The following is a 70,508-nucleotide window of genomic DNA, read 5'->3' as shown; positions in this document are numbered from 1 at the left end:
CACTGGGCTGATAATGAAAATGTTGACTGTGGTACTATGGTTCCCGCTGGACTGGCGGCCAATCGCACGGCCCGGCCAGTGGCCCCTTGCTGGCACACTATACAAGGTGTTTCTTCGAATACTTTACACAGTTTTTAAATATAGGGTGTTTGAGTTAGAAGAGCACTTTTTTCGGCGGTGTAGTACATCGTGCCGACGGAGAAGGTGTGCTGCACCTGCAATTAATGCTCGCCAGGTGTACCTCCAGAGTGCAGAAATTACGCCCTCCCCAGGAATCTTCACCCTAAGAAGTCGCGCTTTTAAATGAGGATTCATAATGGGCAGCACAGACAAAAGCGTTAGCCCGGAGTACGGTTCGGGCCACCACCCTCGCCCTCAAATAGTGAATTTTGCCCTCCCTCGCCTCACCATGTCTTTCCTTCCTCACCCTTGTCCACAAGAATTTTCATCCGTCCTTCCTCCCTCACTCTCACCCCACCGAGTGAAATCCTCATGAGGGTTCGCCCTCGTGAGGATGCCCATCTCTGTGACTCACTCGCCATCACCTCTGTGTTTCATGTTCCAATCAACACGCGTAGACCAAAGTGGATATGTCCACTTAGTGGCCACTTCCAGAATAAGCCCTAAATAAAAAGAAGAAACAAGCACTAAATAAATAGAAGAAACAATGGGACACGCAAAACTGATTTAGATGCAGCATGCTTTTTTTTACATACACATGCATTCAGTTCACATGGATGTCAGTCATGGTGCTCAACATGTCTGTGCAGTTTTTGTCTGTCAGGCTGCTACACTTCACAATATCGCCTGTAATGATCGCATGAAATTAAATCTGCTAAGGTTTCTTTATGCTACATCAACATATTTTTGTGTATAGGATTATTGATATATGAAACTATTCTGCGGTCTCCTTCAAATTCAGCATAACCACACCACGACAAACTATGCAGCTACACTACTTGACAGCTCAGAATGCTGCTCTGGGCTCAGGACTTACAGTGCAGTACAACACACACACACACACACACACACACACACACACACACACACACACACACACACACACACACACCACACACACACACACACACACACACACACACACACACACACACACACACACACACACACACACACACACACACACACACACACACACACACACACACACACACACACACACACACACACACACACACACACACACACACACACACACACACACACACACACACACACACACACACACACACACACACACACACACACACACACACACACACACACACACACACACACACACACACACACACCACACACACACACACACACACACACACACACACACACACACACACACACACACACACACACACACACACACACACACACACACACACACACACACACACACACACACACACACACACACACACACACACACACACACACACACACACACACACACACACACACACACACACACACACACACACACACACACACACACACACACACACACACACACACACACACACACACACACACACACACACACACACACACACACACACACACACACACACACACACACACACACACACACACACACACACACACACACACACACACACACACACACACACACACACACACACACACACACACACACACACACACACACACACACACACACACACACACACACACACACACACACACACACACACACACACACACACACACACACACACACACACACACACACACACACACACACACACACACACACACACACACACACACACACACACACACACACACACACACACACACACACACACACACACACACACACACACACACACACACACACACACACACACACACACACACACACACACACACACACACACACACACACACACACACACACACACACACACACACACACACACACACACACACACACACACACACACACACACACACACACACACACACACACACACACACACACACACACACACACACACACACACACACACACACACACACACACACACACACACACACACACACACACACACACACACACACACACACACACACACACACACACACACACACACACACACACAGAGAGAGAAAAGGAAAAATCACACTACAGCCATCACGAATGCATTCTGACTTGCTATGTGCGGGATTTCACATAGCCTTTGGTTTGTCTTCGTGGGCAGAATTGTGGAGTTTAACTCTTTCTCTACCGCGCCATAGGCGACCAGCACATTTGATCGACAATTTACAAAAGCCTCCAAAAATTCATTTCGCCGCTTGCAGGCACGTTGTGCCATCTAGGTTGTTTCTATGGAACCAAGTTCATAATTGCAGCTTTTGTTTTTCGTTTGGAACATGAGGGGGCACCATGAAAAAAGAAACTTTGAACGGCCGCAGCAGCGTCAGCCGGCGAACATGGCGTCCGCGTCGCCGCCAGCTCCTCGAAAACGAAATCAGACACCGAGCGCTTCGGCTGCTGTTGGTTCCGGTTTTTATGATGAAAGCAGCGGTGATAAGTCAGACAACGATGTACAAATGTTCGATTCCGATTCCGACAGCGAGACTTCGTCACAGGGGCCTGGAACTTCAGCGTGTATTCGCATGCAAGTTTTGTTTTCGTTCGCTCTGTTTTCTGCAGTGCATGCAGTTTGTAACTGATGAGAGTGGTTTATTTTTTGGTGTTTCCGGGCCTTCACAACATACGGCCAAGACAGTTTGCCAAATGCTCAAGGTCGCGTCTCATTTTTCAAGCAAGATGACGGCCAGGTGTTTATGTCGGCGCATCGCTGTGGAGCGGCGTTCGGAGATTCGCTCGACCTCTCGGCTTCTTCTTGATGTTCTTCACGGAGGAGGTGAAGACTGTACGAAAACACTAATAAGTATGCTTGGATGAAGTTTTTGGACAGGCGAACATACGCTAGGCGTGACGGCTCATGGGAAGAGGTGAATCCGTTGGCAAAGTTCATTGGAATCATCACACACATGGGAATTGTTGACCTGCCGCGACTATATCTCTATTGGAATGCAGAAATCATCTATTCTGGTCTTCAGCCATCAAATAACATTTAATAATAATAATAATAATTGGTTTTTCGGGGAAAGGAAATGGCGTCGCGATGTTCATCGAGGACATGACGCAACTGTTCAACCGGGCCGACCCTGCTATGCCCGAAGCCCAGAAGGTACGACACTTAATGCGTGGCGTAAAAGAGCAGCTGTTTGCCGGACTGGTCCGTGACCCGCCACGAACAGTGTCCGACTTCATCAAGGAGGCAATGGGTATCGAGCGCTCTTTACAGGAACGGGGCGCCCACTTCGGACGTCAGGCTACTGTAGCAGCCTCTTCCCAGTCCCAGTACACGCCTACGTCGCTGCCCGCCGAGGACCTTCGGGAACTTGTAAGAAGCCTGGTGCGCGAGGAACTGGCGAAACTTCGCTTTGAAGCTCCACAGGTCAGCGTCGCTGCCATTACGGACGTGGTCCGCGAAGAATTCCGACGAGTTGTGCAGTCAGCCCCAGCTCCACACCCGGCGCCCTCCGTTATGACGTACAGCGAGGCGCTACGAAGTCCCGGGCCAGCGATGCGAGCCTTTTCCCCCATCGCTCCTGTGCAATACCTGCAGGAGCCAATCGCAACAGCACCCTCCGTGCGGCAGGAGTTCAGGCCCCCCGTGAGCAAAGCGCACGTTTGGCGTACGCCAAACAATCGGCCGCTCTGTTACCACTGCGGAGAGCCTGGCCATATCCTCCGCCACTGCCCCTACCGCAGGATGGGTTTAAGGGGGTTTTCACCTGAATCACCTCGACCACGCTACGGTGAAAGACCACGGGATATCGAACAGTACTTGGCTGAAAACGTGCAATCTTCGACCTCGCAGCGACGCCAGTCCCGATCGCCATCCCCAAGGCGGTTCTCTTCGCCCGGCCGCCCGTCATCCTCTGGCCAGTTCAGAGGTACGTCCCCACGCCGGGAAAACTGAAGACGGCGTCCTCTGGGGGTAGGACCGCCGCTGCCGCAGACAGTGAACAGCCTCCATCCGACGATTTTATGCGACGACCCCACCCGCCGACCTTAAAGACGATCCCACCGCCGACCTCACCGACAACCTCAGCGACGACCCCATCGACGACGGCACCAAAAACCTCGCCGGCAAATTGTCAAACAATTGTTTCCGCCGCCGAAATTCTTGTTGCCGCCGATGGCTATGACGTATCTGCACTCGTCGATACCGGAGCCGACTTTTCTGTCATGAGTAGTAACCTAGCCGCAACCCTCAGAAAGGCTCTAACACCTTGGCATGGGCCGCAGATACGCACAGCTGGTTGCCATGTGGTAACGCCGGTTGGCGTCTGCACCAGCCGTATAAAGATCCGCGGTGCAACTTTCACAGGCTCCTTCGCCGTGCTACGAGAGTGCTCTAAAGAACTGATTCTCGGCATGGACTTCCTTAAAGAGTATGGGGATGTCATCAACCTGCATGAGCAATTGGTATCGTTTTCGACACAGCGAGCCGTTGATACCGACCCCGAGCCGCACAGAGCACCATTACGCATCTCTGATGACCACACAACGATACCGCCGAGAGCAAGCAAGTTTGTCACAGTCCAGTGTGATACCAGCTCCGGTACTCGGGGCACTGCCGAAGCGAATATGTCGCTGCTACTGTCTCGGCAAGTTTGCGTTGCTCGCGCCCTTGTCGACCTTGTTCACGCGCGTACCACGCTCTTAGTGACAAACCTTAGTTGTGAACCCCAACATTTGACGAAAAACACGGTGATTGCCCATTTTGAAGAACTTGGCGAACATGCCGGCCAATGTGCCTTATCAACAACGGCTCCCGAAATAGCCGAACAGGACACTGCAACAGCCATTAGGACCGACGTGAACCCTGACCTTCTGACCAATCAGAAACGCCGCGTGGAAAGCCTTATTGACTCTTTCCGCAACTGTTTTGCATCAACATCCAAGGTTCGCCAGACGCCAATAACTAAGCACCGTATTATCGTCGACAGTGACCAGAGACCGCTATGTCAGCGTCCTTATCGTGTTTCGTCGAAGGAGCGCGATGCTATCCGCCGCCAAGTTGCCGAAATGCTCCACGACGACGTCATACAACCATCGACGAGCCCCTGGGCGTCACCTGTTGTTCTCGTCGCAAAGAAGGACGGCAGCCTACGCTTCTGTGTAGATTATAGACGCCTCAATAACGTTACCAAAAAAGTTGTCTATCCACTGCCGCGCATTGATGACTCATTAGACCGCCTCCGCCATGCTACCTACTTTTCGTCACTCGACCTTCGTAGCGGTTATTGGCAAATCGAGGTCGACGAACGTGACCGAGAAAAGACCGCCTTCGTTACTCCTGACGGACTGTACGAATTTAAGGTGCTTCCTTTAGGCTTGTGTTCAGACCCTGCGACGTTCCAACGTATGATGGACACCGTACTAACTGACCTGAAGTGGCAGTCCTGCCTTGTCTATCTCAACGACGTCGTGATTTTCTCCGACACGTTCGAGGAGCACCTGAAACGTTTGCGTGCCGTCTTCGAAGCAATTCGTTCTGCGGGTCTGTCTCTCAAGCCTGAGAAGTGCCACTTCGCATTTCGGGAGCTCAAGTTTCTTGGCCACATTGTGAGCGCTCAGGGTGTTAGCCCCGACCCAGAAAAGACCGCCGCCGTTGCTGCATTTCCCCAGCCAACAGATAAACGAAGCTTGCGGCGTTTCCTGGGGCTTTGCGCCTATTATCGGAGATTCGTTCAAAACTTCTCCAAGCTCGCAGAGCCGCTGACTCGCCTGACAAAAGACTCTGAACCCTTTTTCTGGGGCCAAGATCAGGAAAAAGCTTTCATAGAGCTTAAGGCCCGCCTCCAATCTACGCCTATCCTTGCCCACTTCGACGAGCAGGCCGACACGGAACTGCACACAGATGCCAGCAATGTGGGCCTCGGTGCACTGTTTGTGCAGTGGCAAGACGGTGTGGAACGCGTGATCGCATACGCAAGTCGCACTTTGTCCCGTTCCGAAGTGAATTATTCCACAACGGAAAAGGAGTGTCTCGCTGTTGTGTGGGCAATCACAAAATTTCGCCCATACCTGTACGGCCGCCCGTTTCGAGTCGTCAGCGATCATCACTCCTTGTGCTGGCTTGCGAACCTCAAAGATCCATCGGGGCGACTTGCACGGTGGAGCCTTCGGTTGCAAGAGTTCGACGTCACCATCGTGTATAAGTCGGGTCGGCAACATAGCGATGCAGACTGTCTTTCCCGAGCTCCTCTTCAGTGCCCACCAGATGAGTCCGACGACGATTCTGCTTTCCTCGGCGCTGTCACCACATCCGACCTTGCCCACCACCAGAGGGCCGACTGCGAACTGCTGCCTCTAATCGAGTACCTCGAAGGAACCGCTCCGTCTCCGCCCAGACTCTTCTCTCGCGGACTTTCGTCGTATTGCTTAATAGATGGAGTCCTCTGCAAGAAAAACTACGGCCCGACCGAAACTGCGTATCTCCTCGTTGTCCCAACCGCACTTCGTCAGGAAGTTCTCGCTGCATGCCACGACGACATTTCTTCTGGCCACCTCGGTTTTTCCAAAACATTGGGACGCCTCCGCCACAAGTACTACTGGCCACGGCTTGCTGCGGTCGTCCAACGCTACGTTCGAACCTGCCGTGATTGTCAACGACGGAAGGTACCACCGACAAAACCGGCCGGCCTTCTGAAGCCAATTGATCCACCGCAAATCCCATTCCAACAAGTCGGCATGGACTTACTGGGCCCATTCCCGGTGTCCTCCATGGGAAACCGGTATATTGTTGTTGCCACGGACTACCTAAGCCGCTATTGTGAAACCAAGGCTCTTCCCCGTGACACCGCGGCTGAAATTGCACAGTTCTTTGTTCACCACATCGTGCTTCGCCACGGCGCCCCCGTGGTTGTATTAACTGACCGGGGAACCGCGTTTACGTCGGCTCTTACACACGAGGTCCTCCGTCTTAGTGGCACCAGTCATAGAAAAACTACTGCTTACCATCCTCAAACGAATGGACTTACTGAGAGGCTGAACAAGACCATCACAGATATGATGTCTATGTATGTCAACGCTGACCATCGCAACTGGGACGAAATACTTCCCTACATCACGTTTGCGTACAACACCGCCCTCCAAGAAACGACGCGCTTCACCCCCTTCCGTTTGGTGTATGGCCGAGATGCCCTGACCATGCTTGACGCCATGCTGCTCCCGGATTGTACCCCCTCGTCTGCCCCAGGCGCTGACCAATTCGTTCGCGATGCAGAAGCCGCTCGCCACCTTGCTCGACAACGCATTCGCCACCAGCAGACAACTGACGCCCGGCGTTACAACCTCCGCCACAGGGAGGTGATTTACCAACCCGGCGAGCACGTCTGGGTATGGAGCCCTATACGTGTGCGCGGTCGCTCTGAAAAGCTTCTGCGGCGCTACTTCGGTCCCTACGAGGTGCTACGTCAACTCAGCGATGTGAACTATGAAGTGTACCCGCAAGGAGTTGTCCGGTCTTCTCGCCCGCCCAAGTCTGAAGTCGTCCACGTGTCCCGCATGAAACCGTATTACGCCCGTTAGCCCCTCCCGGAGTTCCCATTCAGTGCTGCCGCCACACGCCATCGCACTTTCGGTGTCTCCATACTCTTTATTCCCCTTGCCGGAGGCATCGAGGCGATGCCTCTTGAAAGGAGGGGGGCAATGCCACACTGCGAGCGCCGCCATGACTGGGCTCGTGTGGGAGCGAAGAAGAGGACGTTCCCGTTCGAACGCGCGCTGCTGGGTTCCTGGCCTTCGGATTAACAAAAGCCCTTTTTTTTCGTGCCGCCCTACGTTTGTCGGCGACAATATTCACATACTTTTGCACGCACGACTCTGCTGTTTTGTTTTATTCTGAATAACTAATAAGCAACAATTTCATGTGTTCCAATATGCGCTGGGTTTGTCACTTCTTGTGAAAAAAAACTTTCAGTACACTCCAAATCGTCCATATTTCCGCGGTGGCGAAAGAGTTAACACCCCGAAGCGACACATGAGCTATGAGGGACACCGCAGTAGAGGACGCCAGACTAATTAAGACCACCTGGAATTCTTCAACGCATGCTGACATTGCACAGCACACAGGCGCCTTTTTGCTTTTCGTCTCCATTGAATAGTGCCTGCTGCAGCCAGGATTGAACCCAGGCCTTCCGGCTCAGCAGCCGAGTCACCGAGCCACTGAGCCACCGCATCACAAGGGAAAGCAGAATGAATGCAAGCAGGCTCCTGTTTGCATTGCATTCCTGTTTGCTGAAATTCACACTATCTATTGGCAACAACCCAGTTCAAACCATAGTACTGGCAATGGCAACAAAACAGAGTTGACAAGCTCAGACTGCAAACCTGCAAGCTTATGCTGAGCAGCAGAATGCTATAGCTATGATACGCCACCTAGGGAAGGCCATTATGATAGGTCACCTGGCTGTGCACGATTTTCAAACCTGAGCAAGTCCCTATTTAGGTTGGATTAATCTTTCACTACACATAAAAGCAAAACTGACACCGCTCAAGACCCCTGCAAAGCCCATGTAATCTGAATGTTGGCATAAGACCTCTATTCCAATGCCAGCCACATCATTCGCTTCACAATGGGAACCCTTTGAACGTCTTTGTTCGTTTACTCCTCACAATATTGCACCACTAATGGGAAGCAGTGCTTTATATCACACCATGCGCTTCTGGCATGGCTGGCAAATGCTCCTCTATGAAGCATTGACTAGCAAAGGACAAGAGAACGAACCTCTAATCACTAATTTTCCGTTGTTCATTGCTACTTAAGGGGCACTCTCCTCCTCAGCGCATGTGCAGAGCATGTGCAGAGAGAGAGCATGTGCAGAGCAGCCACGAAGGCTGGAAGAAAGGATAGGAAGACAGTACACAACATGCTGAAGCAGGCTTTTTTGGATGCCACTGAAATCTAGAAAGCATTGGTTGGTGCTGCCACTGGTCTGCACCAGCATTAGACAAAGATTAAAAACAGCTCGCTACCTACAGCACCTGGCATTTTTGAACAATAGCCTGCTTTCGTGCACTTTTAGAAGCAAAATGCGGCTTTTTATAAAACATGGCAATAAGCGCTTGTCTGCGTCGTTTCCTTTCCGTCCCTCGTGTTCCTTTTGCGCTGTTTATTCATCATGACACTACGAGACTTAGTAGTTCGAGCTAATGGCTCACACTCTCACTGCGATGTCACAAGACGTGCTGCGATTGACCAAGGTCACTTTGGAGTCGCATAGATACATGCCACTGTCTGGGTGTATAAGCCACTTTTCTTTTTCTGGATTTTTTGGCGGTGCAAGATATATATGACAAAAAATGACGCACCACCGTGGACCACCTTTTGTCATTCCCAGTAACTATGTTAGTGAAGAAAAAAGATGTGTAAAAGAGAAAAATAATAAGTTATCAGAGAGTTTTAGCGCACCGTGATCCGTTTCTGCACAGCCCGGTCGCACCTGCACAGATTGTGCTATGCTAAAACTGTGCATTCGAAATTTAATCCTACAGGTAGAAAAACAATCTTGCAAACAACCAGACTGAATGTGGCAAAGGCAAAAAGCGCACACCATCACTGCATCTAGTCCACTCATATTCTTGAAAGTTTTGATTTCAGCATTGCATTTGTATCACTTCACACACATCGTGCATTGTTTTTGCTCAACATGACGCCGCCTGCAAGGGGAAGAAGCTACAACGCAAAATTCAAAATGCGTGCCGGTGAATATGCACTAGAGAACGGGAACAGAATAGCAAGGAGACAGCTCAATGTGAGAAAAAAATTTGTCTGGGACTCGTGCGCGGTAAGAACGCTCGAGTCGATGAAGACAACAAAAAAAGACAGGCTGCAGGAAGAAGGCACACTTCTCAGAGCTCGAGGACAGTCTGTATATGGCAGCTGCCAACACGCGTGTATTTCAACACCTTCTCCAACGAACAAATACTCAGAGCTTACACAATGGTGTCACTTATGCGCGACTTAGAGGCCAGAAAATACTATGTGCGTGTGTGCACACACACACACACACGCACACGCACACGCGCGCACACACACACACACACGCGCACGCACACGCACACGCGCACACACAAACACACACACACACACGCGCGCGCACACACACACACACACACACACACACACACTCTGAAGAAAGCTTGTTTTGTCACTGTACTGGTAATTATTGGGATGTTATTAGCCTAATAATTTTTTGAAGTGAAAGATAATTTAACAAAGCAGGGGAAAAGACAACCACATGCAGCCAAAAAGATCCCATGACTTCCGCAGCCATCGCGTCACTGCTTCTGCCAAAGATAAAACCTAAGTAAAGGCATTTGGATCACGGTGGACATTACATACTGCGGGCAGCTTACCATAAGCCATGTCATAAGGGACCCTAAGCCCTAAGGGGGCTAATCACTGTGATAGCACATTTTGCCAGAATCAATGCCTTATCCCAGACGCAGTCAAACTGCAATAACTTCTTCCTCATGCAATATTGGCACCTCACATTCACACGCCTGCAACAATGTTTAAATCACTAAAATTGTGCAGTTAATTTGCATGCCTAAGACTTTTGTAGTTAAGTAACAAAGCACACAGCCTTTACCCCATTCACCAAGACCTTCAAGTGTCAATGCAGACAATACTGCCTGCACGGACTCGGCAATATCTTCTCCATTTAGCATCTAGAACATAGGTGTAAGGCCGTACCTTTGCATGGCCGGCTGTGAATAAGACACATTCGTAGGCATCGCCGACTCGCTGCAAAAATTCGTCCACGTAAGGCCTCTTCAGGACATACACCTGGTGTACTGTGCCACCAGTCTCCACTGGCACCACGAAGTCGGCATTGCTGATGGGCTGCGAAGGGGCACACTCAGGGCACAGCCAGCACAAAGCACGAGGACCTCACCTTGATTGAGCTATGGACCAATGTCTCGTCTAAGTCGATGATGAGGCAGATCTTGTGCATGTCCTGATACCGCACAGGGGGCAACAAGAACTTGCCCTGCAGCGGCAGCAACACAGTCTTTCATCAAAATTCTACGGATCCCATACAGAAATGAAATCATGCTTATGATTTTCAACTTTTCTTTACACAAACTTCCTATTTAAAACCCTTACACAATTCTTCTCTTGAGGCCTGTAAGACTACATAAGCACAATGAGATAACGTTACCCTTACTGCATTTCTTGATGTCGAGAAACCAGTGGTATGCATTTCAGCAAGTTCCGTGCAGCAAAATTTTTTAAACGCTCTCTCCAAAAGGCTTGCATAAAATAGTGCATAAGCACAAGAACCTGTTTTACATGAAATTAAATGACAATCAGAATGAGCACACAAAAATGCATGTTTGCAGAAGATTGCATAATTGCAGTCCTCCCCTAATATGAATAGTTTTGCACAGGTATTTCTCTATACTAGAACTTTCGCAGGGACTGCAAGCCATGGTGACTACATGCGGAAGTACTTGAAAGGTCTGTGCAGCATTCCATAAACAAAAAAAGAAGCAACAGTCAGAAATGCACGTTGGTGCTATCAGAGTATCCATGTGACAACATATATATTATATGAGCTAGACACTAATAATTGCATCAAGGTTCTTCCAATGCCTTTATATTACAGTGTTCCACCAAAGAATTAACAATAGTATTTAACAGGTTTTCAGAGTTAAAAGAACATTTTCTTTGGCACAGTGCGGCCACCAACGGCAGACACCAGAAAAAGCTCAAACATATTAACTACCAAGTTGGTTAACTAAAATCTAAATATTAACTTTTAATACCTACAGTTTGGCACCTCATTGTAACTTGAGATTTGTAGCTTTATGTAAATATTTTAAAATGCAACTCTCGTCGGCACTTCAATGCAATGGGTCCTGGCCATGCACACATGCCAAACCAAAACCGAGCCGCTTAGTAGAGCACACAACCATGCCTACAGGTACGTCACATGCACTCTCCCCGCTTGTCACTCCCCGCCCAGGTGTTGTGGAAAAGCAGCAGTCACACACACACACACACACACACACACACACACACATATATATATATATATATATATATATATATATATATATATACTGTACAGTGACTGAGGCAGCCTTGTTCAATCTGAAGCTGTTTCCTACAGTAAAACCACGTTAATTCGGACTGCTGCCGAAGCGGCGTCATGTCAAGATATGACGTGCTTGACAGACGATCGTCCAAATATTCATTCACGGGCCTAAACTACATATTACATTGTCACCCACCCCTTCTGGCGTGCGCGCAAAGGCAGGTGTGCTGACGGTCAGCAGGTTCCCGTCAACAGGCTGAGAGTCCGGCAGTATAGTTTCATTTTTGGAGATTCACCGCCAGCTCGTGGCAAAGGGCGACTATAGGCTGCGAGAGCGCCAAGTCGCACACAGTCTGGTATGACGGATGCCTTGTTGATCTTTTTGTTTTTTGCCGTGACAGCACCAATGCGCGCTTCCCTCAGTTTCATCTGCGTGGCATTTCCGTCTTCCAGCACACCAATACTCTGCACTCGTAACATGCTGTTTGTTAGTGCGCTAAAGCCCCCTCACATGCAACGCCACATGCGAAGAAGTTCCAATGCTACCGTTTTGTACACTGAGAGAAGGCGCAGGGATCTTTACCATTGTGGAGCTGATCTGTTTCCGTCACTCTCGATAGAGTGCATGAGCTAAAACATTTGACGGAACTGCGAGAAATCACTGTCAAATAGTTTTCATCTTAAAAGGTGATAATAATCACCTTGGTTCTCACCAAATAAATTTCGCTTTCATGCGAATGGCATTTGGCAGTTTTGGGGGGCATTCAGTAATTCAACATTGGGACATTTCGGACATTTTTTCCATTCCCTTAAGTCTGAACAACGAGGTTTTACTGTACTTTGGTACAGTATCTTCTTTTTTTTGCTGCACCTCTTGCTGCACTGGTGTATCTATGTGCACAATGGAGGCAAAGCTTTACTATTTGGGACACCATCATGGCACAGTTCAGTAGATTTGACTGGTTACTGGTCTTTACTTGTCAAAACACTGGTGTGTGGTACACGCACAGCATGCAACAATAAAGCAAGTTGTAGTCAACCATGATGTACAAACAAAAACCCAATCAGGGAAGCCAAAAGTATGCCTCAACAGTGCAGCCGTCACACACAGTGAGATAAAATGGCAGTGCATGGCCCAGGTAGAAAGGGCACCATCGGGGCGGCTTCCCATACACAGCTTTCGCACAAGGTCAGATTGAGCTGCCAGCCACTATCCAGCTCGCAAGTGCACACTATCTAAATGAACAGCCACACTGAAATCCATCTACTCAGCATCTATCTGGGATTGCCAGGATAAATTACAGACAGACAGACTCCAGCTGGAGAGTGTGCACTATCTAAATGAACAGCCACAATGAATTCCATTCACTCGGATCAATCTGGGCATGCCAAGCTAAATTACAAACTGACAACCTTTACATTATATTCAGTGCATCAAATTTCCAACACACTGTCAAAAAAGAGAAGCCTCTCAAATTAACGAACAAAAATGTCCACACTGTAAAAACAACACAACTACATCTGAATAAAAATGGCATAACAGTTGTTTCCTTACTCTCATAACAATAGACCTTTAAATAACATTGACGTTTAGATTTATGTGGCATTTCACAATTAATAATCAATGACACTACCAGAAATCAGGCATTGCAAAGGGGAGTAACGGTCCACAACGCACAAAAAATCAACTGGCTTATATTCACTCTTGCACACAAAGTTCAATATAACTTGAGAAAGCTGTACAGCTTTCAGCTATATGGCTGCACTGAGATGAATACTGCAATTTCTTTAAATGAGTTAGCATAAGAACCTCCACTTTGGAAAGTTCTGCCCCTCCATCCATCTGAAGCCTCGGTCAGCAGGTGTCAAGGTGGACAGAGGGTGGGAGGCGACAATCTGAACCGACAGCGGCTGCTCCATCCGGGGGGAACACTAATGCCCCTACACTGGCCTAACAAAAGTAAATATGGTTCAACAGCCCCCCGACAGCTCTTTCACATACGAGCAAGAGCAATATAGAAAAGGATGTGCAACCGATCATTACACTAACTTTGAAGCTGTGTACAAGTTGTTGGTAGTGACCACTATCCAATACCAGCTCAGCTCTTCAAACATTTGGCTAGGTGTTCATTGCCCAACAAACCCAGGCCCCACCTTCACACATTAATAGGCTTAATCGAGATGTGGAAACACTGGACGAAAATAATGGATTTAAATCTGCTTACTTCACTGCACACCCACAAATATTCAAAGGCTGCAGTATGCAAGTGCAACGGGTCAAGTTCAGCGAGCAAAGCAAAACAAAAAAAATCTTTTAGGTTAAAGAAGGCACGGGCTTCATGGTACTGTGAAGAAACAAAAGTATCCCTGCCGTAAGACCAGTGCATGATTGATCAAAGTACTATCCAGACATTTTGCTTCACTGGTTACGAGCAGCAAGTTTAGGCACTGCACTTTTCAAGAGCACCACACAAGCAAAATCTTGATGCATTCACAGTCAAAGCGCTTCAAGTGAGAAAGTAATCCGAGACATAGAATAAAAGCGATGTGTGTGTTTTGGAGCCAGTACAGCCTGCATCACCCTTGTGTATAGTGCCTGTGCGCCGCACTTCCCAGCACAAACTCCTACAGCTCATTGTGGTTTTTGGATTTTACAGCCTGTGGTTGCATGGAAGCAGAGCCACACAGACCTGCAAGCAAGATGGCTGTAAGCAGTTAGCCTATAAACAAATGGCTTCTTTCTAATTTGTTTTTACTTTGTGATGCACACTGCTGGAGTGCTCTGCACAAGGATGATGCAGACTGCACATTACAACAAATGTGAGCTGTGTATGACTTATGAAGCCCACTTATTCCACTGAGTTCACACACAAGGCACACAAAAAATGACCAGAATAAACAAAGCTAAAGAAACACTACACAAAGCATTTCCTTGAAGGAAGTTGCCCACAAGAAGGTAAAACGGCAACAATCGAGCCAGCACCACTGGCCTGCTATGTGCATATTTCATTCAGTAGCTACCTGCGCTGCCACACAAGACTGCCGGCAGCAAAAGGACTAACCCAGCAGGTGCACACATTCTGCAGATATAGCCTGTATATACTCGTGACAGGTAATGCATACCACATTTTGCTTCAATAAACCTGCCTCAAGATATATTTTTACTGAATCTGCAGAAGCAAGCGTTCATACAACCAGCCTTGCCAGGTAACCCACTAATGCATGCTCCCTTCGTCACACAATAGATTAGTTAAAATGTGTTGCAGCAGACACACCTTTAAAAATGTTGCCGCATACACTGGGTTCTTTTAACACGGTACCAATGGCAGACTATCGACTCAAACGAAGGCTTCCAAGCACAATGGTAGTTACCAGGTTGCTACTACTGATCTTGGTGTACTCCTGGGCGGCGTACTCTCGAGCCAACACGGGTGCTGGTGCCTGGTTTTGCTGCAGCTGGGCGATGGGCGACGTCGATGTGCCACAAGGTGGAGCTGACTGGCGTGAAGACTTGGACGCCTGCTGCAGCAGCCAGACAAGTCACCGCTATCTGAAGGCCCCTAGCCTCATGCACAGCAATCCAAGCCCTGATACACACGATCAGAAACACTGTTAAGTGCACAACACAAATACAGAGCACATGGTGCCCCATGAGCCTTCCTTCCCTTATGCTTCACTTTTCAAAACCAAAAGCACACCAACACGCATCACCACCCAATGCAAAACAAAGGCACCACTCCTCATCCACAATGCATGAACTCTGTACAGTTGTGACCTGAATAATACAGAGCGCACTTCAGTGTTTCTCACGCGTTACATGGGAGAGGAAAGGGGGAGGAAGAACAGTTTCTTATTTGTGTGCGAGCACACCAGTGGCATTTCCTAACACAACTTTAAGACGAATTTGATCACTGAAGCACACGCCAATTTATTACAGCTGCATGTACATTTGGGGAGCAATACCTGCCACTAAGAGCACACACCAAGCTTCCACACCCACCAGAAATCCTGCATGTGTTGGACTTAACACATGCGAAGTGCTCTGTTCTGGTACCTTCCACACTGCTGAACATGCCTGCACACTGTTCATCAGGAAGCATTTTTTCAAACAAAACAATGTCACTTGCTACTCATATGGTCAGAACTTCACCTATGGAAAAAAAAGCTAGAACTAAACCTAAGCTGGCTTAAAACAAAAGATGCACTGCTCAAAGCCGATGTGCTTTGAGGCAACTGAAGTAACTGTCAAAGGGGCACCACAAGAATGTCACAACAGGGCTCCAGTGACTTATATGCGAAAAGAAATGCTAACATTCTCGTCAAAGGTTTGTCACAAAGACTAGCACAGACCAATATGCAACTGCCATGAAAAAACGTGTGCACTTATCTCTGCATCTTATATCCCCCCCCCCCTCAACGCCAACATTCGGCTGAAAGGTAAACCTTATAGATATGTCCTTTTAACCAAAAGTATTTCGCCTGTTTAGTGGTGGACAAAAAACTTGTTGGGAGCGGATTCATTACAAGCAATTTATTTACGTATAGTCAGGCAAGCTAGATTGCTAATAGAGTGGAAGCATGAGAGGACGTGCATGCACCACTAGCTTGAACTAATATCAGCTGGTGGTATAGAGAGGAAAAGCGGAAAGAAATGTCCTTCCGTGATCCTGCTGTTCCGAAATTTTATCTTAACTAAGACTTCCACACCTGGCAGCAATATGGTACCGTATCTTTGTGCGAATAGCTAAAGCTGCCGCCACCTACAGCAATATCGCCGCCCGATGAAACTGTCTGGGGAGCGAAATGACGTACGGTCAATGGCCGAAAATTCGGACCAAATTTTTCGGACATGCTTGATAATTCGGACTTTTTTGCGGCACCGCGACATGGCCCATAGCACCAATGTATAAGAGGACCTAAAATTTCGGACACACTGCACATGCTCGATTTTTCGGACTTCGTTCGCACTCACCACCAAAGCCCAAGCTGCCATATAATGTGTACAGTATAACCTTGTTCCCAACAAAACGAAGTTTAAACTAAAAGGGAGCCTCTAAAATGGCGGGGCTGACGGTCTCCGTGAGTCGGCACATTGCTTCCGCGTGGTTTCGAATTCGTACTGTTCTTGGACGTCGTCTGCCGCCTAACCTTGATTAGTAGTCAAAGTTCACAGAACTCATCTACGCCAAGTTTTTCGTCCCGAATGCGGGAAGAGGTAGCAAAGATGCGCGTGGGAGGCGTACGGCTTCACAGAGACGAGCGTGGAAGAAAATGAGCGTACCCATAGCAAAGCATACCGCAGCCTCGACTTTTATATCATAACAGTCAACAATTGGTGTTTTGATGGCAGACATGATGCCTCTGAATATACGCATGCCACCGCTGAGTGCATACCACCGGTTGCAATACCGATTTTGGCTTGAGCTGGCATGCCTAATTACGAAGGCCAACACCAACCGAGCGCTTGCTGCAGCTGTTATCGTTTCACCATCGCCTTTTCGTTCCGGGCCATTCGTACTGCGGACACAGCACAATGACTGCAGCAGCGGGTTCACTTTCACGTTCAGACTTTGTCCCAAGCTGTGTGTTCACTGGCGACGTGCCGAAGGCAGTACAGCCATCAAATTCCAAGCTTGTAAAAGCGGTCGCCGTCTATCGCCTGTGTACGCAATGCGCGAAAAGATTTAGTCATGAGGGTCTTCAAAATGTGCACAAAACTACGCCCCCCCCCCGGGTAATGGCAATAGTAAAGTGATTTTTTTTGGTTAAATCTGATTTTTCGGACTGCCCGATTTTTCAGAAGTTTTCGTGGTTCCTACAGAGTCCGAAAAACCGGTCGTCGACTATAGTTGTCAAGCGTTTCCCTATGCCTTCCTTGATTTCGGTGAATCTGGGCACCCTTCATTTGTGTGTCATAATGAGCCCTTTCAATTCCCTACCCTTGTCTACTTAACAGCTTAACGAGGGCCTTGGTTCAGGCAGTCTTGATGTCATAGGTAGCATCAGAGGGTTCTTGCACAGCTTCAGCCATCTGTTCGGTCCCATTACACATGACACTCGCGATAATACAGGACATACTACACTCGCCGCTATGGACGAGGGCGGCACCGGTGAACACAAAGTTAGCTTAAGCGCAACATAGATACCCCCGAAAGCAGAAGATTGGACAGTTGTCGCCATACCTTATTTGGTAGAGCACCAGACTTGAAATTCAGAAGTGATGGGTTCGGATCCCACCGGAGGCATGTGGTTATTTTTTCTGCTGCTTTCTAATAAATTATCTTTAATTAAGTGATAAAGTAATTACACTCTTATTCTACCATTGATGAACACAAATTAAAAGGATAAAAACACTCCCTTGCACTTTCCTCAGTTTCGGTGACTGTTGGCTTTCTTCATTTCCTAGCTGGCATAAGGCGCATATGCATCAGGGCACCATAGCATCAACAAACCAATGGGCAAGCTTAGATTTCAGACAATCACGAAAAATGCAAGGCAGAGGCCGAGAATGAATTCTTGCTTTAATTTGTTTCTGCACTACCACATTCCACAAAACTGTATCCATGACTGCACGAAAACATCTCTAAATTTGTGAGGAACAGGTCATGATTATCACAAAGAGCACAGGCATTGCTTGCGCATCCCAACAGCTGTAACATAACAGGCATACATTTCCAGATTACATGCCAACAAGTAAAAGTGTACATACATATAGTCATGCTGGAAAAGCTCATGGTCACGCTATGGAAATATTCCCTTTCAACGAGTACTGCCTGCCACACGTGTTGCTCCAATGCAATACTTTCTATGCCAATGTAATGGAGAGGCAGGTTGGAGGATGCTGCACTGCCAGTCATGCAGAATGCTTAACTCTTTCCCTACCGTGCCCACTAAGCATCCTTAGCTCCTAATGATGACTTCTCGCTCTGATTTTGGAACCTTCCGGTTCCTTATTGCCACACTGCGAATCTAGCCTGTAGTCAAAAGAACCGAAGTTTATGTGATGTTTTTTTTTTCCCGCGAGTCAGCAGTTGTTTTAACGAACTGCGAAGACGCAGTACCACGCTCATTCCCCGCTGACAACTTTGCCACTTGACTTCGGAGCCTTCCGCATTGCTTACGGGCATGCTGAGTCATTTGGCTTGTAATTAGACAAATAAGACTATTTTCAATGCCATTCTTTTCTTCCCGCAAGGCAGCATTTTTTTAATACGCTCAGAAGACACGGCAGAGTAAAAGTCGCTTGGCAGCCTCCGCATGCGCTCCACACGCTCTAAAATATCACAAATATCAGACTCCGCTTTGTTAGCAATTGATTTTATCAACGCCCCGAGCAGCAGAGAGTCTGAAGATCCAGACTTTTCGTCAGAATTCAGTTCCGGCATCAGCCAGCAAGGACGGAAATCAGCCTGGAACACAGGCTCTCCAGTGCCAAACTACATGGTTTCCAGTAACTGTTTTGTAGCGAGAATAGTATTCAAGATAGAAGTGTGATTTCTTCACAGTTAGTGGCCAATAGAATACCAAACATTTTTGACATCTAAAAAAATCACCACTTTTTATTTTTTAGATACAAGTGTGTCTTTACAAGTTTTGTTCAATCTTTACCCAAAAACTTGGTTTTGAAAAATAAAAGTTTCTGTTGTAAAGCACAATTCGTTACTCTTTCTTATATGTCTAAAAAGCGCATTTATCTAGCTTTCTTTTCCTTACTGCATTAATATTTAAATGCAATACTTTTTACAGAAAAAAATGCTACTGAAACCTATAATAAAACAATCATGTCATGGTAAGGAGAGTCAATGGCCAGATTTACCATGTCACTCGGAGCACCCTGCTGCCCCTTGGCCTGTCATGTGCCACTACAACAATGGGTAAATATAGGTGATTGTCCCAAAGTGTCGGGTTATAAACAGAGCATCTACAAATGAACGAGTGGAACTACAAATCATTTGGGGATGCATGCCTGTTAATGTTCACCTAGGTAATGGCCACAGAGATAGTTTCTAGTTAATAACATGTTAAGACGAAATTTTTGCAGCCCACAGGGACAATTTTCTGCATAGACTTGTGACCCAGGGCAAAATGCAGCAACACCATTGATAGCTATGCGAAAGCAAAGAAGCTTCAGTGTGGCTAAATGGGCAACCAATGCAACGCCTGAGAACCAATCTTGTACAAAGGCTGAATGGAAGGAAGAAGGTGCTTCATGCCTCGCACTGCCACATTTAGTTCTTTCAACATCCACTCCATTTGACCAACCTCCATACGCTGCTTTCCATTAACTCTGCTAGTGAAAAAGCTGTAATGGGCATCTAGGAGCAACATTTTTGCTATGTGTTAGATAAACAGTGTAGGGAACCTATGCTGAACAGAACACAGAATACCACTTCCTGTCAGACAAGAATTTTTCCAACCACCATCACATCACTAAAGCCATGTAAATAAAACTGACAAAAACACCAATATGAACAGAAGCACAAGTGTCCTACTAGAAAACATACGATCTGTACCTCCTTCTAAATTCATCATCTATGTTTCCAACAATACAAGCAAACATTTAAGCAACAACAGCATCTGAACACTTCAAGATATCGATTTTTTCCTTTCAAAACACCACAATACCAAAAGCTACTGGCTGCATGGTATGCAGCTTGTACTCTCAAGCCCCAATGCCAGTCAAGATTATATACGCCAAACTCTGTCAATGGAATTTAGAAGCCACGATGCACACACATTTCTACTGAATGCCCACTTCTCAAAAGAGTAGGTATACCAAGTTTTCAGGCTCTGCTTTTGCTGATAACTGTGCATGAAACTTAATGACATAACTGGACACAGGATGTTCCCTGCGCTTTAAAATGTTCACTAGAGCGCTGTCCTTTGCAGGGTCTTGTTTTCAGTTCCCGCGAGCTGCAACATCAGAAGAGGGTATAAAAAGAACCTCAACAAGTCATGTTTCCCACAGAACAGAGATGGATTCGCTACTCCATCATCCACCATGAATTGCAGAACAGCCACGCATCCCAAGTGCTTGAAGTGCTTGCAGCAGACAATGAAGCAGCAAATGAGATGCTGTTCTACTAGTGACTAATGATAGTTTTGTGTATTCTCTCCAAATATTAGTTAGCAGGAACCAAAACCAACACTTAGTGAAAAACAGTGCAGTAATTAACTTAAACGATAATAGGCCATATCTTGCGAGTTTTTTCATTCCCAAGCCCCATCGCACCATTGCACACAGGAAAAAATTGTTGCCCATACTTCTTCACATAAAAATGCAAGTTCACGGTGCATTTCGTCACAGTATATTTCACAACCCTCAATGTGCTATAGATAGTTTTCACATGACGTCACGGATGCCATCTTTGGATAATGAGGCTAGCTTCCACAGCGTATGCGGGAACCGGCTAGTGATTAGCAGATCAACAAAACGACCAGGCTTTCAACGCATTTTCTGGCACAAGAGCAAAAGATGGCAGCCACTATGTAGTCAGTGAAAACTGTGTAAAGGCTTCACTGACAGCACAAGACAAATTCCCCTGTGCCAGCACAACACTAAATGTTGCAAGGAAAAGAAAGTGAACAAGTGTAAAGGTATAGTCACAGCCACAAGTTGGATGACCACTCTAACCCCACTCTAATCCCTAAGTCTTATGGCCTCCGCACAATCTATGCCGACATGAACCAGCATCAATAGGATGTGTTCCAAAGCAGCTTCACCACTACAGAAATAGCTTTGAGTAAGAAGCACTGATAGTCCTTCCATACATTAACAAGCGAATCAAGAATTCAACTAAAAAATGCAATTGCAGCACAAACTAACAAACGAACTCACATTTGCACAACACGTCCAGTTTGCCTATACTTGGGTTCACCATGGCAAAATGAACAGGCGAGCTTCAATAAAAACAACATTGTTCAGCAGGGTCATGAAGTGAACATTAAAGTATGCCTTTGGAAGACTTAAGTTTGGATACCAATGCCATGCATAGGCATTGCAACCTAGGCAAGGTATTGAACGACGTATGCTGCAAGTGCATATACAGTTTGTTCCAAGAGTCTACTGACCACACATACAGGTGCCTACAAAAGTTTTCGAGCGCCGAAGTCACGAAAAAGCTGAATTTTCTTGCTACGTAGAGGCACAGGCAGGCATTAAAAAATGCATTGTTCCGGTCGTGTAGGAACACGTTTATCAGTTCGCAGCTGCATGATTGGGCTGGCCAGAAATTAAGCCTTCATGTAATTTTCGTGTTCCGAAAACTTTTGTGTGCACCTGTACCTAAGCTAGCCCGCACTGCTGTGCACTTTGTGCCCCAGAACTCTGATATTGCAACTGTATTGGCAGCCTTCCTTTCCTGCCTGTAAGGATGCTAGCTAATTGTGCCCACACGACGTCTTTGCATCATCACAAGGTTACATACAATGCACATGAAGTGTCACAATTGCAGTGTGCGGTGGCTCGTTGTCTGTTAACCAAAAAAAGTTTGTGTAAAATACTGTAAACAGTGCAGCACTAGAATGTGCCACACATTGTGAGGCAAACAAGCTTCTTGGCGCATTGTGGCAAATACCGCCACCCACCTTGTACGAACCCCAGGAAAAAGATGGTGCAGAGCTGACTTTTGGATGACTTCATAGCAGGAGTCATGTCGGAACGTAACAGTGACGCAGATCACCCTACACGCAAATATCCTAAACTTTTGGAGAAAACTACACAACCAGCTCAGTTCATCTCTCAATTTGAAGCTGGTCACCTAAAAACTCGGGTAGGTATCATACTCCACAGACAACTGCCTCTCCTCAGGGTTGACAGTTGAGCAAATAAAGGATTTCAAGCTGCTGAGTGACAACAGGCAACACAATGAATGAGCTAAATCTTACCCTCCCAACTTTATCTGGAAATTAATTGTACAGTCATGAAATTTATTAGTGCACGGCAGCGCGTGCACAATAGTCTCGAACAATACTCGTGGCAATACACGGCCGCTTTTGTAAACAAAGTTGAAAGGGAGGTGTGTCCTTCGGCTTGCCAGAAGCAGGCAAGGTGGCATAACCGTTTCCACCACGTTGCGAAAAACAGCTGCCACGTATCAACACAAGTAGGAGACCAGGCTAGCGGGCACGCGCTGCCGTGTTCACGCTCAATTTTCATGACACTATGTGAACATGCAAAATGCATCAGCAGAAACCAGGTTCTCAGCAAACAAATTAGCAGTTTCTCACAGAGGACCACTTTCCATTGGTCAGTAATGAAAAGCAACAGTTCTTTGCGTGAAACACTGCATACATTTAATGCATATTAGGCAGACGCGCAGATGCCAGCCAAACCCTTCTCATGCCTATGTGAGCAAGCTGTCAGGTGGTTCCACCGTGGGGAGCAAATCCCAGAAAGAATGAACTGTCAGCCATATAACACTTTCCCCGCAGGCCTCACTGTCGCCTGTGGAAGGAGAAACGTCTTCGTAGAACGGGCAGGGATGCAAAGCACTAGCTGCAGCATTGTCGTGGCCCCAACAATTGTTTTGGAGACCTCAGTTCATGCCACTGTGACATGCAGCTGCAAAACGGCAAGGGCGCTGTAAATAGGCACAGCCTGCAGCAGCACACCGTTACTGCAGCACCTGCATAAAGGCGAGCTCACAATAGCGGGAAGCTTCCCGCAGCGGCACAGCGTCAACGTCGACGCTGCCTCGCAGCTCCTCGGAATGACGCTCACACTGCGCGCGTTTTCTCGCTGCGGTTGTCTTGGAATGTGGAGAGAGGAGGCGCTGAGGGAGGACCCGAACGAGCAGAAAGAGAAGGGGATGGTCACGTGACAAAGCGCGCCCTTTTCTCGCGGCGTCGTCTTGATCGTCTGCTAGCTCTCCTCCCGTCGCCCTTTTTGTCACGAGGATGGCTGGTTCGAACGATGAGCTGTAGGCTACGGTAATCGTACTTATACTTGCTTGTTCGCTGCTTCTGCACCGTCGCTTCTGCACCGTCTCAAGTCGCATGTCCGTGCTGGCAAAGCAGCCGCGGAGTGCGTGGCCGGCCGGCCGGCCGGACGCGCGCAGCCTCCGCCTCTGCCGACGGGGTCACTGAACTGGGACCGACGTCACGGTTCACGGTCGGCGCCCATTGGCTGTGCTCGTCAGCGGCACGGGAAAAATAGGTACCGGACCCATCGCTCTGCGGGACGGCAAACGAGGCTGTCCGCGGGAGAAAAACCGGCTTGTGCGGGACGCGGCACGCGGAAAACGTCCTGCGTTGCGCGTTTTCCCGCTAATGTGAGCGCGCCTTAACCCGCAACCCTTCACCCAGCGGAGCACAGTCAAGGGGGGGCTCACCTTGGGCTAGTACTGGCCATTCTCCTCGGCAATCACGGGATTGCTAGCACCTTGGTTATTGCTCCCGAAGCAGCACAGCAGCGTGTTGAGGAAGCCGCGCTGCCGGGGCTTCTTGCTGGAGGGCACTGCCCGGGGGGAGGAGGGCGCAGTAGCCGCGGACCCCTGCCACTGGCCTGGGGCCCCGGACTCACCGCCGGCGGCCGCGCTCTTGCGGGGCGGCTGGCCCCGGGCGCCGCCGCCGGGGTAGGTCGAGCCGCCCATCGACGGGGTGGGCACCCCGCCCCCCTTGCTGCCTTTGCTGGGCCGCGCCGTGCAGCTCAGCGCCGCCCTGAGCGCCCACACAACACTGCTCGGAGTGACGCCGACACGAGCGCACGCCGCTTACCTTGGGCCAGCGGGCGCATTACGACACTAGGACCACATGGCTCTACGCGAGCACAGCAGCCGGCCGCCCCGGTGCTCCAAAGCGGCCGGCCAGACACGCATCGCTTGTTCGCTTTTCTTAACAAGAGCGGCTTCAAGAAGCACGTAACCGCGCCACCTTTCGCAGGCACGCGCCAGCCACCCCGTGAGCGATCCCCCCAGCGGCCCGAGTTGCTGGCGGCGGCAGTCACCCCGCCCAACGAAACGCGCCGCCGCAAGCACGGCCGCGTACCGTAGGCCGCATGCGCTCGCGCCCATAGACCCCGTGTGCAGCCGGGCGCAGCGGTCCGAACGCTGTGCTCGTTCGATGTTTCGCGGCGACACTACCTCCCTCTCTACGAGCCCGCGATGGCGCCATATTGCAATGCACCTACCTCTATCTGGAGGAAAATTTGTTAGTTGTTCCTCTTCTCTGTTAACTTGAGTAATTATGGACGTACTGTCCATGGATCCCAAATTTCCTTCTACGCGACTGCAGGTACCTTGCAACAACACTAAACGAATAAACTTTGCAATAAATTAAAATGTTTCTGGATCTCTCACAGCTTCCTTCTGAGTCCATGTTAAAAAAATACTAGGCCTACTGAAGAGGGCTGCGAGTATTTTACTGCGCATGCCCAGACGCTCCAGGTTATTTAAAGCAGCGGCGCTTTTAGAGCGCTGTTGTTTTGGTGTTCCTCTAAGTGAATTTTTTGCGCTCGATTTCGTCTGCAAACTTGTCATAATTGCCTTTAAAAATATGCAAGAGTTGCTCTAGTTGCGCATTTATCCATGCTGCGGGCGCTAGTTCACTCTCCCTTTTCCTTGCCCACCCTTCTCCCTCGCCGTTTTACTATTGTTGTTTTCTAATCTCGCCGCTTCATTCTCACAGCGGTCTATCATTCCAACGGCGGCAACAGCATCTATAGCTGTGGCATGTTGTAAGCGTCCAGTTGTAACAGGTTGCAGCGCGGGAGCTCTCGTGTCGTAGTCGCACGCGCGGTCTGCGTGGTGCCTCGACTGCCGCGGATATGAATCGTGTGCGCCACGCGCGCGCGTGCGTTTTCCCGTTTCGTATCTTAATTCCGTATTGCATCATCGCAATGATCGCATGTGCTCGTCTCACAACCACTGAGGTTCGCAGTCGACTATGGGCCTTGTTTGCGTCTCCTGTGAACGTAGAGTGAATGTGACTCCTAGTTTTCACCAACGTTCTTGGTTTTCACGCACGCGCTCTCAACATCGACATTAGCTGCGCGTGCACTGAGTACACCGAGGCATCGGCGCGCCGCCGACTGCTCTCGCTGCGCCGCCGCCGCAGACGTTTTCACTAGGCGCGCCCTACCTAGCACAACCACTGAGGTTCGTAGTCTACAATAGGCCTTGTTTGCGTCTCCTGTGAACGTATAGGGAATGTGACTCGATCCGTTGTATTCACCAACGTTCTTGATTTTCACGCACGCGCTCTCAATGCCGACATTATCTGCGCGTGCACTGAGTGTGCGCTGAGGTATGGGCGCGCCGCCGACTGCTCTCGCTGCGCCGCCGCCGCAGACGTTTTCACTAGGCGCGCCCTACCTAGCACAACCACTGAGGTTCGTAGTCTACAATAGGCCTTGTTTGCGTCTCCTGTGAACGTATAGGGAATGTGACTCGATCCGTTGTATTCACCAACGTTCTTGATTTTCACGCACGCGCGCTCAATGCCGACATTATCTGCGCGTGCACTGAGTGTGCGCTGAGGTATGGGCGCGCCGCCGAGTGCTCTCGCTGCGCCGCCGCCGTCGACGCAAACTGATCAGCGCGTCGCCGCCGATGACGTTTTCACTCGGGCACAACCACTGAGGTTCGTAGTCAACTATAGGCCTTGTTTGCGTCCCCTGTGAGCGTATAGTGAATGTGACTCCTTAGTATTCACCAACGTTCTTGGTTTTCACGCACGTGCTCTCAACATCTACATGGTGATAGTGGTGGCTGTTGCCATGAAGGGGGGGGGGGGGATACTGGTCCCGACGTATGTTGGCCCTTAGGGCGTCACTCTTGGGGACCAGGGGAGGGGGGAGGGGGATGAAGGGGGGGGGGGGGGGGTATCGACATTAGCTGCGCGTGCACCGAGTGCGCCGGGGCATCGGCGCGCCGCCGACTGCTCTCGCTGTGCCGCCGGCGTCGACGCAAACTGATCAGCGCGCCGCCGCCTCTGCCGCCGACGTTTTCACTCGGCGCGATGGCGCGCCCTAGCACAACTACAGTGGCTGTAATAGGAATTCTAGCCACTGTAGCACAACCACTGTGGTTCGCAGTCTACTATAGGCCTTGTTTGCGTCCCCTGTGAACGTATAGTGAATGTGACTCCTTAGTATTCACCAACGTGCAACTTGTCATCCCCAACGCGAGCAGTTGGCGATGGTGAACACCTATAGGGAACTTCGCGAGGCGCCTCTCGCTCAGGCCGTGTCCGGTCGCCGCCTCTTGGACCGGTTACATGTCAGACATGGCCACCATACGATGGAACGGGTTCGAGTGCCCGAACTGTGGAGACGCGCCCTCTACGTTCGACCCCTTCCGACAAGGAGGACCATAATGGCCGGTGCCAGGCGCGGGCGGATGCCCAGCACCGCCACTATGGCTCAAAGAAACACGTCTTATACGTCGACATTGGAGGCCCCTACCAATCCAGGGGGGAATTGTACACGGCTGCAGTCATACACGAGGGAAAACAGGCGGACGGCCTCTCGTTCCGAGCGCCCAACTCAATTCATGCGGAGCAGGTAGCGATCGCCCTCGCAGCCTCACATCCTGACTCTAAATTCATCCTCATAGACTCTCGCGGAGTCTGTCGCAACTTTGAGTTCGGTCGGGTCACTCCACTTGCTCGCCAAATTCTTCACCAGAGCACTCGCGTCTGCGATCCAACTCATCTCTCAATCATATGGGTCCCCGGCCACCAAGGCATGCCAGGTAACGAAGCTGCCCATGAGGCAGCCCGCGCACTCACTTACCGGGCAGCAGGCGTTTCTTGGGCGGACCTTAAGCCAGATAACAGCCCTATCCTTTCTTTTAAAGAGATTACTGAGCACTATCGTGCCGAACACCGGCGCTACCCAGTTCCTATGAAGGGACTGGGTAAAGCTGGCGAACAAACTCTCCTTAGGCTCTTTGCAAACACCCTGCTGTGCCCGGCGGTTCTCAAGCACTTTGACTCTTCTTTTGACGGCCGCTGCTCATTCTGTGGGGAGGTAGCCAACACCTTTCACATGGTTTGGGCATGCGGGCAAAATCCTTCTCTCCCCCTCATCACCCCTTCCCTTACCCGAGGGGACTGAGAGGCGGCTCTGTTCGGCTGCCAGGAACCATCGGCCTAACAGGCCCTGGTTCGGCGGACCTGCGCAGCGGTCAGGACCAACGGGGTCCCGGAATTAGGGACTCCGCCTTCTATTGTAAGGGGCGAGACCCACTAGGGGCCTCTCCCCGAGCACCTCTCTGCACATATACAGCAACCGAGCATTGCTCCTCTGCTGTACAATAGAAATACTTACAAGGCTGCACTGCACGACACATTGTTTTTCCATACTTTTCGGACCGCTTACTCCAAAGTCCTTAAATGTAATATGCATCAGCTCTGCACCATTGCTCTTATCATTTAGATTCTGCAAGCTGCCATGACCTGAAGATGCCACTGCACGTGGTTACTTTGACAATTAGAAAGATTTATATACATGCATGCGCATTACAAATAGTCATCATTTGTTTCTATAGCACTATTTTCGTCAATAACTTAATCAACTAGCCTTACAGCAAGCTTCAGACTACAGTATTACTCCACGTTATCTTGGCATGCAGCTATTTTCTCAATAAAACACATTTACATGAAGACAATCATTTTATGCAGAAACTTGCAACAATTGTACAAAATAGCACACAGCCAATTTATCTGCTCAAGAACTGGAAGCACAGATAATGTCGACAGTTACTAAACATATTAGCATAACTTCAAAATGCACATGCCCTTCAAGTTATGTTTTACAAATATAAGACACTTTAGTAAGCTATCCAGTGCAGAAACTTGCAACAATATACAAAATAGCAGTACAGCCTATCATATACTCAACATTTACACAAACACATTTGCACAGCTTGAAAAATGCGCTACATGGGCTTACATGATTTATATTATTTCCCTAATTTATAAAGAAACGTAACAAATCAACAAAACAGCACACAGCCTATTCGGCTACTCAGGAACTAGAACCTGAGCTCATGTTTTGAACAGTTACTAGGCACATTAGCACACACACCTCTCAACTTGCATGCTTCAAATATAAAACACTTCAGCAAACTATTTACACAAACACAATCGCACACCTTGATATTTGCACCACCTGAGCTCGTACTTCACAAATATAGGACATTAATTTTGAGCAGAAACTTGCAACTAATATACAAAAGTATAGGAGTACAACCTAGTTGGCCATTCAGAAACAAGAAGCAGAGGTGTTATGAACAGTGAAGTTAATTGCATGCTTGTAAACATCATCGATTTAAGCAATCATGTCTAGGAGTGATCATACGATGTCAAGTGTGTTGCAATGAATCAACACAAAACAAACAAAAGCAACCCTGCTCTCCGCTCGTCTACGCATGCGCATCGTCACCAGACAACGCAACGTGGCATTCCGAAACTTGTTCAAAAGCGCAACATGGACCAACAAGAAGGAACAACTGTTTCGGAACGTCGGAATCACGACTTGAGGGTCGCGGGCACTCTGGGTGCGGGTGGACTCAGCGATATATCCCAAAACGGCATCAACGCATCGTAACATATCTCAGCTACAAAAATGGTCACCTGCTGCAAAAACAGAAATATTTTATTTCTTTTGATTCCGGGAAAAGGCCCTTATAAGAACAGTTACTTTAAAAAATGGTGATTAATATTCAGAACAAGTTATTTCACTAACTGTCCAGTCGGAAATGTATGTGTTATAACATCTACTGATTGCTTGTCAGGTAAAGGGCCGAACCAAGCAAAAGTTGGTCTTACAGGAGGTCTGTTTCTTTTTACGTAAAAAATAATGTAAAGAATAAGAACGCAATCTCATTTAGAACAAGTGGAAGTACGACTAACATATCTACTGTCCCGTGCGTCGGTGTCGGCTTAACATTTCTAGACGAATTCACTGACTCTTCTCAATGGAAAAACACCTGTATAACCGAAGGATAGCAAAAACAAAAAAGAAAACAATTAACTGCGACTACGACGCAGAAAACAATAAGGTTCTGCACATTCGTGAGCAAGAAATATATAAACACAATCAACATACGCGCTTGTGACATGTGCCTAATATTTTTATAGGGCGCCTAAAAAACAAAAGATTTATAGAGCATTTTGCATTTCTCTCACCCTTCAACCCATCTGTATTCTGTGTTCTGAGCCCTTAGTACGAAAAACCGTAAATTTTCAACCATTTTAGCAAGGAAATCTGTAGCAAAATAGCCTTTTAAATTTGTGGTTTAGCTTTCCACGCCGCCGATGATTACCAGGCGCCGCGCCAACGAAGCCGTCGCCGACTAGAAACGGCCGCCACGCCGCCGCCGTTCGAAATCGGCACGGCGCACACCACTTTTTCGTGCCCTTTTTACGCGATAGCGTGTACAGCTCGTTCGGTCGAAAAGCCGTACGTAGTAGTAGTCGGCACTGCGTGTCAGAAATAATCGCGGGCTGCGTAAAAAAAATCGTACCACGGTAATTTGTGGTTCCAGTGACTGATTGGTGTGTGGTAGGCGATGACAAGTTAACGATATCATTCTAATTGGTTAATTATAGGAATGAAAAATGGAAAAAGAGAGATTCAAAGGTGTCAAATGCTCATAATGAAAAGACAATGCTTGATGATGTTAATTACAAAAATTAGTGTGTAATTGATCAATTAGTTAATTTAACAATTGAAAAAATGCATGCGGTAAAAGGTGCCAAACTGTTCAGAATGGAAAGCCAATGTTTGCTGTTCTAAGTATCGGTGTATGTCGTCGTCCTAATGAAAGAATCATGCAAAAAAAACCTAAAGAATCGCATCAGATGACGCACCAAACGGCGTACGTATACGCTATCGCGTCAACTCATGCGCAGCGTAGGAGTCCTCCAACGTTTTCTTCAGGTACTGACATTGGAACTTTCTGTTTGGTCTGCGTTATATTCCGACTCAGTGTGGCCAATGTAGCACTGAGCGAACCTTGTTGCCGCATTCATAGATCGCATTTTATAGCCTGTCTCGCAGAGTGCGGTGTTTGATATGCAGGGTGTCCAGGCTAACTTTAGCCAAGGGTTAAAAAAAAGATATTTGAGGTAGGCGAGAGAAACCACTTACATACACCTACCAACCGGCTTGCGCATCGTAGGCAATATTTTGTTTTGCAAGGCAATTAGTTAATTACCAATTAAGATAATTTTTATAAATGCGTAAATATTGACTTTAGACAGCAAAAGTGAATAGCAAAGTTGGAAAGCACCTTCCGAAACCCCCATTCCATTTATTTGCGATAAAGAAAGCCTCACGCGCATCTTTTTTCCGAGCTCCAAAGAATGCCCGCGAAATAAAAAAAAATCACGTGACGCGCATTCGCGCGCCACGATTGTGCTGCTCTCAACCCTGGCTTGAGTGAACGAAATCAGCTGCTGGCAAGGCGCGACGACCCCATTGCTCCGGCAGGCCGATATCTCGACGATGGTTGTGACGCCCACGCAGTCCAGTCTGCAATCGTGACTGTGAAACCACCGTCGACATATGGCCTGCCGGAGCAATGGAGTCGTCGGGCCTTGCCAGCAGCTGATTTCGTGCAAAGGATATAATATATGCAAATGATATGTAAAGGATATGCATACATGGATGTGTTTTTCTGCAGATTAGATGTTTTAGAAATGTGTGGACGTACTAGAACCAGAATTTTTATTTTGAAGGCATACATATTTTAATGATTCCTGCTTTCGCAGTCTTAAGGTTTCAGGAACGAATTATTTTAAGCAGTCTGCTATTACACGTTTCATTTTATTTTATGCATGCAATGCACGTACAGTACTAATTTTGAAGAAACTCCTCAAGTTAGACCGGCCGCCACAAAAGCCGCGATTTCAAAACCAGAACCATAATTAGAACTCTCTTCACATTTTGCAGCGTAACAGCCCCGGGCATCGTCAACTCGCCGCTATCGCCACCACGGCAGCGCTGTTTCCGTGATTCCTTTCAACTGCAGCGCGCGCGCGCTCTTCCGAAGAAAAGCGCGCTCTCCCCTCGAAACCGGCCGTGGGTGCAGTGGTAGGTAGGTAAACTCTTTTATTGCGCCCAAAAACAGGGGACCAGTCAAAGGACCGGTTGCGCTGACTTAGAGGAGGTCGGCGGGGATCCTTTGGGATGCCGCGGCCTCCACCGCGCGCTGGATAAGCCAGCGTTGGTCTGCTGGCTTGGAAGTACACAGGAGAGACTCCCACGTCTCTGGGGTGTTTGCGTTGTCTCTGTTGTAATGTGGACATGTCCACACCATGTGTATGAGTGTGGCCGGAGTTGAGCAGTGTTTACACATGGGGGCTATCTGCTCCGGAAAGATCTTGCTGTATAAGAGGGGGTGTGGGAAGCTGCCAGTTTGTAGTTTGCGCCATTGGACGGCCTCGCGCCTTGTGAGATCGCGGTGTGCGGGAGGATATGTGCACCTTTGGAGTCTGTAGTGCTGGAGTATGTCCGTGTAAGTGGTGAGTAGAGATAGTGAAGCGCGTGGGATATTAGTGTCAGCGGAAGCAGGGTGGCTGATCATACTCTCGGCTCGGCAGCTGAGATCTCGAGCGAGTGTGTGTGCCTGGGCGTTTCCGCTGAGCGACTCGTGGGCTGGAGCCCAAAGAAGTAAGCGAGATGTGGAAGAGGGTGCTGTAGAACGTAGAATGTGTAACGCCTGGCAAGAGATACGGCCAGCATCGTAATTGCGAATAGCCTGTTGAGAGTCACTGATGACGACTTTGGTATTAGGGTCGGCTAGCGCGAGCGCAATGACAACCTCCTCAGCTGCGGTGACTGTTTCTGTATTGCGAATGCTGCAGGCTGTGTACCAGCTGCGGTGAGGGGCGAGAGCTACCGCCACCATCGCTGGCCTCGATGGATGGTAAGAGGCGTCCGTATACGTGACGTCCGGACGTCCGCTGAAGCGTTTCTCGAACTGACGAGCCCGGTCGGCCCGTCTCTCGGCGTGGTGTTCCGGGTGCATCCGTTTGGGAATGGGAGGAATGCGGAGATTTAGGCGATATTCCGATGGAAGTTCAGCGTAACTTGGGGCCGATCTCGGCGGGGAGATCCCAACTTGCTGCAGTACCGCTCGGCCAGCGTGTGTGAGTGAGAGCCGCTCATACTGGGCGGTGAGGGTTGCTTCGATCAGTTCGCTCACGGTATTGGAGATTCCGAGAGCCATGAGCTTATGGGTAGCTGTGGACATGGGAAGACCTAGGGCCGTCTTGTATGCTTTTCGAAGTGACGCGTCTAGCCGTTCGCTTTCGGCACGAGTGAGACGTAAGTAGGGTCCAGAGTAGGTAATGCGGGAGCAGACGAAAGCTTGAACGAGGCGCAGGAGGTTGGACTCTCGCATGCCATGATGCTTGTTGGAGATTCGCTTAAGGAGGCGTCCGATCTGCACAACCGACTGGTCGATGCGTTGGATCGTGATGTTGTTGCTGCCGTTGGACTGTAGATGCAAGCCCAGGATCCTGATGCTGTCTGTTCGAGGAATCGGGTTTCCTTGCACCTGGAGGTTGATGTCCGGAAGTATCTTTGAAGGGCGTCGTCCCGGGGAAGGAATGATGATATACTCGGACTTTGTCGCCGAGCACGTGAGGCCAACTGTACTTAGATAATCTCCGATCCGTTCGATCGCGGTCTGTAAAGTCTCTTCAATCTGGCCGTCACTGCCGCGCGTGATCCAAAGTGTGAGGTCGTCAGCATAAATGCTGTGATGCAGGTGGGGGATGTCGGCCAGTAGCTTCGGCAGGCCTATCAGTGCGACGTTAAAAAGCATCGGCGAAAGTACGGCACCTTGCGGCGTGCCACGGTTTCCCGGAGAGATGATGGAAGGATCTCCCGTGCCGGCTTTAAGTTGCACTGTGCGGTCGGTGAGAAAGTTTCGGATGTACGCATACATGCGATGTCCGACACCGAGAGCTTGAAGTTGTTGAAGAATCGCTTCATGGAGGACGTTGTCGAATGCCTTGGCAACATCGAGGCCGACGATGACTTTTGTGTCTAGTGTACGTCTCATGACTACCTGATGATGGAGAAGAAGCATAATGTCCGGGGCTGCTAAATGAGGGCGGAAGCCGAACATAGTGTCTGGTAGAAGATGGTTGTCTTCAAGGTATCGTGAGAGTCTGGTCTGGATAACGTGTTCCATCAGCTTCCCAACGCAGGACGTGAGAGAGATGGGACGGAGGTTGGCCAAGGTTGGTGGTTTGCCTGGCTTGGGGATGAGGACTAGATTGGCGCATTTCCACTCTTGAGGGATGGTACCGCTGGCCCAACATTCTTGAAAATAGTCGGTAAGAGCATGAATGGATGCGTCGTCTAGATTCCTAAGCATTTTATTTGAAATGCGGTCAGGACCGGCCGCCGAAGTCGTCTTGAGGCGATTGAGTTCTGCTCGGACCTCCGCTAAAGTGATCGGAGCGTCTAGACAGAGATTTTCCGCGCCCTGATAGAAAGGGAGGTTGGTTGTTGGTTCAGGGCGGATGTAAGTATTTATAAGCTCTTGTTTAAGCTCGTCAGACGTGCCAGGATACTGGTGGAAGATTCGCTCGAGCTGTTGGCGTGTTTGGAGCTTGCCTCCTTCTGGGTCGAGTAAATGTCGAAGGAGGTTCCACGTCTTACGAGCGTTTGGAGTGTTGTTCATCTGGTCACATATGTTGTGCCAGCTCTGTCGAGTGAGTTCTATTGCATATTTCTCGATATTCGTATGTGCGCGCGCCAGTCTACGTCGGATATTGCGGTCCCATTTCCGAGTGGCAAGTAGAGCTTCGAGCGACTTCTTGCGCTCCCACAGATGGGCGTAGTAGCGGTCGCAGTGTGGGATACTGTCCTCTAACTCGACGCTGTGAGTGGCGTCGGCCACTTGTTTGACAATTTCGGTTGTCCACGCCTTGATATCAGTTATAGCGGGAGGTATGTCCTGCTGGTTCCTGTGCTTCCGGAAGGAGTCCCAGTCAATCACCTGAGCTGGCCGCGTACATTGCCTGGTGGGCTCGTGTATTACGATTTCGAGTATGAAGTGATCACTCCCAAAGTTTTCGTGAGTGTGACACCAAGTCGCTTTAACTCCGGAGGTCGTAAAGGCCAGATCCGGCGTTGTATCACGATGTAGGCCTGTACCATGTCTAGTGGGGTAGGACACGTCCGTGATAAGAGTCAGCTGGTTCATATGCCAGTCATTCCAAAGGCGTCGACCTTTAGCGGAGTCATAGTGGTAGCCCCAAGCGCGGTGATGCGCATTAAAGTCACCGAGAATGAGGAGGGGTTGCCCCTGCGCCAGCTGCTGGGCTTTGAGGAAAAGCGGACCGAAAATATCCTTATGAGCTCGGGGAGGGCTGTAGACATTAAATATAAACAGACTAGTGCAACGTTTACGCGAGGGTCGGGGTAATATTTCTAAGAAAACGTATTCGGGGAAAGTTGGATCTAAATTGTGTTGGAGGACAGTGAGGTTACGTTTGACGAGAGTAGCTATTCGAGGTTTTACTCGTTCCGATAGGTATGTACTGTAACCGGCAAGTTTCGTGTTCTTGTCGCATTCCTGGAGAGCTATTAGTTCGGGGCGATCACTCGCGGCGAGGAACTGCTGGAGGACCGGACGCTTACGCGCGAACCCACGACAGTTCCACTGCCAGATGGTGGTGTTACCCGAGCTGCTCGCCATGATTAGGCGGGGATAGTTGTGGGGTTTGAACGGGTGTCGGCGCAGGGGCCGCGGGTACCACGGCAGCGAGGAGTTTGCCTTGTGCTTCTATAGCTTTTTTCAGCATGTCAAATTGTTGCGTGACTTGTGAGCCGATTGTGTGGAGTGAGCGTTCGATGTGTGCTTCTAAAGCTTTGATGCGAGTTTGACTGAGGTTGCAGCTTTCCTCAACTTTGGCAAAACGCGCCTGCCAACCCTCCGCGGGTGAGTCGGTGTCGGACGTTGCTTTGCGTTTTTGTGCGGATCGGTTGGGAGGAGCGATATCCATAGGTACTGATTCATATGATCCCTGCGGATGCGGGGGAGACGAAGGGAGTGTGGCCATTGGCTTTTCGAGAGCCTCTACTCTGAGTATAAGTTGGTGGATGACTGCTGTCAGTTCCATAATCGCTTTGTGTGTGTCTAGAGTAGTGGGAGTCCCTTCCTGCGTACTCACCGGTTCTTGACGTTCTCGTAGATCGGGTAGAGATGGTAGTGGCCCAGGTGGCTGCTGCAAAGGATGAGGAGAGTCCCCTGTCTGCTGGACGACTGCAGGTGGCCCGGGATTGGTCCGGGAGGGCCCCTGAGAACCCATCCGTGGAGCGGGAGACTTGAGCGGTGGAAAAGAGCTCGAGCGGTCTCGGAGCTGCCGCTGCTGGCTATCGGAGCGTTGCCGGTCCCATCGGCTGGTGCGCTGGAGTGTGATCCGCTTGGCGGTCTCTTGGGTCTTGAGTTTCTCTGCCTCAGCATTTCGAATTTTCTCCCACTTCCTGCGCTTGACTTCGTAAGGAATCCTGAAGATTTCCCTGCAGCGACTATCGCCCGTGAAATGTTCTTTACCGCACAGGCGGCAGATTGGTTTGCACGTGTGGTCGGTGGTAGGATTGGATAGTCCGCAACCTCTACACTTAGTAGTTGGGCTTGCACAAACATCGGCTCGATGACCGAGCTCGCCACAGCGATAGCACACCTCGTACTTCTTCTTGAATAAGTTGCATCTGTGGCGACTATTGCAAAAGTAGACCCAGGTAGGCACTTGGCGCTGAGCGAATGTGATGAGTACTGCGGTGGTGTTCCCGAGCCGCCGAAAGTCCAGAATGGGTGGGTTACGGTTGTCCTGTAACTCTGCTTGGATTGTATTTCGATCCAGTCGGAGGTCGACGCCGCGAATCACACCACGGCTCGAGCTATCATCTGGAGCGCAGTAGACGGATATCTCATACGCCTTGTTGTCAACGGTGATCTCTTTGAGTTGCATCATCCGTTCAGCTCTTTCGACGACTGGGGTGCAGTACGCGAAAGTATTCTGGATCAGGTTAGCTTGTATTAGGTCTTCGTGACGAACAGCGTCCCTGGGGAAGCGAGCAGCAGTGCAAATTGCTTCCAGTAGTTGGTAGGTTGTAATCTTGGAGAGTAGCAGTCCGCCCCGTGGGCGCACAATTAGCTTGAGAGCGTTGCTGGGTAAGCGAGGCTGGTTCGATGCTACAGATTTTTTGGCTAGTAAGCGTCCTCGTTGCCGAGGCGTGAGTTCAGCTTCCGTCTTCGCACGTAGCCCATTGTCGATTTGGGACGCTTGGTTCGGTCCCGCTTTGTCACCAGGGAAAGCTGGCACGGCAGGCCCTGATGTTGTTCGCGCTTCCCGGAGCTTGTTAACTTTAGTCAACCAATCACTGGCTGCTAATTCTTCTCGAGAAATTGGGATGCCTTCTACGGTGACCCTCATGGCGACCTACGGCGCGCGGGCACGGTCCACGGCGCAGCCCAGCTGGCGAACGCTGCTGCGACGCAGGTAGCGAACGCCACTGCGACGCAGAGCTCCGTATTCTTCGGCGCGGCGCAGTAGGCCTAGCGAGGCATCTGGCGTGGTCACGGGGAAAAGTTGACCTAAAATGGTCAAAACTTGTTGTACGTACTTCTGGTTGGTGTCCCTGGATTCCGCTCGTCTTCGGGAAACCGGTGATATCAACGGAAGTATTGTAGGGTCTCACTGGGTGCAGTGGCTCACTACTTTGAGCGCTTCGTATACGTCTTCGTATCGCGTGTTCGCATTTTCTTCGTTGTGGCGGCAAGCTTGTGCATGTTGCATAAAGTCCCGAGCCCGCATTGCGCGAAGTACTGGGGGACTACGTGGAGAACAGCGGTAGTGGCGAGTTTTTACGACACTATTCTGTCAAACAAGGGGTTGGTAATCGTTTGTGGCATTGTGCAATTTTGGTGCTGGCGATTTCACCAGCCGGTTTATCGGTTCACGGACTACATGGTGTTTAGCACGACTGGCTTTGGTGTTCAGTTAGCTCGATTTGTCCCCGAAGCGTAGACACGTTACAGTAGTGGCGCGGGAATGGCCACTTCTCTGACTCTAAATAGCGACCTGCACGCATGGGACTTCAGTGCCGAGTTGTAAGGCCAAGTGTCGGTGGCAGTTAGCTGTGCTTTCTAACAACTGTTGTAATAGCCTGCAGTTTGATGGAATACCTTCCGTAGCACATTCCGGCCACCTGGCATGCTATGACCCTTACTACAAAGGTGGGAATTTTCCAGTCTCTGGTGGCTCGAGAAGACAGTTTTGGCAGATCTTGTGTTGGTGTAAAATTTGTTAACAGTTCCCCATTCGTTGCTGCCCTTCTCTGAAACAATAAGTGGGCTGCCTTAGTCATACTCTTGTGTTTAAATTTGCCTTTTTGGGAGCCGGCATTGTTTTTTCCATCTTTGTGCTTTTAAAGCTCTTTGTGAACTTGGTCCATTATCATTTCATGTAATTTCCTATTATTTCAGTTGTTGCACATTTCACGATATTTGGTCCTTGAATATTTTTCTTTCAGCTTATCGTTTTTATAACTTTTGCTGAAATTTTCTATTTTATTGCAGTGTGTACACTTAAAGTTGTGCTGTGAAAATTCTTGCTACTGTTTTTGTTCCCCAGCAGGGGTTAACATGGTGTATAAAATGAGTTGCTGGTTGTAAACCTCGTATAATGCAGCTGGGCGTGACCGTTCTTCTCTCCTGTTCCTTCACAGGTACTTTGAAGAACATGTTCCGAGAAGCGACAGTCTCATGCATCTTGTCACTCACCAGCTGCATTCTGCTGCATCAAGACAAACATCTAGTATGAACCTGTTTTTCATACTTCATTTTCAGGTACTTATAGTCATGAACTAAGGAAAGCAAATAGTTTTCACCAAATATTTTCAACTTCTTCATTAACAACATGCTAAACACCAACTAGTGCCACATCTTTCTTCCTCACTTAACACATAAAATATTCAAGCAATCTCGTTTCACTGGCCTCATTAACTCGCTTAATTTACAAGCCCCGCACAGGACGTCTAGCCGCCTAAGCCATGACCATAGCATTGCACGCATCAACTGTCACTCCTTAGCACTGAAGTCATCATTTTTCCGAACGCGATAGCACTATGGAATGGCCTGCCAAATACCATCACATCATGCACTGACCGTAAATCATTCTATGAAAAACTAAACGACCATTTTTCATGAGGACAGTCTTTTCCGCCATATTCATCTCGGCACTTTACAGAGCTTATTGTTACTAGTTTTCTTTTTGATGTCATGCATTTTGCACTGTGTTGCTCTTTTATTGCTCGAGTGTTCCATGTATAAATTTTGTTTTTGTTCCGATCCCGTGCATTCCACTTGGCATTGTATACCCCTCACAAGCAGTGGCATAAAGCTCGAAGGGGGGGGGGGGGGGGTCAGTCTGTGATTGAGAGATGTTAAAGGGTAGTCCTGTGCGTTCGAGGGTTAGCACAGCGCAACCCCTCGAAGCTTTCTTTGGGGTCTTTCTTTTGTTCGGACTCGGTAAGTGTTTTAAAAGTGCGCGAGACAAGCGCTGATAGACACGATTCTTGCCTTCGCGGCATGCATAAAACTGCTTCATATCAGCTGGAAATCTTTATTTAAAAAAGAAAATAAGTAAAACAAATTAAGCAATGTCTATCGCCGTCACTTGCAGTTTTTTAAAACTTCCCTTCCAATTAGAAAATTGCAAATTTTCCTTCCATTATCTCGTGCCCACGCGTCCTATGCGCCAAAAATAGAGGAACATGGAGGCTGTGATTGTAGCGCGAGAAAGCGATGCTGGTTAAATGATGTAGAAATAGCACACCTGTTGAACTCGAATGCTTAAATAGCACAACGCAGGCTTTAGGTGCGAGGGAAGCTACAGAATATAACTTTATGCTCGGCGCTAGAGGTCTGCATGGGCCAGTATCTAGACCAGGCCTGGACCTACTCGTCACTACTTTGGTCCAGATTCCGAACCCGACCGCGGACCGCTATCAATCTCAATGACCTGTCCGGCCCTGCGCTCATTCAGTCTTGCCCGTGCAGGCCCGTTTGCTTTTCATGATGAAACTTCACTCTTAAAAAAAGAGAAATACATTAACGAGCAGTAAACAGACATCTGTGCAGCAGGTGAAAAAGTTGCAGAAAGCAAGAAGCGCTACATCGTGTTCATACCACCGATGAGTGCCTACCCAAGCTGGGCACAACCAAAAAATATTGTGTTACTAAAAGAGCACTGCATGCCATCCTTTTCAGTGGCTCATAAGGCAACTCTTTAGGAGTGAAATTTCTGAACACAACGGCTATATAGTGCAAGTGTTACCTGTTCCCCTCGTAAGCGCACTCCGTCCTAACGCACTGTGAGCGCATTGTTATGGACTTAGCTTTACTTACATAGTGAGGAGACTTCATGTAGCAGTGAAGAATATAGAATCATACCATTTTCAGATAAGGAGAGAGTTCCCCTTCGAGCACGGCTAGCAGCTTTACAAAGTCCGAACACTCTCCAGATCCCAAGAGAGGGATCTGCAACCCTAAGGACCACATCCACATGGGTTACACAAAGGTTGTCCAAAAATGCAAAGCGTCTTCCATTGGTCAGCTTTCCGTAAGTCAGGAACACAAGCGAGGATACCATTGTACTCAAATGGAAAGCATCCACCTTTAAACATTACGGCACACTGTGCTGCATTTACGTGCGCATGGGGCACTATGCAGGGTTTGTAGCTGGACGGTGATGGCCTTTCACTACGGGAAATTTTGTAGCCTTCTCTCGTCAACACCTCTGCATAGGGCTCCGGTCAGATGGGCTTCTGCTGACGGCGGCGGCTCCGTCTATAACCACATCTAGGACTTGTTAGGTAGAGTGGGGGGAGGCTGGACAGCCATGTACCTCCCTGAAATTTGCGTGGATTTACGCCAATGCTCACAAGATCATTTAACTGCTGCATATTGTTATTGTTTCTTTGTTTTCCTTTATCCAATTATTCTTTCTCTATTTTGATGTGTTCTTGTTAAAAAATGTTCATTTTGCTCCCTTCTTATGTAATGTCTTCAGGCCATTAAGGGAAAAATAAATGCAATGAAAAACCTGTTTTCCCACTCGTCCCAGCTTTGATTCCACAAGTGCTTTCATGAAAGAAGTGAGTCAGAAGATAATAGGCTAGGGTGTGTTCTGATACATTGTAACTAAAGAACCATAGTGCAGGAGTACAAAGACGACGGCGAGACAGGACAAACGCTTGTCCTGTCTCGTCGTCATTTTGTTCCTGCTCTATGTTTAGCTACCTTCATGAGACACAATTTCTAATGTTTTAATTTATAGCTTCTGGGTTGGAAAAAGCTTTGTTTTTAGATGTCTCCAAGGCATTTCTCCATGTTTGTACAATCCAGGTTAGCTCCAGGTTTATACAATAATACTAAGGCACCTCAACATTGACTACTTGGTTTTCTGCAGAATCACTGATTTCCTTTCTAACAACGCGTCATGTGACTGCTAATGCAACCAACTCATGGTGTTCCCATACTTTCGGCCATGCCTCAAGGATGTTCCTTAGCATGTTTATTCTTTCTGACCTGTATTAGCAGTTCATTCAGTTTTGTTTCTAGTTCTATTTTTGCTGCTTATTGTGTCATCTACTGCAAAATAACTGATAGTTCTGACATTACATCACTTTGAACTGAATTCAGTAACACTCTGTAATGATATCTCTATAATCTTTAATTTTTGTTACAAATTTTTGACCATATCTAATAACCATTCACCCTGTCTCTATTATATTTTAAGAATAGTTGCCTTGACTTCTTTCTTTACAACCTTAAAAAAATTCATATGAGTCCAACTAATATTGACTACATAACATCAAAATCTAGCTGCATGCTGATGCATATAGAACACATTTTTTGTAATGGAACCGAAAAAGCATTTGTACCCTACCTATGTCTGACTTAATCTACAATATCCTCATTCTATGTGGGCTCTGGCTGGTCTGCTAATAAATGCCCTCAAGAATGTGCACACTTTCTCAGTGCATGTCATCCTGCTTGCTTAGCATACTGCAAGTACCATGGACATGAAAAAACCCTAATATTCCCCCCCTTACTCTTTGCCATAAGGTGTCCTCTTGTCATTTTCATAAGACCACAACTGGCTCTTTTTGCACTTTTGTCACACCTGCCACTTCATATCTGTGTGCATCAGTTAACCACCCTCACGAAGTCAACATACCTCACCAAATTTGGTGATATATGAGTCACGACCTGAGGAGCCGTGCAGGTAGGCATCGGGGAGAACCTAAAACTGAGATCTTTTAATTAGAGAGCCAGGGTCCAGGTCACAGAGCCAGAGCACTTCGAGAGCCAACCACCGCTTTGTCGCTGTTTTCGACTAAGTGTGGAGGCCGCGCGGCGTGCTAGGCACGTGGCATTATTCCCCCCGCGAAAGCAAACATAGTCTCAATGTGGAATGGGTTATGTACAGGGAGAGAAGGAAAAAAAACGAAAAATAGGGGTGAGGTGAACTGTACATCTGGCGCCAATGGCGTGGATCGATTTTCATGACGCAGTGGTTAATCCCTTTTCATCTGCGATGTCACGCTAGCTGGTGCAAGTGGATTGACCAGCATGTGATGAGAACCTGTTGATGCCACTGTATGGAGGGCCTGCTTTGAGCGGCATTTGCCGCTTCATTCTTGAGTTTTATCCGACTGTAGTCGCCAACCGACATTATTCATTATTGTACTGCACATGCTAACTTCTTTTAACCTCTGCAAAAGTGCCGTTGCATATATGTACTTGAACTTCTTGGTTATTGTCCTTGTGTTTCAGTTTGCTGTGGCTTGGTCTTCTTTTTCATGTTGAGCATTCACACTGTCGCATTTGATCTTGGTACATTAACACCTTTGTTGGGATTTTGGTCTGCTTTTATCTAAGGATTCCTTTTTATTTGAACTGCTCCAAACCTAACGAAATATTTGTGTTTTTGACTAACGGTCTCTGTTTTCTTTCCTCTTGTGCCATACCTATTTTTTCACTAGTGCCACTTTTTTCCTTGATGCTTCTAGCTGACTTAGAGGGTAAACTAATAAACTTGTGCTACTGTTTGCATTACAGCTACTTCAGTCTTAACTCTGTAAGGTGGTGGATGCACAATTGTGTACTTGGCTTTTATCGCATGCTTTTTGCTCTTGTTACTTTTCAGTAAAGATACCCAAGTCATGTGGGCAAAACATTAACTTTAGCATATTCTTGTGCACCCATTTTTTTTGTCCATATTTCCTGCTGCTTCATCACTACTGTTCAACACGGTGTACTGTTATATTCACAGGCCTCCTAGGACCTGGAGTAAAAGAATAGGTGGCAACAGATGCTGATCATTATGGCTACTGGGCAATAAATATGGCTGAGGGCAAAACACAAGTGACTGTATTCCTTGATGTTCTTCCATACTTGAAGCCTGTGCCTATGCATATTCCTTGCCCATGTACGCCCATGTGGTGGAATATTCTGAATAAACGAGAACTGCTGCTGTTCGATTATACTTGTTTATTTTAAGCATTGTACGGCTTACTAGAACAGAATGAGTATGATGCAAGTTCATATAGGGTGCCAACTAACAACTTCATTACACATGTATGTTCATTCTGTCTTGCACGAGCTGGAAATGACATTTCAGGTAACGTGCATACCAGGAAAATGATACTTTGTGACATGTTTATGAAATCGCATTTATCAGGGACAATTGTGTACTTTTCTTGCTATGCATGCATTCTTTGAAATGTGATTCCCAGATTATGTACAAAAGATGGAAGTTTCCTGTCCTGGGTAATGAGCAATTGTTGGTTTTTGCTCAGTCTCTCTTTGTCATATTTTGCATCATATTTGTTTGTTGTGAGCTGTACAGTGCATAAAATAAATGGGACTGCAGCCCACCCCCAACCTGAAAATAGACTGGCTGAATATCTGGTCAACATCCTCTGAATGTCTAGGAATGCCATATATAGGCATGATATGAATGCTATATGGACGTCCACTATCGTCAGCCTGAAGATATATGGACGTAGTATGTGCTTTTGTGAACATCATGTGGACATTGATATCTTGTGGATTGGTGAATATCCACTGGATATAACTTTGTTGGCTGCGAGCCATGCCTAGGGCATAACCGGTGGTGTTCTTAGGCCGCAAGTTACGATGCATAAGAATTAACTCGTTTTCTTTGTGCCATTTCAACTCATGGCTACTGGTGCAACAGTCGCAACATTATGTTGTGCAAATTTCACTACACTGAAAAACTCGATTGTAACATACCTCGTCTCGAAACGTTCGGCGATTTGCCCAGCACATTGTTAGCAGGGGTATAGTTAGTATAGTGCTTAGCAGAAGCTTGACCAGGGAGTAAGCCAACTGTGCTCTTCTAGTACACTTTATTTTTGCTACATCTTGGCATGAATGGAATTGACATATTTAATTAAGCGTAACACAGTGCACGTTACTGCCTACCCCTCGCTGCCAGCCATAGTTTCTTACTATCGACTAGAACGAAAGCTGGCTGCCCTGCACTTCATCTACCATGGCCGCCCGCGGCATGCCGGAAAGATTGCCTCAGATTGACATCTGGTAGATTGTGTGTGCTATGGATTGGATTTTTTGGCGGTTAAGTTTCATTTTCACTGATTTTTTGTGCGCTTTTTTGTGATGTCATATGGTGTAGTTATCCAGCTATGCACGCAATTAATTTGAGATCCGATCTCCGAAGGTTCGGACTGCTGAAAGAGCATGGCTCTCTTAACTGCACCAGCTCTTAACATGTGCTGCTGCTGCTGCTGGCCCGGAGTGCCTATGCACACCCTAGATGTGCTTTGAATTTAGTCGCATATGTATTACGAACCTCAAAGTTTTATTGCCGAAGCATGCTCCGTATTGTTATGACCGTTACTGTGCTGCTCGAATTCACCATGTCCGCTTGAAAAGCACTTTGTGCTTCATCGAAAAGTACATGTTCTATACAAAGGTGACAGGAAATTTTCTTCGCATATTTGCAATTAAACATGCAGAATACTACTGCTTGAAATAGGAAACAATCTCATGTTGCCCGATGTGTTTTTCTTTAACACAGAACTATGCGGCTCTGCCCGAATAAACCGACCATAAAAGCAAAGCAGTAAAGTTGGGACAGCACAGAGCACTTGTTTTTTTTTCTTACAATTCTGGTAGGTGGACCATATCCTTGCTGCAGACTCGGCTGGAGATTAAGTATACTATAGGAAAATTATGTTTTAAGATGCGCCAAAAGTGCAAGAAAAAATACGGAGGGCAATTAGGACTACTTGCGTGCCGTGAATGTGAAAGCATGCACGCGGCCCCTCCCCTACCTCCGCCGGCTGCGGCGCGCGCGGAGTGGCCGCGACCGCGGTAGCACGTGACGTCTGCAAGAATTTGGCGCTGTGAACCAATGATAACCCCCGACTGCTCACGTCATTTGAACGACGTGACGTTGTCTGCCAGATTTTCGCGTGAAAGCCCGGCACAGCGCGTCGCCGCGAGGTGCGAAAGCGGTCATTTTTAAAAATGTATTGTAAATTTCCCGCTCGCTTTTGAGGTCTCGTACGCGGCATGGACGCTCGGTGGCCTGTACTCTACGCTGTGCAAGCATTTTAAAGCCAAGCTCAAACACCCCTTTCTGCGGCCCTTTAAGTGCAATCCTGTATTTTTTTCTTTGCTACCGATCCCCTTTTGAAGAAAGCTGTTTGAGCACCAGAGCACCACGAACGCGCAGACGCGGGGAATAGTGAGAGCTGTCGCTGTAATATATATATATATATATATATATATATATATATATATATATATATATATATATATAATTTTTGGGGGGGTACATATATACAATAGGTGAAAATCATTATTGAGGAACTTGTGCATCTTCTGGATGGTCCTTTCTCCGTCTGACGCTTCTATCTTCAGTATGACCTTTCGCCGGTGCATACTGCATGTGCCGTGAAAGAAGCGCAAGTACCTGCAAGAACTGCATTCTGACGCTGCTTTATTAGGTTCCCAGTTGGGACCGATGCGACTGGTTCCAAATGGTTAGATTTTTTCCTGAACACGCATATACGTGGAACTAATGGACTACTGTAGTCCATTTGGATTATCCAATAGGAACCAATTGCATTCAATTTGAATTCATGTGGAACCCGTTGAAAACCTGTTTTTTTTATTTTGCGACTAAGAGGCAGGCGGCACAGCATGTATCCTCACGAAAGAAACAGCGTAGCACATGATGCTCCCATGAGAGTAATTTGTGCACTTGCACGAAATCTCGCAGACTTCCCTGCTTCTCGCCCGTATATAAGACGCTGACATGCCGCGCGGTCGTTGGTCGCGCGATAATAAATGAACATCGTGAACACCGATATCTTTCGCTTTGTATATCCTGGATTAGCTGAGCTAATCCACAGTAATTCTTTTCGCTCACGGCCAACGACACCGGCTTTTCTGCGACACGCGCTCCTTAACGCTCTCGCGTTAAAATCCCTCCTCCTCCCCGTGAACGAAAAATCCTCTAAGGCGCCCGTGTGCTGTGCGATGTCAGTGCACGTTAAAGATCCCCAGGTGGTCGAAATTATTCCGGAGCCCTCCACTACGCCACCTCTCTCTTTCTCTTTTCTTTCACTCCCTCGATCTCTTCCCTAGCGGCGCGATTCAGGTGTCCAACGATATACGAGACAGATAATAATAATAATAATAATAATAATAATAATAATTGGTTTTTGGTGGAAAGGAAATGGCGCAGTATCTGTCTCGTATATCGTTGGACACCTGAACCACGCCGTAAGGGAAGGGATAAAGGAGGGAGTGAAAGAAGAGAGGAACAAATAAGTCAGTAGTGGAGGGCTCCGGAATAATTTTGACCACCTGGGGATCTTTAACATGCACTGACAGATACTGCGCCGTTTTCTTTTCCCCCCAAAAAACAATTATTATTACTACTCCTCCTCGCAATGTACGCCACTGCCCCAACTGATAGCGCGCGACGGCAGCGCAAGGAAATAAATAATAATAATTGGTTTTGAGGAAAGGAAATGGCGCAGTATCTGTCTCCTATATCGTTGGACACCTGAACCGCGCCGTGAGGGAAGGGATAAAGGAGGGAGTGAAGGAAGAGGTGCCGTAGTGGAGGGCTCCGGAATAACTTCGACCACCTGGGGATCTTTAACGTGCACTGACATCGCACAGCACACGGGCGCCTTAGCGTTTTTCCTAGCTGTGAATATTTGTGATACTTTTGACGCAACCATTTAGTAGGGTTGTATTGTTCAGCACATGAATTTTCCTAAGATTTCAATTGATTGGCACCAGACAGCGCCTGATTTTTTCCGGTTTTCCTACCTTGGGAAAAACAGAATAATAATAATAATAATAATAATAATAATAATAATAATAATAATAATAATAATAATAATAATAATAATTGGTTTTTGGGGAAAGGAAATCGCGCAGTATCTGTCTCACATATCGGCCTACACCTGAACCGTGCCGTAAGAGAAGGGATAAAGGAGGAAGTGAAAGAAGAAAGGAAGAAAGTGGTGCCGTTATGGAGGGCTCCGGCTTTAGCGTTTTTCCTCCATAAAAACGCAGTCGCCGCGGTCGTATTCGAACCCTGATACTCCGGATCAGTAGCTGAACGCTCTAACCACTGGGCCACCGCTGCGGGTTCGCATTTGTACCGCTGTCATGGCATTCGCTGGACGGGCGGCTTTTGGAAGCTTACTACGTCCGGGTGATGGCACAAATGGAAGAAAAAAAACGGAGGACGTTTAAGCTTCGCCTTTAAGAGTGGAACGCGACAGCGTGTTGCAGCACTGCCAGGGAGTCCAAGGAACGCCATCGCCCGTTCGGCGCGACGCCTTGCACGTTAGACAAATCGCTCTGCTACCCACCCCGTGAAACGGACGCGCGGAGCGGCAAACCACGTAGAGGCGCTGCCAGGCGCCCTGCCGAAACGCGCCGGACTCAAGTCGTAGTCGTAGTTCGTCGGCACATCGTTCTCGACAAACCCGATGCCACGAACGCCAGCATAGCCTCCGCGCCGAATGAACGGGCAGCAAGCCGCAAGCTTCGTGGTTAACGCGCTTTGGATAATAATAATAATAATAATAATAATAATAATAATAATAATAATAATAATAATAATAATAATAATAATAATAATAATAATAATAATAATAATAATAATAATAGGTTTTGGAGGAAAGGAAATGGCGCAGTATCTGTCTCATATATCTTTGGACACCTGAACCGCGCCGTAAGGGAAGGGATAAAGGAGGGAGTGAAAGAAAGGAAGAATAGGTGCCGTAGTGGAGGGCTCCGGAATAATTTCAGCCACCTGGGGATCTTTAACGTGCACTGACATCGCACAGCAAACGGGCGCTTTAGCGTTTTTCCTCCATAAAAACGCAGCCGCCGCGGTCGGGTTCGAACCCGGGAACGCCGGATCAGTAGTCGAGCGCCCCAACCACTGAGCCACCGCGGCGGGTCGCAGGGAAAGGAAGGAAAATCGATTTTTGAAAAATTGTTTTTTTTTGTGGAAAGGAAATGGCGCAGTATCTGTCTCATATATCGGCGGGCACATGAACCGCGCCGTAATAGAAGGAATAAAGCAGGGAGTGAAAGAAGAAAGAGGTGGCCTCCGGAGTAATTTCGACCAGCTGGGGATCCCAAACATGCACTGACATTGCACAGCACAAACACGCCTTAGCGTTTGGCCTCCATCGAAACGCTGCCGTGTTCCAATACTATCTTTTCCCTTGCTCACCCATGCTCCGGCTCCCTCGTTTGTCTCCTCTTTGTAGACGCAGAGAGCGAATAACTTTTATCGAAGAAAAAAAGTGTGGTGGGGGCCTAAGCCCTACAAGGGAGGGAGACAAAGCTGACTGGTCGAGTGGTAGACGAAAGAACGCTTATTAGGCGAAGACACCCATATTTACACCATTTAGTCGCATGAAACCTATATAAGCGAATTACAAAGTGCACACCTAAAAAGACAAAACAATCCACTCAACTGAATCAAGAATGAAAACATCTAAACCGCACATACTAATTTGGTTGCAGTTGTTGTTTGGCTTGACTATACCGTTGCCTCGTCGCCAGACGCACTTCTGATGCGGACGGTGCGGCATATGTCCTCTCAAGTTGCACTACTGCGTCAAACCACCTATCGTCTGCCACTATTTGTTTACACAGCGTTGCAATGCGGACACCCGTCTATAATATCACTGATCATCCCAGTACCAATAGTCTTTCACAGACTCTCTGACGCCCGTCCCATTATGAACTGGTCGCAAGGCCTCTCTTCAGACGCGCTATAGTAGCACGCGTTCACCAAGTCCCGCAGAGCGCTGTAACATACTCGGAAATTGTCCCTCCCCCCCCCCCCCCCCCTTGATCTTGCCATCTGCGTTGAAAACGGTGGCGCTCGATGATGACATGTGACGATAGGGAACATATCTGCTTCAGAATGTAGCTCTTCGTCTGGGGCGTCCTAGCCAGTTGCGTTCGTCGTCGTTACAGGTGGCTGAGTAGCTTTTAGTGCATAATAATTGACACCATAATCCTAATCATCGAGGGGATAAATCAGGAGTGCACCTTTGTGCTCTGCTGGCAGTCGCGACCCTTCTTACAGCGACCTTTGGTACCATCTAAAGAGAAACCGGGACCCAAGGCCGGCCCGGCTTCAGTATGAACGCCGGTGGAGGCTGCATGTTCAATTTCGTTATAACCGCGTACTGAGGCATTTCTAGAAAACTGGAGTCTTCCTCGAAGAAAAAAAGAAAATTGAAAGTCACTGTTTTTTTTTATGAATGGTGACCTTCCATGTCTACTGCGCAGCGTGTAACTCTCTCGGCTCCGTTAGGCCTCGCGTCTGACCGCTGCCGCCTTGCGCTATTCCCACGTGTCGGGGAAGTGGACGCCGCCGTCGTACACTTGCGATTCATGTTACAAAAGATTTTTTTTGGTTCCCCACAAAACTACTATATACTTGGCCCTGTCCTTCTACTTGTCCCTCTATTACGCCTTGGATTAAGGCCGCTTGGCTGTTTTTTTCTGTCGATGCGAATGGATTGTAGAACTGGGGTCTCGCATGCCCGTTCTAATGAGACGCCATATTGTGCGCTGTGAAGAAAACGTGCCCACGGACGCCAGCTATTGAGACGAAGAACTCAACATTAATTTCGGGGTTTCCATTGAAAATACTTGCAGCTAGACAGTGTAGGCTTTCTATACACTCAGTAGATTAATCGATCTATGCTGTAATCAGGATCTGCTTCCCGATGTTCATGGATTTCGAAGTGATGCCTTCGCACCGTGGTTACCACCGACTACGAACGGTGCTTACGAAGGCAACCTTTAAAACTTGAAAAAATAAAAATAAAAACTCCATCAAAAAGAACAATGCAGATGAGCAAGCCACATGAAACGGAACATCGCTGTAATGAATCATTTTGATCCCGTGCCAGTTAATGAACCCCAGGTGGTCGAAATTTCCGGAGCCCTGCACTACGGCGTCTCTCATGGCCTGAGTCGCTTTGGGCGTTAACCCCCATAAACCAAACCAAACTATTATGATCCCTGCTGGAGGGCGACTCTCAGTGCAGTCGAACAGACGAAAATGACGTGAAAGACTCACATTTTCTGTAGGTGCTGTGCCGACGAACATTGCTGTGGGACAAGAAGAATACAAATCCATCGAAGAATAAGTCGCCATTAGACACTCAACAGGAAATGCGCGCTGATCTTGCGCACGCAATGACACTGCCGGTAAGAAACGCGCATGCGCTGAATGTGACGAATCGCGTGTTGCGGACGCCCGCCTGTAATAAGCAATCCCTCCTGAAGAACATGCCTGAAGCGTCAGAGGTTATTCTGCCCGCCGTAGAGCGCGCGTCCGCCGTATGGCGGCGCTGTCAGATGACCCTATAGCAGACGACACACGTGCAACACAGAATTTTCTTGTGACTGCCGTTGCAGCAAAAAGTATGCCTTCTGGTGCGCTGTTTCTTACATTATTTGTGTGGTGTGTTTAGTGTTACCGTATGACAAGTGACGCGTCGATGACAGCAGTTGCTGGAGGGAGTAGCGAGCGAAAATGCAGTACTGTTGCGTTACGTTTTGCATGTCCAGTCAGCGAAACAAAAAGCTGGCGTTTCGTTCCATATGTCGACGGTGGTTGTGACGCCCGCGCGAGCCAGGCTGCAAGTGTGACGATGCAACCACCGTCGACATATCGGCCTGCCGGAGCAATGGGATCGTCGCGCCACGCCTGCAGTTGATTTCATTCACTTAAGCCAGGATTGAGAGCAGCACAATCGTGGCGCGCGAATGCGCTAGTCATGTGACTTTTTTGTATTTCGCTGGCTTTCTTTGGCGCTCGGAAAAAAAGATACACGTGAGGCTTTCTTTATCGCAAATAAATGGAATGGGGGTTTCTGAAAGTGCTCTCCAACTTTGCTAATCATATTTTCTGTCTAAAGGCAATATTTACGCATTTAGAAAAATTATCTTAGTTGCTGATTAATTAATTGCAAAACAAAATATTGCCTATGATGCGCAAGCCGGTTGGTAGGTGTATGTAATTTCCCTGGCCTACCTAAATACCTTATATATTTAACCCTTGGCTAAAGTTAGCCTGGACACCTTGTATAGCTCGCAACCAATGCCGGTGAGATTGTGAACGCGGGCCTTAATAATAATAATTGGTTTTTAGGGAAAGGAAATAGCGCAGTATCTGTCTCATATATCGTTGAACACCTGAACCGAGCCGAACCGTAAGGGAAGGGATAAAGGAGGGAGTGAAAGAAGAAAGGAAGAGAGGTGCCGTAATGGAGGGCTCCGGAATAATTTCGACCACCTGAGGATCTTTAACGTGCACTGAAATCGCACAGCACACGGGCGCCTTAGCGTTTTGCCCCCACAAAAACCCAGCCGCCGTGGTCGGGTTCAAACCCGGGAACTCCGGATCGGAAAAAGAAATGACAATTGGTTTTAAGGAAATGAAGTGAGGCCTGTCTCACATATCTCTGTGGACACCCGAACCGCACCGTAAGGAAAAGAAAATGCAATGAAAATTGATTACAAGGAAAGGAAGTCACGCGTGTGACGTATCTCTTGTTCGGGCGCAGTGGGGCCGTGCGGGCACGCAGGAACCACGCGGTGAGCGGCGAACAACGCAGCGCACATCCAAAGCGCCTCGCCGCGGTGGCTCAGTGGTTAGGGCGCTCGACTACTGATCCGGCGTTCCCGGGTTCGAACCCGACCGCGGCGGCTGCGTTTTTATGGAGGAAAAACGCTAAAGCGCCCGTTTGCTGTGCAATGTCAGTGCACGTTAAAGATCCCCAGGTGGCTGAAATTATTCCGGAGCCCTCCACTACGGCACCTATTCTTCCTTTCTTTCACTCCCTCCTTTATCCCTTCCCTTACGGCGCGGTTCAGGTGTCCAAAGATATATGAGACAGATACTGCGCCATTTCCTTTCCTCCAAAACCTATTATTATTATTATTATTATTATTATTATTATTATTATTATTATTATTATTATTATTACTATTATTATCCAAAGCGCGTTAACCACGAAGCTTGCGGCTTGCTGCCCGTTCATTCGGCGCGGAGGCTATGCTGGCGTTCGTGGCATCGGGTTTGTCGAGAACGATGTGCCGACGAACTACGACTACGACTTGAGTCCGGCGCGTTTCGGCAGGGCGCCTGGCAGCGCCTCTACGTGGTTTGCCGCTCCGCGCGTCCGTTTCACGGGGTGGGTAGCAGAGCGCTTTGTCTAACGTGCAAGGCGTCGCGCCGAACGGGCGATGGCGTTCCTTGGACTCCCTGGCAGTGCTGCAACACGCTGTCGCGTTCCACTCTTAAAGGCGAAGCTTAAACGTCCTCCGTTTTTTTTCTTCCATTTGTGCCATCACCCGGACGTAGTAAGCTTCCAAAAGCCGCCCGTCCAGCGAATGCCATGACAGCGGTACAAATGCGAACCCGCAGCGGTGGCCCAGTGGTTAGAGCGTTCAGCTACTGATCCGGAGTATCAGGGTTCGAATACGACCGCGGCGACTGCGTTTTTATGGAGGAAAAACGCTAAAGCCGGAGCCCTCCATAACGGCACCACTTTCTTCCTTTCTTCTTTCACTTCCTCCTTTATCCCTTCTCTTACGGCACGGTTCAGGTGTAGGCCGATATGTGAGACAGATACTGCGCGATTTCCTTTCCCCAAAAACCAATTATTATTATTATTATTATTATTATTATTATTATTATTATTATTATTATTATTATTCTGTTTTTCCCAAGGTAGGAAAACCGGAAAAAATCAGGCGCTGTCTGGTGCCAATCAATTGAAATCTTAGGAAAATTCATGTGCTGAACAATACAACCCTACTAAATGGTTGCGTCAAAAGTATCACAAATATTCACAGCTAGCGTGCCATTCTCCATTTATTGTAATTAGTTTTGGTAGCAATATGATATGACACCGTTTTATAAGACAGTCTAAATTACTGAGACGCTTTACTTGTACTTCCCCTTTTGCACTGCTCTCGTCGCGAGCGAAAACCTAACACCGTGAGCACCGCTCAGCTGTACTGTTTTGCCCTGTCCCGTTTCACACATGGGAACATTGGTATACATGGCAGTATTTTCGAAGAGTATTTTATCGCAGCTATGGGTACCATTTTTCCGCGACACGAGCTCCTGAACGCTATCGCGTTAAAATTAGTTCTGCGCTCAGCATCTCGTTGCATGCCGACAGCTGGACCAGCGTGCAAGGGGACAGCGCCATGCAATAAGGCAAAGATCCCCAGGTGGTCGAAATTATTCTGGAGCCCTCCCCTACGGCACCTCTTTCTTCTTTTCTTCTTTCACTCCCTCGTTTATCTCTTCCCTTATGGCGCGGTTCAGGTGTCCAACGATATACGAGACAGATACTGTGCCATTTCTTTTCCCCCAACACCAATTATTAATATTATTATTTTGGGGAAAGGAAATGGCGCTGCATCTGTCTCACATCTCGGCTGACACCCGAACCGCGCCGTAAGGGGAGAAGGTGGTAGTGGTTTTATTAAAAATAATAGTAAAAAGGAAGGAAAAGATTTTTGTTAGCCCCGGCATCTGCTATCGATACTGAAGCACCTGAGCTGGGGCAGTGGAAATAAAGTATAGCAGGCAGAATGGAGAAATGAAATGAAAGAGGTGAGGGGACAGGAAGAGAGGATAGGGGGAGAAGTAATATATACAAACTATTTACACAATAAGAAATGTGTCCAGGTTGTGCGCGTGATTAGTTCATTTAGAGGAATTAAATCACACACGCTCGTTGCACTGTGTTGGTTACAACTGGAGTGGGGCGTCCAGTTATTAATCGTTCAAGGTAGAACTCGCGGAGCGTTCGGTCACTGCGTGTAACTTCCTGACGGATAACAGACGAGCCGTCAAGCCCGTGTGTTCGAGGAATGCACAGAGGCTCACCAAAGTTCGCTCACGAGTGCGCGCACTGCCCTGCGGACGCAATAGAGTCTTGATGGAGTCTGGTAGTATGCCCTGCGCCCTATAGGCCGCGAGCATATCGCGACGAGCATCGGCGAACGCGGCACAGTGAAGGAGCAGGTGTTCTAGTGTTTCCATTGCACCGCATCCGTCACACATATCACTCGTCGCGATTCCGTGACGCACTCGTCGTTCCCCGGGCCACACGCAGCCAATGCGCGCGCGGAGGATCATTGCACGTTGTGACCGTGTAAGTGCGCGACAGCCGGTGACACTGTCGATGCGCTCACCTTCCGCGATGCGTGGGTCGGGGTGCTGCTTTCGGAGATGGTCATGGATGGCCGCACGCACGTCCTCCAGCGCAAGGGGCAGATCGCTGGCAGGTAGTTGGTGTGCAGCGGTCGCGAGGTCGTCAGCTTCTTCGTTGCCTGCGATGCCGCAGTGACCGGGCACCCACTGTGGACGCACGGCACAACCTCTCTGCGCGAGGCGCTTGATGTGCGAGCGAATTTCGCGCACTAGTGGGGTACCGCGGCCGTTAGATTGCAGGCGGCTGAGGGCGGCGCGGGAGTCGCACAGCAGACCACTCCTGGGCGGCGGAGGTCCGAGGGTGAGCAGCAGGTCCAGCCCGACCCGGATACCCATCAACTCCGCCGTGGTGGAGCCCAGGAAGGTTGCGTGTTGCTGGCTGTGCAGTCGCAGGGCGCGGATGGTAGCTGCCGCAGCAAGGGAGCAGCTGTCGCGGCCCACTGAGCCGTCGGCGTACACGAGGAGATGGCCCTGGAGCTCCTCGTGTATGACGGCTCTGGCCAGCTGCTGCACAGCACAGAGGGGTGTGCTCCGCTTTCCCGCAATGCCGACAATCTCTAGCTGTACCTCCGAGGCTGCAGGCCGTAGCAGGAGCCGTAGGGGGCTGGGGCTTGTGTCAATTGCTCATACTCGAGCAGCGCCGCGCCCATTCGTGAGCGCGGGTGCGAGCGCATACGCTGCAGCAGCGAGCTGCCGTCCGGTGCGCGGTGAAGCCGGTCGATGTGATTCAATGCCCTGCGCGTTGCTTGGAGCTCAAGTGGCCACGCTCCTGCCTCGGCCAACGTTGCGGTGCACTGCGAGTTTTTGGGCAGGCCTAGGCACACGCGCAGGGACTTGTGGTGCTGAAGCTCGAGTTTCTTCCAGCACGGCTTGCGCACCGTAAGGGGAGAAAGAAAACGTATTGAAGAGTTTTAGGCAAGACTAAACAACTTAGTTCTCAATTAAAGCAAATAAGCAGCACATTAAGTAAAGGTCTCGCACGAAGTAACTAGTGAAAGCTAAAATGCTTAAAATTAGCGCTTTACATCATTGTTGTTGGATCTACAATTCACTCATAACACAATATTCGCAGTCACGTCTATACGGTCGCAGAGAAGGGCTTCGCCAGGCCTTGCAGATTTCTGGCATGCATACCCAATGCTGAGGATTCCCCGATTGGGAAGGGGGAACCTCCAGGTCGAGGCGCGTCTCGGACATTGCACTGCGTCCGCGCTGACCCCTGCCACCGCTTCGGTGGAGCATATAATTTTTGGTAGTGGGGGCTGCGTGCGTTGGTGCGCGCGGCCACCCTTAACCATGATCAAATGCAAAAAAATCAGAAATAACACTGCAGCAATGAGTAGTGAATTACACAAGGGCGGCAATGGAGGCGTCCAAGTCTCTCGCGTCGCCAAGGGGTCCACAGAATCCCACTGCACGTTCGGCGCGACGCCTGGCCCGTTGGACAATTTAATGAAAGGAAATTACGCCTGTCTCGCATATCTCGGTGGACACCCGAACTGCGCCTGTAAGAGATGGAAAGCGAAATAAACTTGTTTTAAGGAAAGGAAATTACGCCAGCCTCACATATCCCGGTGGGCACCCCAATCGCGCTGTATGGGAAGGGAAGTGGAATAAAGTGTTTGAAGGATAGGAAATTCGCCTGTCTCACATATCTCGGTGGAGACCCGACTCGCGCTTACCAAATTCATTTTAAATTTGGCTTTCTGAAATTGTTTGCATGGTTTGCGCGTCGTTTGGAACGGGATTTGGTTCCATATCTCCGCATACAACGAGCAATAATACAGTTGTAAATATCACCGAAGCTATATTATATACTGTCTTTTGTGAGCCCCGTAAGGGAAGGAAAGTGAAACAAAGCTGGTTTTAAGGAAAAGAAATGACGCGTCTCACATATCTCGGTGGACACCCGAACCGGGCCGTAAGGGAAGGAAAGCGAAATGAAATTTGGTTTTAAGCAAAGGAAATTACACCTGTTTCACATTGCGCCATTTGGGGGGGTCGGAAAAATATTTCGCTGCGGGGAAATTTGAGCGGAGAGCCGTGGCGCTCTTTACAGAGAGCGCTTCACGCTGCCCACTCTAGACCAGTTGTTTTGGCCCGTGTGATTTTAATAGTTGGCACAGTGTTCGAAGACGTAATCTAGTCCTTTCTTTCAAAATGCCGCGGGTTCACCGAGTCATCAGAGAATTCCCAGGATTGCGAAACCATTACCTTCGCCACCTGGAGGGAAGTGGCGGAAAGGGGGGGGGGTCTTGACCTCCCAGGAGCATCAACATCATCATCCTTAATTATTAGCTGCAGGTATTCCTATTTTACCGCACAATAATTGTCTTCGACTGTTGGGTAATATACAATATTTAATCAATATTCTGGCAACTTTTAATTTGGTAGCGGTATATCAGACTTCCACGGGCTCCATATGGATACATTGCTAGCATCATTATCATCGCCATCATCTCGAGAGTCAAAGGCATGTGTCGTTGCATGATCTTTGCAGTATGTCGTACATGAGAACTAGCGCGTTTACCTGCTGGACAATCCGAATGTCATTAATGTCGACCGGGTTTTGGGCACTCGCTGTAATGCGTCATGCGAGCATGTGTATTAATGTGGGATCCATATTGGTCTTGAAATGGGGTGGAAGGGGGTGGATGGGGGCCTGGTATGACGAGAAATTATATCGTCACGTGAGTAGGTGTGATGTCATATTACAGCGTCGTCACGTGACTAGGTTTGATGGCACATTACATCGCTGTCACGTGACCTGGTATGACGTCACACTCACATGATGCCATCGCTAATTAGACTAATTAGTCTTAGAATTTTAACGTGAAAGCTTTATTGGCCGCAAATTCGCGATTTCGCCGTGGCGGTACTCCATGGTGGCACGTGACGTCACAACGCGCGCCTCGCCGCGGAAGGTTACTGTGCTTCGCGCGCTCGCCGCGCCATCTGGCACGACGTGACACCGCGTTCCTCGTCGTTGCGCTCGCTTCGACAGCTGCTTCGCATGTGTGATAAGATGTCACAGGATTAAAAAGGAGAGCTGGCGTGCGCAGCAACCACAGTTGAGGCGACAGTATGGACAGCGACAATTCTGATAAGCTGGAGGAGGCCTGGAATCGACAGCGGAACGAGATAAATAGGAAACGAATCGCCCAGGAAGCAGAACAGCGCGCCGAACGACTGGCTAAACGCCACCGTGAATATGCCGCCGCGAGACAGGCACGTTTAACGTCCGGTGTCTCGACCGCTAGCAGCAGCGATAGCAGCCGGAGGAGAGACCTGAGTCCTGCTTCACTGAAGACGGCCCGTGATGAACGATGGAATGCGACCAAGAGACTTCAGCGGAGGGCTCAAGAAACAACGTGCCGTTAGCCTAGAGAACAGGCATAAGAGTGACGCGGCCCCTTCAATCCTTGGATAGCCTCGGTGCTGAAATCAAACATGGACCTACTGGTCATACTGAACGTTTATGCCTGTGCTTCATACGTTGTGGAACATGTGAACAATGCTAACCGGGGAGTTTCACACTTGCTTTCGCTACATATATCCTGGCATAGCCTAGCTAAGCCACTGCCATTTTTTCGCTTACGGCCGACGCCGCCGACACCAGCTTTTTTGCGACACGAGCTCCTTAACGCTGTCGCGTTAAAATCCCTCCTCCTCCCCGTGAACGATAAGCCCTCCTCCTCTATGGCGCCCGTGTGCTGTGCGATGTCAGTGCAGGTTAAAGATCCTCAGGTGGTAGAAATTATTCCGGAGCCCTCCACTACGGCACCTCTCTCTTCTTTTCTTCTTTCACTCCCTTTTTTATTCCTTCACTTACGGCGCGGTTCAGGTGTCCAACGATATACGAGACAGATACTACGCCGTTTCCTTTCCCCAAAAAACCAATTATTACTCGTCCTCTGCCTCGCAATGTACGCCACTGCCCCAACAGATAGCGCCCGACGGGAGCGCAAGGAATAATAATAATAATAATAATAATAATAATAATTGGTTTTGGGGGAAAGTAAATGGCGCAGTATATGTCTCATTTATCGTTGGACACCTGAGCCGCGCCGTAAGGTAAGGGATAAAGGAGGGAGTGAAAGTAGAAAGGAAGAGAGAGGTGCCGTAGTGGAGGGCTCCGGAATAATTTGAACACCCTGGGGATCTTTAACGTGCGCTGACATCGCACAACACACGGGCGCCTTAGCGTTTTTCCTCCATAAAAACGCAGCCGCCGCGGTCGGGTTCGAACCCGGGAACTCAGAATCAATAGTCGAGCGCCATAACAAGGAAAGGAAGGGAAATTGGTTTCTGAAAATTGTTTTTTTTTTGGGGGGGGGGGAAGGAAATGGCGCAGTATGTCTCTCACATATAGGTGGACACCTGAACCAAGCCATAAGGGAAGGGATAAAAGAGGGAGTGAAATAATAAAGGAAGAAAGAGATAGCGTAGTAGAGGGCTCCGGAGTAATTTCGACCCCCTGGGGATCCCCAACATGCACTGACAATGCACAGCACACGCGCGCCTTAGTGTTTGGCCTCCATCGAGTGAGTGAGTGAGTGAAAAAACCTTTATTGTCCAACAGAATGAGAGCACCTCATCCAGACCTTCCCCCCCCCCCCCCCCCTGTCCCATACCCTCAGTTGAGGGAGGAAGATCAGGAGAGATCCAGCCGCATGGGGTCGTCGCGTCAGATGCTGGCCGGGATCTCTTGTATCCCGGCGGCCTCTTCAGCCAGTAGGACGGCGGTGAGCTGGAGCTCAGGGTCCGTGCTCCGGAGCAAGGTCTCCCAGGCGTCTCTACTAATAATGTTCTTTGCCCTGCCTGGGGATTGGCTACACTCCCATATTATGTGGTCGACGGTCCCTCTCGCCCCGCACTTCTTGCATTTATCGTCCTTTATTTCTGGAATGATATGTTTGCTTAGAATTGGGTGTGGGTAGACATCTGTTTGTAGACGCCTCCACGCCACCGCCTGTTGATTGTTGAGTGCTTTGCTAGGTGGGGGAAAGTACCTGCGATGTTGTCTATAATATTCTGTAACTTCCTGACAGGAGATTAGTCTCCCTTCTCTCCCGTGATCTGCGAACGGTGGCCCGTCTTGTGCAGCTCGGTGGTAGAGATCTCGAGCTACCTCGTGGGCCGCCTCGTTGCCACGGACAGATACGTGCGCGGGGGTCCAGATTATATTGATCTATTCAATGTCGTTTGTCTTAAAATTTTGGCGGCGAGGGGAGAGACTCTTTCTCTACTAAAATTTTGGACTGCAGCTTTGCTGTCGCTTATGACGTATTTAGCTTTGGAACCGACGCAATCTAGTGCTATTGCGACCTCCTCCGCCGTCTCGGTGTTTGTCCCTAGGATAGTTGCGACCGTGATGGGGCTACCGCTCCGTTCACTAACGCACCTACGGTGACAAGCCTCAGGAGGTCGCCTACGTAGCGGGCGATAGACATAGTCAGTACACGACCGTCGCGGTGGCCTCCATCGAAACGCTGCCGTGTTCCACTAGTACCTTTTCGCTTGCTCACCTCATGCTCCGGCTCAGTTCTTTGTCTCCTCTTTGTAGACGGAGAAAGCGAATAACTTTTATCGAAGAAAAAAAGCGTGGTGGGGGCCTAAGCCCGATAAGGGAGGGAGACAAAGCTGACTGGTCGAATGGTAGACGAAAGAACGCTTATTAGGCGAAGATACCCATATTTATACCATTTAGTCTCATGGCAAAGTGCACACCTAAAAAGACAAAACAATCTACTCAACTGAACCAAGAATGAAAACGATCTAAACCACACATTCTAATTTCGTTGCAGTTGTTCTGTTGGCTTGACTATCTATATCTGGACGCGTCCACATATACTGTATTTTCTTTGACCGCCAGTTTCTCTTCTATGTATTTTTTTCTCGCCTTTCTCGTAGCCGGGTGTAGGTTTGGGTCCATGTTTTTGGGGAGCGAGCAGACTTTGATAGTGGCTCAAATGTTGTCGGGGATGTCTGCTTCCTTTTCAAGCATTTTTTCCAAGTTGTATCCGAACTTTTCTTGGATTCTTGTGCCGCTTCTTGTTTGCACTAGCCCTTCCTTTTGCGTCTCTAGCTGTGCCTCTTCAAGCTCTTCGAATGTATTGTGAATGCCCAGTGCTAGTAACTTCTCGTTTGCTGTATGCATCTGCAGATGAAGGGACGTTTTATACGCCTTCCCCTTGAATTGTTTGGAAGTATGGGAGGGAGTAGGTCACCCTACTTATGATCAAACTTCTTACAAGTATCAGTGTCGCTTTCTTTTATGATACGTCTTTGCGATACTCTGGTTATCATTCTTGCCACTTGTGTCGCAGCCAGCTTAAGCCGGTTGATTGCGAATCCGCATCGCCTGTTTGTTTGGATCAACATTCTTAGGATTCTGGCCTGTTCCCTCTCCGGAATGTGGCTTCCTTCGAGCAGGATTTCTGCCTTCTCCGGGTTTTTCTTCCCTCTCTGAATTCTGAGGATCTCCGACATTTCAGTGGAGCACGCCAGTCCTCTTTCTTTCACACACTCTTCCACACACGTCGCCGCTTCTTTTTGTCCTAGCGTTCCCTCGTTGGCTCATATCGTGATGTCGTCCGCATAGATTGTGCAGCCGATGTCCTCAATATTTTCAAGTCTTCTTGCTAGCCCTATCGTCGCTATGTTGAAGAGTACCGGTGATATGACCGGCCTTGGCGTGCCCTTGTTTGGCGTGTTGACTTTTTCTCCTCTGAGCTCCCCGATTCTCACCGTGGCTGTCCTGTCGCTTAGGAAGGCCCTGGTGTAATGGTGGATCTTCTTTCTGCAGTTGGCGTTGAGTCCCTCCATGATGGCGACGTGGCCTACATTATCAAAGGCGCCTTTAACGTCTAGGGCCATGATGACGTTTTCGCCATTCTACGGGACTTGCGTTAGGACTTGTACTTCTTCCTTCCTTCGTGTATTCTTATCTCCAGAATCCAGTAGTAGACTCGTTTCACTGCCGTACGGTTACAAAGCGTCACTGCAGTCGAACCATAGCCGCGGCTCCCATTTGAGGTGACATGCTTAGTTTGGTTTATTTGGCTTTAACACCCCAAAATGACTCAGGCTATGATGGACGTTGTAGTGAAGGGGTCAAATGCAACAAAGTGGTCACTAACAGGGTTTACAAAGTTCACTACAGAGAGAGTGAGCATTGATGAGGTTTTAGAGTTTGTCTAGTCAAAGAATGCCATATTTTGTGCAGATAATTCATTACAAGATTCCGAAGTTCTGCGCCAGCGAACACGCGCTCTAATTCCTCCGTGTTCGCACACTCTCCCCCGTAGTCTTACTCGGCAGGAGGAGGTATCCGTGCGCCGGATTCGGTCAGGGGCGGCTCTGACACCATCTGTCCGTCATCGGTGGCGTGTCAAAGATCCGCCACTACCTGACAGGTGCCCTCACTGTAGCGCTGCACCGGACATATGTGTTGTGCGGCACTTGTTGTGGACGTGCCCAGCGACGGCTGCTATCAGAAAACGTCTCATCAAAGAGGTGGGCCTGCGGTGGAACCGCGAAAGTGACTTCGTGAAGTGGACAATGGACAACCGTTTCATTAACAACCTCTGCGACTACCTCAGCGCAACGGTTCTTCACTCCTTCTTTTAACTTTCAATCCCGTGCATTCCTTCCCCCTGTTTCCTTTTTCAACTTATGCCTCATCGCACACTTCTTGAATAAAAAAAGAAAGCACCTGAAGCAGGCTCAACTCCTTTATGTTAACAGCAGCTGCATCAAGAGCTACATGAGCGACTATATTTTGTACAAGTCTACAGTTGCTCTAATTATAAGCTGAGCTACTGCTGTGAAGTGCATGTAGAGTTTGCATGCATTCCTACACCTAGCTGCAAGCCGATGTTGAAAATAAGTTTCTAAAAATGCCGGTAAGATATGCATCACTGAAAAAGAATAACTACCATGAACAGCTCAGGAGGGATGACACAGCCGAAGGCAGGAAGCACGCATGGCCCAATAGATGCCGGCAGCTGGCAACTGCAAATAAATACATCCAGAGCAACAACTGTCAGTGGCTGTAGCAATGTCATGAATGGCAAGAGAGGAAATTGTCAACTGCTTTAGAAACTAAAATTAGACGAAATATAAGTAAACAAAAAAGCGATGAGCTAGCCCATGACAAAAGAAATGAACAGATTTTATGTACTGCACCCAAATACATTCTTTGAGAAGAGTCAGGATAAATGTCATAATCACACTAAAAGATTAGCTGTCTGAAATACCGCACACAAATTTGAATATAGGAGGCACAGATTTTCATTAATTCCCATCATGGTGCCTTGCACCAATATTTAGGTATTAAAATGAACATTGCGACCAGCCTGCCTTGGATAAATCAGGAGAAAGAATGGAAAAAGCATGTCTTCACTAGCAAGAAGCCTGACAGCACAGCGTAGCATCATAAAAAAATTGGTAGCGCATTTAACAAATCTACATACAATTAAAAACTGCAAACATTTGTCGACTGGCAATGCAAGTAAGGGCAAGGGAAACAAAAAATACCAAAGAACACTGGTGAGTGCTGTGAAGGTATCCAGGTCTGTGGGTAGGATCCCGTGCCTGGGAAGAGTTCCGAGCTCGGAGAATCGCCGGCAGCACAACTGATGGCGCGCAACCAATAATAAACAACAAACTGGAAATCAGTAACAAAAAAAACCATACACAATGGCAAACGACTTGAATACGGACCGCACAAGCCAGGGATATAGCAAAAAGCTAGAAATCCTAAATAAGTGTGCAGTTGCTTCCCGACAGCTCGCAGTGCTCAGGAGAGGAAGCATCGACGCTTACAGCTCACGAGATACGTAAGATTGCTCGGACTTTGACATAACACTACCACAAATCCTGTTCCATTAGGGAACGGATACCTATATGCGTTTACTGCTGTATGCACTCTGTGAAAATGCTCCGAAGGCAGGCGCTGCACTACACAAACAATGCACTGAATGCAAAACAATAAAATACGCTTATCTACGGTCACCTGTAAAGAAAGTGTTGCATCGCGAAATGCGGCAGCGTACTCTGCAGAAACAGCATCCACGCAAACCATTAACATCCTCCAGGAACCACCGCAACACTGCAATGCACGAATCACTGCCGTGGAAGTCGCCATGTTGGATTGAGGCGATTGAGGTTGGATTCGGTTGGATTCGGTTAGATTAAATTTTCAGATGATTTGCTGACGCTCGACCAGCTCACAAAATCATATCGGTAGTTTATGTAGTCCAACTTTTTGTCTAAAACTTTACTCTTGTTGTCTTGCCGTGCTATTGCATACAGTGTTTTAGCATATCATCATCACCATAAGTACGCCGTCTTCTCGATATAATCATTATATGGTGTTTCTGCTCTTCAGTGAATTCGTGCTGTTAAAATAAGAACAGTAGTGAACCTACTTCACTGCATGCTTATCTTCCGGTAGGTAGAGAGACCCCGCGCACACCATCGCGGCAATCTCTATCCAATGCCTCCTGAAGAGCATGCCTATCTACTGAACTAGAGACCTGCGCACTTGGCACTAATCCTGCGCGCACCTTCTAGTTCGTATCTTTTGCCGCTAGGGTAGCGCAGCTACGGGCGGCGTAGCGCTAGATTTAACTTGTTGAGCAATATGGTGTTGCTTATTTTACTTCAAGGATGTAATAGTTTTGTCATTTGCCTACGTTTTGAGTATTCATCATTCATTCATTGCCTTAGCAAAGATGCCAGAAAGTCTCACGCCCATAGAGTTTCTTATGGCGTCTTCGACTGGTCGCTTCATAACGCTCCAGAGCGCTCTGAGAGGCGACCGCACATTCGGCTGGTCGAAACCGGCCGCTCTGACTACATTCGGTTGGTTCTTTCTGAGCGCTCGCCTCCAGCTCAGAGCGCTCTGACGCGCTCCGAGAAAAAAGTCTGAGCGACTCCGAGATGAGTTCACGTGACAGAGCCACTTCCGCCATTTCGCTAAACTGGTGCGAGGCCTCGGCGCCCCCTACGCGCAGGCAGAATCAAGTGTAGGCTTTGGACGCGGTCACGCAGTTAATGTAGCGTCCTTGCTGCGTTGTGTTTTGCGGGTGCCACGCTGTGTGAGGCAAACTATCCAAGAGACGCCGGATAACTACGCTAGGAACGCGGTATGTGTTGCTGTCACATGACAACCGCGATTTCAGCAGCAGCTCAGACGAGTACGACAGTGCTATCCACTAGGCGATGTCCGAAAAATGAGCGTCCCGCGGGACGGAGATCCGGGATAGCGATCGATACAGGCTACGCGGGGACCGCGATGCAGACTGTGTGCGTGTTGACACCCAGCCGCCAGCAGCGATGCCGAGTCGTGGTTCCGGAAGTTACGTCCTCCATCTGCTTCCTGCGCTTCCGCAGTAAAAACTCGCTGACCATTCGGCTCGACCAAACTCGCTAGGCTCTCAGAGCAAGAGCGGCTCCCACTCTGCCAAATCCTAACCGGATCACGGGGGCGACCAGTCGAAGAAACCGTTACTATTAACTAGACGGAAAGCTGGCGCCCCGCATATTGGAGTTTGCATGGGCTTCCTCGAGACCACCTGTACCACCATGGGCGCTCTGAGCATCATGGGGCGGAGAGCTACCGACTGCATAACTACAAATTTTGGCCAAAAATAATGAAAATACAAACGTTGTTCGATAATCAAGAATGTCCTATCATTCAATATCCTCTCTATAAATCGCAGCAAACGAGCAGAAAAGCATGTAAATGTAAATTTTGCTCAAATTAAGCGATGGCTTGTTCTCCTATTGGCCAAGCATTGCAGACCTCAAAAGCCAATATTTCGTGCTTAACAGGCGCATTTTAAAAAAGATATATGTTCTTGAAAAAAATGTTGTCCCTTCAACGTTTTAAAAGGTTTTTCCACAACATTGCGGAAAAGAAAATCTTTTATTACGTTGTATGCTGTTGCGTTTTTGCTACTATGGATTTTGCACACTACTTTTACGCTGAAGCCGGCTGCGCGCGGAGCGCGCCGTGGGTACAGAATGGGTTATCTCAGTAACGCCACTCTGTGTTCCTGATAAAAACCTACCGTCCCGCACCAAGTAACTCATTAACCCATGATGCTTTGTGCGAGATCACCCCAACATTGCGCAGACTGGCCGCTAGGCACTAAGCACTAGGCCGCTAGGCACGAAATCGGCACTAGAAACATACCGGACCTTTAAACAGGAAATTGTCAAAGAAAATATCTATGATAATTGTAGGGGAAGTTCTTTGTTGTTTGAGGCCAGGACTGGAGTTTTGCGGACTAAGAAGTATAGAGTCAGGTACCAGGAGATAGACACTTTGTGCATTGCGTGCGGAGAGGAGGAGGAAACGGCTGAACACTTGATACTTTTCTGTAAAGGGCTTCACCCTACAGTGGAAGGCAGCGGGGCTGACTTACCCAAGGCATTGGGGTTTAGGGATAGTGAAGGGAAAGTGGATTTTAAGAGGTTAGAAGTAACCAAGCGAAGGTTATCTGATTGGTGGCTAAAAGCAAGACAGGAGTAAAATTTCACAAGACATGGCTAGGTGGCTTGAGCCACCGCCCGATGTAAAGGGTTCAGCCGTATCCATCCATCCATCCATCCATCCAATTTCGGTTTCAATGGCTGGGAGACTGTGATGTGAGGCTCTCGATCATGTGCTCTTTTATCCTTTTTGGGGCTTTGAGCAACAAATTTGCTTTTTCTACTGACAAAAACATGTTTTTGAAGGTCTCCGTGTGCAGCAAATGCTTAAAAAGTATGAGCTGACTTCCACATAATACTGAAAGGGGATCATCAGTTTCGATTTCGAGATCTGAAAGCGTGCTCTGCACGCCGTTCTATCATGCCGTTAAGGTTTTTGTCTGCTGCATAATCAGTAACTTTGCGACGATTTACAACAAAAAGAACATGTTCGAAACATTCATATCGAAACACGTGCTTGAAGTGGCTAGAAATGCCGCAAAATAAGTATTTACACTGCATGATGTATGGTTGTATATTGTACTGTTGCAATGGCAAGAAATAAATAACTACTTTGGACAAACAAAAAGGGAAAATAATTCATGAGATAGAATAAGGACAGGAGGAAGTCCGGAATGATCTGAGCTCTCAACTGTAGCCAGGTGACCCGTGGGAAAGGAGGACTGCATGGCGCTCAAAAGATGGAAGCCAGAGACGTCGCGGTAACCTGCCTGGGGAGTCGTTGGCCCGCAGGGGGCACATCTCTCATATTTAATGTCCTTAAATGTTTGCGAAGCGCGCGTTTCTTACAATCTTGCTGCGGAGCATTGCGAGGGATATTTCTACCGGGTGAAGCAGATCTTGGAAGGCCCAGCCTGCGCTGTTTCTGGTCATTTTTCCGACGAGCTTTCGCCGAACGGTACCTCCTTGAATAACGTTGACAAATTTCAAATAAACCCATGCCCCTCTTCTCAATTCTTTCCGCAAGAAACACAGCTCACTAGGTTCCTGTGTGATGCACACGCGCAAAGTGACTTTGGGAGCAACACAGCTGGCCTTACTGACCGGATTTCTCCAAACGACAAGCACGTGCGTTCCTGAAATGACAACTGGAACAAGGGGAGTATCAGACATGGCGAGCGACTTGTGAATATTAAAAAAAAACTGCGCTTGAAGGCACAGACACGTGCGCACTTACAAGAAAAAATGGCATGCGTCGGTGCGATGAAGGCGGCGGAAATCGTTTCTTACTGAAGTTTCAAGAATTTTCGCAAAAGAGGTTTCTTGTTGTAATTCTTCGCAACTGCGTTCTTGTCTGAAGGATAGCGGCCACAGGGAAGCACTACTGCATATTATCTGCAAGAAGTTAATTAAACCGTTGCTATATGTGAAATGCATACATGGTTTGTTAGCAACGACTTAATTAACTTCTTGCACATAATATGCAGTACTGCTTCTCAGTGGCCGCTATCCCTATTCTCATACGTCCGGATAGGCACACACGCGAATTTATTCACAATAGTTGTAGAGCAAGCATGTGTTCAGTGGCCTTTGAAGATGCGTCCGGTCTTTGAGCATGATATTGACAAACTTCTTGAAACGCTGTAGCACTCTTCGGAGCATCTCACGTCGGGTAAAAGAGTCCACCCCTGTATTGGTGGGCAGTCAAACCGTCTACAGTAGCATTTCCTTGGCTGGAAATGCAAGCTACAAACCGCAGAATAATTTGACGTTGTGCTTGGCTGCCAGTTCTTTCTTAGAATTGTCTTGAGTCGTCTTTCCCGGTGTTATAAGTCAGCAGGAATTTCATGGAACGAAACGCAGGGCTTCTTAATTGTTTCGCTGACTGAACATGAAAAACGGAATGCAACAGCAATGCATTTTCGCTCGCTACTCCCTCCAGCAACTGCTGTCATCTACGCGTCACTTCTCATACGGTAACACTAAACACACCACACAAATTATTTAAGAAACAGCGCACCATAAGGCATACTTTTTGCTGCAACAGCAGTCAAAAAAAATTCTGCACTGCCTGCGTGTCGTCTGCTAGGGGGTCATCTGGCAGCGCCGCCATACGGCAAACGCGCGCTCTACGGCGGGCAGAAAACCACTGATCTCCACTAGGGGGCTGGATGCCGCATCGGGTGCCCGAAAGTGAAGCCACCAGAAGTTGCGCAGCGTGTCCCGGAAGTCAGCCTTTGGCAGTGCATGAAATCAAACCTCGGCACGGTTTTTCGGTTTTAGTTTTCGTTTTCCACTTAGAACCTTGTCTTTTCGACGTTCTCGTCTTTTTTCATGACAATGCCTACCTGTTGCGCCGGTAACTGCATGAGGAGGGCAGCAAAGTCCTCGGGAAAGACGTATCAAAAATAAGGATCCATTGCATCGCTATGGGACGACACTAGCAGACGGCAGAACGTTGCTACACACAGTACGTACGGAGCCTCGTGTGGTCAGCTTTGTGTTGCGCTTGCGTCACCAACTCTCCTCTTTGATTCGATGCACGTTGTCGCGCTCTAAGCCCAAGTTATACCATCAATGGTGTATAAATTTAAGAAAGAATAGGTGGAAACCTTCATTAGGCAGCCGAATTTGCAGTGACCATTTTACAGAATTATGTTTAGACCGAAGCGGAGTGGGTGCGAGGCCACAATCTGGTGGGGTGCCGTCGGTGTTCTGCTGGTACACATTAGCGCGTACAAAAGGTATGTGGTGCTACTCTTTCGACGAAGCTAGTGCATCAAGTACTGTTTCGTACTGTAGCAAATTATGCCGGAATGGGCTGTTATTCGTGATGCTTGGTGCTGTTGACTTCTAACAGCGCTTGTCACATGCGCTGCAGCATTCATCTTTCTTGTTGGTCGTTTCTCTCGCGCTGTGTAGATGAAACATGGCTGTGTTATTGAGTTAGATTAACAGCACGTCTGGAAGGTAAATGACACCCTAAAGCGATAAACATCAGCTGCCGTCGATGACAAGAGACATCGTCCGCCACCAAACCGAAACTGAGACAGCGGCAGTTCGAGTGTCAGGATTACCGCGCCATTGCCTTTTCTTTGCTACACAAAAATTTGTTTCTAAGTTGGCCTAGACTGATCGTCATTCCGCTACTTACCCTCATTATGCTCGTAAGACAAGAACCAGATCATAAAATAGTGTTTAATGCACATACCCCTTTGCCGCGACATGGTGAGACCTGCATGCCTGGTTTGTTCGGTTTCTCTGAAATTACAGGGTTCCCCAAGCAATGCATTCATTTCTCGCGTTGAGCTTGCTTATTCCTTTATTATTAGAGTAGACGTTACACGAAACCAAAGCGAAAAACTGAGAACAGAAGGGCGAAACACGCGACTTTTTGCATTGAAAAACACAGCAGACACCCAACTTCTGGGACATTCCTCCGAACTTTTGGTGGCTTCACTTGCGCCCACTGCGGAAAGCGTGAATGTAGCATCCAGCCACATAGTAGAGATCACTGAGAAAAACCCCTGACGATTCAGGCATGTCCTTCAGGAGGCATTGCTCACTCATCCATGCGCGCAAACAGAATATTCACCGCTAGGATTTGAAGAAATGTCCTATTCTCACCGTTTATTACTAGGTTTGCAAATAATAATAGAGGACTAATGCAGAGAGGGGCAGTGAGAGGAGAGAAATAATTTGTGAAAAGCAGACGATGATGATGATCATGACAAACAAACAGGTCAACCAAGCGCCCTCAACGACCAAAAGTTAACGAAAGTTGGCGCACGCAATCCCATAGGACCCCGCCAAGTGTACAGGTCTCTAGTTCAGTAGGTCTAGTAGGTCTTGTTTGTCATGAGCGCTTGCGGCGAAAGCGCAGGCGCTCGATGTAAGCGCGAAAGATCGCTCTCTCTACGGGAACAACTCACCCGTGGAGAGACCGGTGATTCGCCCTCCGTTGTCAAGTGTTCTCTTTGCCCTGGTGGTCTCTGAAATCCAGCCGTTTGGTGTCGTATACACAAGGGTGCTGTTTGATGGTTTCGATAAAC

At 48.3% G+C, this 70,508-nt stretch overlaps 1 protein-coding gene and 1 non-coding gene across 2 annotated transcripts; one reads left to right on the top strand and one right to left on the bottom strand.

Moving 5' to 3' along the window:
• Nucleotides 1–9,772: 9,772 nt before the first annotated feature.
• LOC144096473 (phosphatase Herzog-like) lies at nt 9,773–51,020 on the bottom strand. The gene is made up of 4 exons (XM_077629397.1): nt 50,851–51,020; nt 11,029–11,124; nt 10,827–10,976; nt 9,773–9,787 (listed from the first exon to the last, which is right to left on the bottom strand). Exons 1-4 carry the CDS (start codon nt 50,926–50,928, stop codon nt 9,773–9,775), a joined length of 339 nt encoding a protein of 112 aa, XP_077485523.1. The 5' UTR covers nt 50,929–51,020.
• A 5,117-nt stretch (nt 51,021–56,137) lies between these two features.
• LOC144116606 (U1 spliceosomal RNA) lies at nt 56,138–56,304 on the top strand. The gene has a single exon (XR_013311932.1). It is a non-coding gene; the product is annotated as a U1 spliceosomal RNA (small nuclear RNA).
• Nucleotides 56,305–70,508: the final 14,204 nt, after the last annotated feature.

Source organism: Amblyomma americanum, chromosome 1 (assembly GCF_052857255.1).
Source record: "Amblyomma americanum isolate KBUSLIRL-KWMA chromosome 1, ASM5285725v1, whole genome shotgun sequence".
In the NCBI taxonomy this organism is placed as follows: Eukaryota; Metazoa; Arthropoda; class Arachnida; order Ixodida; family Ixodidae; genus Amblyomma; species Amblyomma americanum.
Note: the sequence above shows the minus strand (reverse complement) of the source record. Positions and strands in the feature narration are given on the sequence as shown.

What these genes read in the sequence shown, in the direction of transcription:
- LOC144096473 (XM_077629397.1), bottom strand. Translation starts at nt 50,928, where the DNA reads ATGGCGACTTATTCTTCGATGGATTTGTATTCTTCTTGTCCCACAGCA. An exon ending in GCACAGCACCTACAGAAAAT is followed by an intron (nt 11,125 to 50,850) that starts GTGAGTCTTTCA and finishes CTGCCGCTGCAG; the next exon opens with GGCAAGTTCTTGTTGCCCCC. An exon ending in TGGTCCATAGCTCAATCAAG is followed by an intron (nt 10,977 to 11,028) that starts GTGAGGTCCTCG and finishes GCCCCTTCGCAG; the next exon opens with CCCATCAGCAATGCCGACTT.